This window comes from Pyrus communis, chromosome 14, assembly GCF_041283825.1.
Source record: "Pyrus communis isolate YQ-2024b chromosome 14, ASM4128382v1, whole genome shotgun sequence".
Taxonomy (NCBI): Eukaryota; Viridiplantae; Streptophyta; class Magnoliopsida; order Rosales; family Rosaceae; genus Pyrus; species Pyrus communis.
The window spans coordinates 21,568,513-21,621,441 of NC_142578.1; the positions used below are offsets into that span (position 1 = coordinate 21,568,513).

General features: G+C 36.5%; 4 protein-coding genes and 1 long non-coding RNA gene across 6 annotated transcripts; 3 read left to right on the forward strand and 2 right to left on the reverse strand.

Annotated features, from left to right (window-relative positions):
• Positions 1–20,406: 20,406 nt before the first annotated feature.
• LOC137711913 (defensin Ec-AMP-D1-like) lies at positions 20,407–21,028 on the forward strand. The gene is made up of 2 exons (XM_088684584.1): positions 20,407–20,536; positions 20,698–21,028. The coding sequence occupies exons 1-2, from the start codon at positions 20,473–20,475 to the stop codon at positions 20,904–20,906; spliced, it is 273 nt and encodes a 90-aa protein (XP_088540710.1). The 5' UTR covers positions 20,407–20,472; the 3' UTR covers positions 20,907–21,028.
• A 5,979-nt stretch (positions 21,029–27,007) lies between these two features.
• Positions 27,008–28,438, reverse strand: LOC148691386 (uncharacterized). Its single transcript, XM_088684007.1, has 3 exons — positions 28,398–28,438; positions 27,435–27,723; positions 27,008–27,352 (listed from the first exon to the last, which is right to left on the reverse strand). The coding sequence occupies exons 1-3, from the start codon at positions 28,436–28,438 to the stop codon at positions 27,008–27,010; spliced, it is 675 nt and encodes a 224-aa protein (XP_088540133.1).
• A 460-nt stretch (positions 28,439–28,898) lies between these two features.
• LOC148691387 (uncharacterized) lies at positions 28,899–30,505 on the forward strand. Its single transcript, XR_015955950.1, has 2 exons — positions 28,899–29,896; positions 30,190–30,505. It is a non-coding gene; the product is annotated as an uncharacterized LOC148691387 (long non-coding RNA).
• A 1,239-nt stretch (positions 30,506–31,744) lies between these two features.
• Positions 31,745–32,410, forward strand: LOC148691388 (defensin Ec-AMP-D1-like). Its single transcript, XM_088684541.1, has 2 exons — positions 31,745–31,861; positions 32,022–32,410. Exons 1-2 carry the CDS (start codon positions 31,798–31,800, stop codon positions 32,228–32,230), a joined length of 273 nt encoding a protein of 90 aa, XP_088540667.1. The 5' UTR covers positions 31,745–31,797; the 3' UTR covers positions 32,231–32,410.
• Positions 32,411–35,708: 3,298 nt separating this feature from the next.
• On the reverse strand, positions 35,709–39,637 carry LOC137712098 (FT-interacting protein 3). 2 transcript variants are annotated; one of them, XM_068451242.2, is made up of 3 exons: positions 39,183–39,637; positions 38,741–38,776; positions 35,709–38,457 (listed from the first exon to the last, which is right to left on the reverse strand). In XM_068451242.2, the coding sequence occupies exon 3, from the start codon at positions 38,337–38,339 to the stop codon at positions 36,024–36,026; it is 2,316 nt and encodes a 771-aa protein (XP_068307343.2). In that variant the 5' UTR covers positions 38,340–38,457; positions 38,741–38,776; positions 39,183–39,637; the 3' UTR covers positions 35,709–36,023. The 2 variants fall into 2 exon arrangements, with proteins under 2 accessions (XP_068307343.2, XP_068307344.2); XM_068451243.2 differs by lacking the exon at positions 38,741–38,776 and having other exon boundaries at positions 39,183–39,491.
• Between the last annotated feature and the right edge of the window lie 13,292 nt (positions 39,638–52,929).

The following is a 52,929-nucleotide window of genomic DNA, read 5'->3' on the forward strand; positions in this document are numbered from 1 at the left end:
TCCTGATCCGTTCCAAACATCCCAGAACCCCATCTCTTTTAGAGGTATTCATCAAATTCTCCCCTTAACTTGTGACTGTTAGCCAATTTCCCCCCTCAACTTTAATTTTGGCCAATTTCCCCCCTCAACTCTCATAATTAGTCAATTTCCCCCCTCAACTTTAATTTAGCCAATTTCCCCCCTCAACTTTTATAATTAGTCAATTTGCACCCTACTGTTAATTTTTTAATTTGATCATAATTAAACAAGTGTGTGTAAGAAACTAAATAAGATGTATGTTAATCATGTTCCTATATCTTTATCCTATTACAAATAGATTAAAATTTAGAATTTTACAATTTATCATAGATAGTATTATTAGTCATAGTAAATCAGTATGGAGTAATTTGATTTGATTTTTGACTATACAAAATTAATAATGAAAAGGATTGATGTGTAAATTTTTGTATGTGAATACAATTTTCTTTATAAAAGTGAAAGCTAAGTTCAAGTAAATTGCAAAGAATCGAGGTTTAGTGAAAAAAATGGCTAGTCTATTCATAATTTTCGACTCCTTATTAAGAAAAACGCATTTTATTGAAATAGGTCTGATCCATAAGTTTAGGATTATTATTTCTTTTTGTTATTATTTCTTCTTCTACATGCTTTAAACCCGATTCATAACTTTTTCTTATAATCAACCCATATCACATACTAATTGTATTATGTTTTTGTATATTTTACCCTATATTATGCAAGTGAGTTTATGTTAATTTTAGTACTTTGTTGGAAGTTATTAGAAAGATTGAAAATTAAGAAAAGAATAGATGGAAAATTAAAAAAAAAAAAAATTAACAGTAGGGTGCAAATTGACTAATTTTGAGAGTTGAGGGGGGAAATTGGCCAAATTAAAGTTGAAGGGGGAAATTGACTAATTATGAGAGTTGAGGGGGCAAATTGGCTAAAATTAAAGTTGAGGGGGGAAATTGGCCAATGGTCACAAGTTCAGGGGGAAAATTGTTGAATACCTCTCTCTTTTATTCCTCTGCAATTCTCCCCTGCATCCCCCAACAACACTCACCCCCAACACCCACATTTTCCCGTCCCCTACCTTTGTCCCTCTTTCTGTTCCAGAACCCCCTCCTTTTCGAAAATCTTCAACCCTAACCCTAACCCTAATTCCCCAATTTCAAACAGAAAACCCCAATTCGCCCCAAACTCAATCCTCTAAACTCACCCAAGAATCAAAATACATATGGGACCACCCTCTACAATTCTCTCCCTTTCTCCCTTTTTTCTTCCTAATCCGAACCCATCTCTCACCCACCTCTTATGCACCAAATCCTCCTCCTCCGAGCCACCAAACCCCACATGTCCCCCCAACCTTCCTCCACCATCCTCTCTCTCCTCTCTCTCTCTCTCTGGGCAACAGCAATCTCCAATTTAAAACTTAAAAAAAATAAAAATAAAGTAAGGTCGAAGCCAAAGGGGCGAGGGAGAAGGGGTCTTAGGGTTTGGGTGGATGAGCTGGATGATAAAGAGGAAGAAGAGGAGCCACGCGTGGAGTTCTAGGACGAGGAACCGGAAGGCTGGAGGTTGAGCTGTGCCCTGGAACCGTAAAGGATGATGGCGGCCAGGTCGTAGGCCCAGGCAGCAACCTCGGCAGTGGCGAAGGTCCCCAACCACTTGCAAGTGCACTTACGCGGCTCGCGGATCTCAGCTACCCATTTTCCCTTGCTCTGTTGATGCAAGACGCGGTACCTGAACTTGTTGTTGTCAGGGCCTTCTTTGCCGCTGCACCAAAAAAAAAAATCCTGGGTTTTTTTTGTCCAAATTTTTTTAAAATAAAAAGGTGAAAAATGGATGAAGAAAGAAGGTGAAAAATGGAGCGGACATTAGGTTTTTCCACCTGTAGCTATTTTTTGTCCTTCAAAGCATGAGCCTCGTCCATGAGCACACAACTCAACTATCATCGTTTTAGAATTTTACGATCATTTTCTGCTGTGCACTGGAAGACCATAAGTAAAAGGAATTAAATTAACATAAAATCAAAATTACTATCAATTTTCCATATGCAACACCAAAGCAAACCTATGTCTTTCAAATAGTGAGTAACACACGAGAATAACATTAAAAGGAGGTGGTAATCCAGCTTTGGACAAAGAGTTCAACTCTTTTGAATATGCCGATCGTGCAACCCCATGATATTGGAGAACAATGAATGATGGGCACTACTTTTTAAGTTCTCTTTCCCAATTTCCAAAACAGAAGCAGGCCATACAATCAAATGTGGACCCAGGTCATCATTTAAATGTTTCAATAGCATCAAGTATGTTATAGCCTATTCAACAAGGACAAATATTACAAACCAAAGCTAAAAATATTATCGGCATATGCAAAGAAAAAGGACATGCAGGTACCTGAATGGTCTTCCCAAGACCCATCTAGTTAGACCTGGCATTCGTGTCGTGTTTCTCCTGTTCGTATTGTTTTCGTGTCATACCCGATAGCTTAACAGGTCGTGTCGTGTAATACCTGTTAAAGTAAACGGGTAATATGACCCGACCTGAAATCAACCCGTTAATATTATCAGGTAATATGACCCGACCCGTTACCTGTTAAGAAAATTATATTTTAAATCAATAAAAATGAAAAGAAAAATATAATTTGACCCAAAAAAATGTAAAACATAATACTAAATTTCGGAGTTGACCCCTTAATGAAAGTTGTAAAGCTTTTCATTACGTGTAATTACATTTTTCACACTTATTATTATTAATTTTCACTCAAATAAATAACATTGTTCATGAGATTTTTAAAAAATCTACCCTTATTTATACTTTCATCAAGTATAACAAAAGATTTTATGGTATCCACTAGTGTAAATATTTTAAATTGAAGATCGAATTCATTCATTGTATTCATATAGGGTCAATGAGTGTAGCTGTAAAAAATCATCAAAATCGGAGTTAAAATAACCGTTAAATCGTAAATTTTCGTTTATAACCGTCGAAAAGTTTTGTCTCATTACTTGATCTCTGAATGTTTTTTTTTTTTGCAATTTTTGGCATATGCGATCTTGAAGCATATATAAACAAGTTTGACGGTTGGATCGTTGAAATTAGTTTTGTAGGATGCGTATCACATCAAAACGATAGATTCACTAACACTTAAGAGTTTATTTATACTTTCATCAAGTATAACATAAGATTTTGTGGTATCCACTAGTGTAAATATTTTAAATTGAAGATCGAATTCATTCATTGTATTCATTTAGGGTCAAGGAGTGTAGCTGTAAAAAATCATCAAAATCGGAGTTACAATAACCGTTAAATCATGATTTTTCGTTTATAACCATCGAAAAGTTTTATCTCATTACTTTATCTCTGAATGTTTGTTTTTTGCAATTTTTGGCGTATGCGATCTCGAAACATATATAAACAAGTTTGACGGTTGGATCGTTGAAATTAGTTTCGTAGGATGCGTATCACATCAAAACGATAGATTCACTAACAATTAAAGAGTTTATTTATACATTCATCAAGTATAACATAAGATTTTGTGGTATCCACTAGTGTAAATATTTTAAATTGAAGATCGAATTCATTCATTGTATTTGTTTAGGGTCAAGGAGTGTAGCTGTAAAAAATCATCAAAATCGGAGTTAAAATAACCGTTAAATCGTAATTTTTCGTTTATAACCGTCGAAAAGTTTTGTCTCATTACTTGATCTCTGAATGTTTTTTTTTTGCAATTTTTGGCGTATGCGATCTCGAAGCATATATAAACAAGTTTGACGGTTGGATCGTTGAAATTAGTTTCGTAGGATGTGTATCACATCAAAACGATAGATTCACTAACATTTAAGAGTTTATTTATACTTTCATCAAGTATAACATAAGATTTTGTGGTATCCATTAGTGTAAATATTTTAAATTGAAGATCGAATTCATACATTGTATTCATTTAGGGTCAAGGAGTGTAGCTCTAAAAAATCATCAAAATCGGAGTTACAATAACCGTTAAATCGTGATTTTTCGTTTATAACCATCGAAAAGTTTTGTCTCATTACTTTATCTCTGAATGTTTGTTTTTTGCAATTTTTGGCGTATGCGATCTCGAAGCATATATAAACAAGTTTGATGGTTGGATCGTTGAAATTAGTTTTCATAGGATGCGTATCACATCAAAACAATAGATTCACTAACACTTAAGAGTTTATTTATACTTTCATCAAGTATAACATAAGATTTTGTGGTATCCACTAGTGTAAATATTTTAAATTGAAGATCGAATTCATTCATTGTATTCATTTAGGGTCAAGGAGTGTAGCTGTAAAAAATCATCAAAATCGGAGTTACAATAACCGTTAAATCGTGATTTTTCGTTTATAACCGTCGAAAAGTTTTGTCTCATTACTTTATCTCTGAATGTTTGTTTTTTGCAATTTTTGGCGTATGCGATCTCGAAGCATATATAAACAAGTTTGACGGTTGGATCGTTGAAATTAGTTTCGTAGGATGCGTATCACATCAAAGCAATAGATTCACTAACACTTAAGAGTTTAATTATACTTTCATCAAGTATAAAATAAGATTTTGTGGTATCCACTAGTGTAAATATTTTAAATTGAATATCGAATTCATTCATTGTATTTATATAAGGTCAAGGAGTGTAGCTATAAAAAAATCATCAAAATCGGAGTTAAAATAACCGTTAAATCGTGAATTTTTGTTTATAACCGTCGAAAAGTTTTGTCTTATTACTTGATCTCTGAATGTTTGTTTTTTGCAATTTTTGGCGTATGCGATCTTGAAGCATATATAAACAAGTTTGACGGTTGGATCGTTGAAATTAGTTTCCAAGATGCGTATCCCATCAAAACAATAGATTCACTAACACTTAAGAGTTTATTTATACTTTCATCAAGTATAACATAAGATTTTGTGGTATCCACTAGTGTAAATATTTTAAATTGAAGATCGAATTCATTCATTGTATTTATATAAGGTCAAGGAGTGTAGCTGTAAAAAATCATCAAAATCGGAGTTACAATAACCGTTAAATCGTGATTTTTCGTTTATAACCGTCGAAAAGTTTTGTCTCATTACTTTATCTCTGAATGTTTGTTTTTTGCAATTTTTGGTGTATGCGATCTCGAAGCATGTATAAACAAATTTGACGGTTGGATTATTGAAATTAGTTTTGATAGGATGCATATCCCATCAAAACGATACATTAACTAACACTTAAGAGTTTATTTATACTTTCATTAAGTATAACATAAGATTTGTGGTATCCACTAGTGTAAATATTTTAAATTAAAGATCGAATTCATTCATTGTATTCATATAAGGTCAAGGAGTGTAGCTGTAAAAAGTCATCAAAATCGGAGCTAAAATAACCGTTAAATCATGATTTTTCGTTTATAACCATCGAAAAGTTTTGTCTCATTACTTTATCTCTGAATGTTTGTTTTTTGCAATTTTTGGCGTATGCGATCTCGAAACATATATAAACAAGTTTGACGGTTGGATTGTTGAAATTAGTTTCGTAGGATGCGTATCACATCAAAACGATAGATTCACTAACAATTAAAGAGTTTATTTATACATTCATCAAGTATAACATAAGATTTTGTGGTATCCACTAGTGTAAATATTTTAAATTGAAGATCGAATTCATTCATTGTATTTGTTTAGGGTCAAGGAGTGCAGCTGTAAAAAAATCATCAAAATCGGAGTTAAAATAACCGTTAAATCGTAATTTTTCGTTTATAACCGTCGAAAAGTTTTGTCTCATTACTTTATCTCTGAATGTTTGTTTTTTGCAATTTTTGGCGTATGCGATCTCGAAACATATATAAACAAGTTTGACGGTTGGATCGTTGAAATTAGTTTCGTAGGATGCGTATCACATCAAAACGATAGATTCACTAACAATTAAAGAGTTTATTTATACATTCATCAAGTATAACATAAGATTTTGTGGTATCCACTAGTGTAAATATTTTAAATTGAAGATCGAATTCATTCATTGTATTTGTTTAGGGTCAAGGAGTGTAGCTGTAAAAAATCATCAAAATCGGAGTTAAAATAACCGTTAAATCGTAATTTTTCGTTTATAACCGTCGAAAAGTTTTGTCTCATTACTTTATCTCTGAATGTTTGTTTTTTGCAAATTTTGGTGTATGCGATCTCGAAGCATGTATAAACAAATTTGACGGTTGGATTATTGAAATTAGTTTTGATAGGATGCATATCCCATCAAAACGATACATTAACTAACACTTAAGAGTTTATTTATACTTTCATTAAGTATAACATAAGATTTGTGGTATCCACTAGTATAAATATTTTAAATTAAAGATTGAATTCATTCATTGTATTCATATAAGGTCAAGGAGTGTAGCTGTAAAAAGTCATCAAAATCGGAGCTAAAATAACTGTTAAATCATGATTTTTCGTTTATAACCGTTGAAAAGTTTTGTCTCATTACTTCATCTCTGAATGTTTGTTTTTTTGCAATTTTTGGAGTATGCGATCTCGAAGCATGTATAAACAAATTTGACGGTTGGATTGTTGAAATTAGTTTTGTAGGATACGTATCCTGTGAAAACGATAAATTCACTAACACTTAAGAGTTTATTCATACTTTCATCATTTTGATGGGATACGCATTGATGTTATACTTAATGAAAGTATAAATAAACTTTAAGCGTTAGTGAATCTTTTCGTTTTGATGGCTTGGAATAAATATATTAATTATTTATATATTTTAAGTGTTAATTAGACTATGTTTCAATTAGTATGTGATGATATTTAATAATAAAATTACATTTATGTTTTTTATTACGTATTTTATTTTTATTCAAGTTAAAATGTTATAAGAGATAAAAAAAAAAAAGCTGGTTATTTTTTTTCTTTGGGTTAAACATTAGGCGGGAAATGGATGGATATAGGTTGCAAAATTTGTCACAACCCGTCCCGGAATTTTTAATTCCGAGGACGTGAAGTTACGAAGATGCCCTTAAACGAGACTAAGGGGCGTAAAGTTGGCATTGGTTTTTACCTGAAGTTCCTAAACTAATGTTAATTGGAATATTCATTAGTTTTAGGGACTTAAATTTAAGACTTAGAACTAGGTTTATATGTTATAACTTGATGATTTGGGGATTGGGTAGGACCCCACATCCCTCAAATCTCTCCCCTATTCCCGTACCTTGTCCCTCTCTCTCTCCTCCCTCACAAATCTCTCATTCTCTCTCAGTTCTATCTCTCTCCTTCGAACTCACCCGAACCACCCACAAAACCACCCTAAAACTATACCAACGAAGGATCTAAGACCACCATCGTACTCCTGAAGACCACACGAACACGATGGTACCAATTTTAGGTGAGTTTCACTTTGGAAAACATGGATTTCAATTTCACCGTGTGTGTGCACTGTTCATGCACACGTAAAACTTAATGTTTTTGGGATTTTGAAGCTTGTAGGAAGCTTGGTGAGGTCCTAAGGAGCCTCGGAGTACTTCGTTGGAGAAGTTTGGACGTCGGGATCATCGTGGTCAAAGTTGGCCGGAGCTTTCGAGGGTTTTTCCGGCGAATCCACGGCGAGTTAGGGGTCGAGGCAGATATGGATGTGTTCGTCTCGTCAATACCTTCATTTTGATATATAGTACGTCGAAAATGGTTAAGAAATGAAGAAGTTATGACACTTTGAAGTTTACCCAGAAATTCCGGCAAAACACCCACCTCCGGCGAAACCAGTCCGGCGACGCGAGGAAGAAGACGCGCACGTGGGCAGCGCATGAACAGGGCGCGTGGGGGCGCGTGAGAGCTCCAAATTGAGTTCTGAAAATTGTCACGTGTTCGTGACGTCGTGTAGATCACCGTGGTATATTCATACACCCAAATTGAGCAACGTATGAAAAAGTTATTGACGAATGTTTAATGTATGTGCGTTTAAATGATGATTTTATAATTATTCTGTTATAGGTGAAACTTGTACGGACGACAAATGTAACCAAACTAGGCGTGAGGGTTACGAGCCGACTACTTATCAGTGAGTGGGCAGTTATTTTTCAGTATATATATATACGTATACTTGACGTATTTCTCAGAAAACGTATTTTAAAAGAAATACGAATTAAATATCCTGTCATATATGCATCATATTTTAATATGTGCATTACCATAATTATGCATATTGTTGCATGGTGCTGAGGAGGCCCAGGTAAGCTACATTTGAAATACATTTGATATACGTACGAAATACATTTGATATACGTATGAAATACGTTTGGAATACGATTGAAATACTATCATCACATGCATTAGTAGTGGCATATATTTATATATGTGTATTTGGTGCTGTGGACGCACAGGTAAGTGCCAGGTAAGTGGTATTCATGTTTGTATTCAGTAGTAGCTTGAGATGCTTAGAGAGCTCATAATCTGCACCCCCGGTGTTAGTGCTCCCGCCCGTGGCCAGGGCACAGTCCTTCACGTGATGTTCACCCGCACCACACGCTCAGCTTGGATCCAAGTTAGGTGCACAGTCTTGTCGTACAGACCACATTAGGTGGTTCCGACTCGTAGGTGACCCGCGATTATTCGCACAGTCTTCACGTGATCGTAGCACTAGAGCGTATATATTACACCCAGTCTTGTCGTACAGACCACGTTAGGTGGTTCCGACTCGTGTGCAGATTCAGTTATTGAGTTTGAGATTTGAGCTCTATATGCAGCCGTACAGGTCACGTTAGGTGACTCCCGGCTGCCAGATTATATGTTATTGATGTGAGTTATGCTTGAGCACTTACATTTCATTATGAGTTTCCGACATGGCATATTCTTGAGCATGAATGATATACCCTTGAACATGTTTGGCATATTTATACATACGTATATATGTTTATTTTCTGGGAAGTATACTTGTTTTACGGCGAGGGGTTAGTATATTCAAAGAGAAAAGAAGGTTCTGAATAAGTTTGTTTTGCTGACCCACTCAACTTTGTTTTGCGCCCCTCCAGGTTTAAGATATCAGAGCTTGGTGGCTACGAGGAATCCAACGGTGTTCTGACAGAATGGCCAAAAATTAGGACTCACCTTTGGGTGTTTTATCTTAGAAATTGTATCTTTAAAGCTTCCGTACTGTGAAAATGGTTACGTCACTCTCACGTGACTGCCAGCATGCCCTCCTTCGGGACGGGGTGTGTCAAAATTTCCCAAACATTAGGTGGGAAATGGATGAAACTCTTGATATATTAGGCGGGAAATTAATTATTATAATTTTTTTATGTTTTTGGTATTTTTAAATTACTTGATATTTTTATTTTTAATGTGTTTTATGATTTTTAATCTCAATCTTTGCCTATAATATACTATAAAAATAAATAAATAAAACTTAAATTTTAAAATTTATATAGAATAATAATAGAATAATAATTAATAAACAATATATACATATTCATTATATCTATATAATTTTATAATAAGTTTTTTTTAGTAGTTTAAAAAATTAAAATCATCAAAATAGCATTTTTCTTATCGTGTCGAAACAGGTTACCCGCGTGTCACTCTCGTGTAAACCTGTTAAGGACCCGTTATTAACGGGTTATTATCGTGTGACCCGATTAGTTATCGTGTTGACCCGAAACCCGTTATTTTCGTGTCGTTTACGTGTCGTGTTAACGTGTCGTGTAATAAATTGCCAGGTCTACATCTAGTCAACCAAAATGGCTGCACAAATATAAAGGATATTAAACTGTAATGATTCAGAATTAAGTTTAAACCAAGCCATATATGCTTATACACTTAGCCTCATAAATTTAACAACACAATTGGAAAATTTTGAACTATTGTGATCTAAGAACATTTAAGCTTAACATTTCAGAATCATGCAGTAGTAAAATGACTAATGAAATTCCATTCGGCGATCTGAATTTATTAGTCACACAGTTTAAGATCTTGTACTACTCAAAGTCTAGAGAATCAATACTACTCAAAGTCTAGAGAATCAAAATTTATCACAGTCATACATTTTTACACAGGGAATTACTTTCTAAAGTAGAAGTAAAATTAAAATTATGCTTACATAGAACAAAAAATTGGAAAGGGATCCTCTCCGGATCCCTTCCACCTAATGCTCATGACCCACAAATCCGGTCCCTTGAAATTTGATCCAACGGCTAAAGTTATTATAACTTTTAATGAGGCCCCCTGTTTGTAGTCGTTTAATCAAATTTCAAGAGTCCAGATTTGTGGGTCATGAAGCTTAGGTGGAAGGGATCTGGCGAGGATCCCTTTCCCAAAAAAATAAGTACCTCCACTAATACCCTTCTGATACAGCAGAAGAAGAAAGTTAACACCATCCCACTGATATGGCTTAAGAATAGGTTGAAAATCAGAATCTTCAGACCTACAAGCCTCAATAATGTCATCTTACAACAAATAACCAGTAACCATCACTTGCCAATCCAATTGAAAGACGATACAACACCAGCAACAACAACAGAAAAAATAGCCAATTTTATGCTTATGAAGACCTCTCAACACATACTGAAAAGAAATACAAAACCTTCACGTAAGTAATACTCAATGACATAAAAGAACCATACTTTTATACAGCTACATTCTATTGGCCTATAATTTTCCTTATTTCACTAATTACAATGGAAACAAAGGAATACCAAATTTTTTAGCCCAATTATGAATTAGTAAAGGTAAGAGCTTTCCAACTCCATGTCATTCATACCATAAAAAGCTCAGTAAAAGTAAGAAAATGCACCTGATTGACAATCTTCACAGGGGCAGCTTCCACTTCGGCGTACCAATCAGAAACCGCCAGAGCCGAACACCCTTGGAGCTTCTTTCTCAAATCCACTAATATCTTGGCACACTTCTGCAAAGCCTTCCCAACTATATCGTCATCCTCCAACTCTTCTACCTTTTCATCCTCACTCGTTGACATAATATTAGCCCAATCCCCATCGCCACCCTCGTCCTCGACCACGAACCGACGTCCACGATTGACCGACCTGGTCTCCGGGACCTCATCCGCGTCGTCGTCCTCCAATTCATTCTTAATAATGATGTAATCGAAGTCGTCGTCCTCCAGTTCATGTTTAATCTTGACGCAATTAGAATTGGAGTCCTCGTCATAATGGGAGAGCTATTGGGGCTTGAAGGCTGATCGAAATGCGATAAGGAAGGCTATGAGAGAGGATGAGGAGGAGGCTGGCTGTGTGCAGTCAGGACGAAGGCTAATACTATTCAATTTCTTAAGTATTATACGTACAAAATAAATAAATTTAAAGCTACTTAATATATATATATACACACACTATTCAACTTGATGGGATACGCATTCAGCGAAATTACTTTCAACGATCCAACCGTCAAACTTGTTTTTATATACTTCGAGATCATATATGCCAAAAATCGCAAAAAAAAAAATAAAAAAAATAAAAACATTCAAAGATCAAGTAATGAGACAAAACTTTTCAACGGTTATAAACGAAAAATCACAATTTAGCAATTATTTTAACTCTGATTTTGATGATTTTTTACAGTTACACTCCTTGACCCTATATGAATACAATGAATAAACTTGATCATCAATTTAAAATATTTATACTAGTGGCTACCACAAAATCTTATGTTATACTTAATGAAAGTATAAATAAACTCTTAAGTGTTAGTGAATCTATTGTTTTGATGGGATACACATTCTACGAAACTAGTTTCAACGATCCAAACGTCAAACTTGTTTGTATATACTTCGAGATTGCATACACCAAAAATCATGAAAAACAAACATTCAAAGATCAAGTAACAGGACAAAAATTTTCAACGATTATAAACAAAAAATCATGATTTAATGGTAGTTTTAACTCCGATTTTGATGATTTTTTACAGCTACACTCCTTAACCTTATATGAATACGATGAACGAATTCGATCTTCAATTTAAATTATTTACACTAGTGGATACCACAAAATCTTAAGAAAGAAGTAATTTCGTTTTGGAACCATTCATTAAGGTCTAAAAAAGGTGATTAAAGTTGTCTGCCTGCAGAAATGTTATTAAACTAAACTTTTAAAAGGTCACATTATATTCGCCCAAAAGAAGGAGACACGCCCAAAACCTACTGCAACTGGGTTTTGCATTTTCTGCTTCCCAAACTGCTTCAGTGATGTGGAAAAAGTCGTTGACTTTGTGCGACGAAGACTGTCGTCGCGCAAAACTATTTTGTGCGATGATGGTTCAACTTTGTTGTGCAAAATAGCTTTGTGCGACAGAAAGACTTCATCATCAAAAAAGATGCACTGCACTCCAAACCAAACAATACCCGCCAGAGATTGAGTTCAATGAAGGTAGCCGTCGCGCAAAACAGTTTTGCACGACGAATGTGAACTTTCGTCTTTTAAAATAATTTTGCAGGATGACTACCTTTGTCGCGTAAAGTCTCGTTGTGCAAAATGTCCTTGCGTGACGATTTGTTGTCAACGTTGTGCAAAATGTCCTTGCACAATGTAATTTGCTCCATAGTGCAAAGTCCCATCACACAAGTATGTTTTTGTACTAGTGAGCCAACGTAACCAATGAATTAGCCGGGCGAAAACTAGTGATTGGAGATCCGATGGCCCAAGTTCAATAGGCAAACTGGTGGGCATGATTAAAAAAAGTTAACACACAATATACTCATTCATGTGATGGAAGAAATGTGTTGTCTACAGAAGTTTTAAGGTGTATATTTATATTATTTAATGACAATGATAATTTATCAACTAATAAGAGGAATATTGCAGAATATTCTTAATCACTGGTCACCCATATGAGAGTAGAAGTGGGTCGCTTCTATGACAATGATATCTTATATTTTACAGGTTGCTTGCATTCACCAGGATTTACGCTCGACCACCGCTCATAGAAGTGTGCAAATTTTGTTCCATAATCGACGTATGTTGTTTGGAATTGATTCACTAAGCAATGCAAATTCTTATCTTGCATCGTAATTAGAAGTGGCTTCTCTTGTTTGGACACTTTATTAACTATGGAAAGGAACTGCCCATCAACTATTGTTCAAAACTCTTTATAATAGAGCCAAAGTAAGTCAAAGCCCGAATTGCCCAGAAAAATATCCTTTCTTCCAAGTCACAGGCTGCTTCGTTTTCTGATTCGAAAAAGTGGGAAGCAATCCAGCAACTCATCTTCATAACCATTGGTTGTCTCTCCATAACCTCAATTGCTAATTAGAAATGCCATGTTCGAAGGTCTTGGGGAGGAGGAAGAGGCCCCTCTTAGGAGAAAGAGGCACACCGCTCCTCCTGCTTCCGTAATCTCAAGGATGCCTGCCTTATTTTCTTTGGTGAACAAACCTTAGCTTCATCTTCTCTACCCTTCAGACCAGAATTGCCTCCATCACTCAAGCTTAAGCCTGAATTTGCTTATTTGACATTTTTTCAGGCTCCTCATTCTTTGTTAATCAAAGTTACCATTCATTCTTATGTATTAGTCTATGCTCTTCTTGAAAGAACCCTTTGCCAATTGTTTCAACATGATTTGAAGAAACAATGCGTCCTCCTCTTGTGATTCGGCCTTCGGTTGGCCGTATTGCCATTCCTAGTGATACCAACGAACTTCTAAATACTGACTTCGTTCGTGCTCTCCTTGGAGCTACAATTGCCTATGCCGACTACAAAGAAGCTTGTACGTCTCTTGAAGAAATCCTGATGCGATGCTATGAAAGCTGTTATGAGGTAACTTTCCTTTCTATTTTTTCTTTTTGCTAACATGTGTTGTTGAGATTATCTTCGTTCATAATTTTTGTATATCAGGCTAACCAGTGGACGGAGATGGCGCTATTTCGACAAGCGAAAAAAATTTGAGAACTTGAATGGATCATTGGTCTAGAAACTGCAGCGAAAGTGAAGGCAAAACAACAATTGCTATCCCAGTCAAAGGTGCATAAGAACATGAGCAAGCTTTGAAAGATGCTTATGAAGCAAAGATACATCGATATGTCGACGTTGTTGCAATCAAGGAATTAAAGATAAGGATTATTAGAAAGAGCTCGCAAGGATAAGAGAGGAGCTGAGGCTGGAGAGACAAGCCAAGGTAAGGGTGGGTCAAGCTCTCGCTATCTTGAAAGAGGAATCCGAGGGTGTGTTGGCTTTCGAGCGAGGTGTTTGGGCAATAGAGCAAAAGGCTCTTCATTTAGAGGTTAAGCATTTTCGACAGGAAACTGACCAAAGAAAGAATAAGCGTATCACGGATTTCTAGTAACTTACCGACATGTATTTCTCTTAAATGTCGATGCTCCAAGATGACCATAAGATATTGCTCGTGGAAAAGTACAAAAAGGGATATGACCATGGGTATCTTACTAGTTAGCCCAGTGACATCACCCTAAAGGTTCTAATGTCTACAAGATTTATGACGAGATTAAGTACATGGATGTTCCTCCTCCACAACATATACTTAATAAGATCTCGGACTTATAGGTGAAGCAAGAATAATCTGACCCAAAGATGATCCAGCATCTAATGCTCCTATAAAGTTTTCCGTCCTGTTTAAAGGGAAGGAAATCACAAAGGGAGATTAGCTTTTGAGGTTTTGTCTAGCTATGAGAAGGGGCTAGTCCCTTCTATAATTTCAAACTTTTTCTGTCGTAATATGAATTCTTCTTTGTTCTTTCTCTTGTTCATTGGGGATCTTAATCCGAAAAACTTCTCTAAAGTAAACGAACTTTATATGAGAAATAAGTGGCAAAGTGAAATACAAGTAAGTTTGTGGGCCTGGGACAGAACAACATTCATTTAAGGAACATCGCTTCCCCAACTTAGTATTCATAAAGCATCATCATCAAGATATCCGGAGTACCACATTACTCTAATACTAAGAATTAAACATCAAACCTATAAGAAGACTTTTGCTACTGCACTTATTAAAACATATTATCAGATTTAAAAGCTTTAAATCGTACCTGATGATATCCTGTAAACAAGGGTTGATTTCTTTACGCCTTGCCCCAATTCTTTTGGGTTAAGGGTTTCAATACTTGCAACATGGTGCTAAAGAGAGTGGCCTCTTTCAACCCGAATTGCATGTCCGTTTCCAATGAATCTTAAACAAAAATTCTCTAGAAACTTGTTCGTCAGCATATGGTTCAGAAACGCTTTTTGAATCCTTTTGTTAGACCCTTTGCATCGGACCTGATTGTTTCTGATTAGACTACCTTAGCTAGCTTGGCTAAAGCATTTTCACAAATTAGAGCTCCATTAGAATAAAATTCCTTTTAGGGATTGCCAGTCTGGATGCCTCCTTCGAACCTGCTAACATACGATGTTGCAGAACATAGTTGGCCTAGTATGCTAGTTCGGGATAGAAGTAGTCGTACTCGGGGTTGAAGTTCAAAGCCACCATCAGATGACTTCTAGATCGCCCTTGTGACTATTCCCATTAAATGACATATAGCCCATATCTAAATATTATGACCACAACTTAGCTGGTTGTATAGACTTTATGGAGGTCGGATAGTGCATTGCTTCTAAGTTAGGCCGCCATGTGCCCATGCTTGTAGCCCGCCAATCGTTACCAAGCTTATTATGGTTTGAGTAACCCAAGTTATTAACCGTTCAAGACGAACTAGGCTAAGAGAGGCTCATCTGACAGTGTTACTTTGAACTTTTTTAGACTTGCATTCGTGTGAAGTTTTCAAAGTTTATGCTTTGTTTGGGATGAATAAAGTACTTGTTGCATCACCAAAAATGAAAGATCGAATGGACATTGAAAGATCAAACTTCTTTATTCATAATCAGAGTAAGATTGGTTGATAAAGGGGTGTGATTGAATCTGAAAAGAATTGTCTACATATCTCTGGGATAAAGAATCAAATCACTGGTGTAGTTCTATTAAATAAAAAATAAACAAATAAATAAAAGATGATATGATTTAAAAATTACACTAGGGATCACTTTTGAAGATAAGCCTATGATGGGGCGTGAGGAAATGTTCTCTAAGGACTTGTCTTCGCTCAGACCACGTCTAGTTCGGCTAGTGCTTGTTTTGTTTAAGCCACTTGGAATGGCATGCAAGGGTCTACCTTTCGCTATTAGGGGCCATTCTTCCCAGCATCGATTCTTCAGTTTCTCTAGTGTTTGACCTTTCGCTATTCAACTCTATACCTAGATAACAAGGCAGGATTTTTTCTACAAAATGAACCTTGCCCATGATGTGCAGCCATTCTCGACCGAAGATAGCATTGTAAGAGGATGGGTTATCCATCACATGAAAGGTCATCAGATGTTTAGACAGTTTTGCATGTACCTTGTGCTATATTGTTTCATAGTGTTGAGCAAAGTTGCATTAAAGGTTTGGAAAGTGGATCTTCTGAAGTTAACTTTTTCGAGAACGCACATCCTTGTAGTCGCACCCGTGAATAGGATATTGCCTTCTAACTCGTTATCAATCAGAATCCTACCTACCATGGCATTAGAGATTTGTAACTTGATAAGAAGAGCACCATTATGAGGTGAATAGGTAATTTCTGGCCTAGTGACAAGGTTCCTTAGGTGATGCTCTCCTCACATAATCTTCCTTCCTTTATGTGCATTTTTGAAGTAATCCTGTTGTCTACTTACCCAGTAGTCGTTAAGAGAAACTTCCCTCCTGGATATCGGGGTAGTAGAAAACCCAGGTTGTTCTGCAGCTTCTTCAAGCGTGCAGTTTCGATGAGTTCCTAGGCCAGCCTGCCTAGATCTGGGCCAATTATCTTTAGATGAGCCTGAGCGGTAGAGTTTTCGAGGCATGCAGTGGCATATTCAACAATTCTCATCATTTCATCTAGCATGGTGAGTTTTTCCCATTCCTCGATTTGTAATTCTTCCTAAGATTTTTCACCGACGCGCGTATCTTCAGTATGCCCTCCCAGACCTTGTCCATAAAAGAGGCATCTTCCTTGCTCAGGTTTATGGCTTGACCATAGAATGATCTTCTAGACATAGCTTCCATAGGGTAGAGTGATCTGGTCGATAGAAATAAAATTGTCCTATCAATAAAAACACCAATTATTAGAACCACATTCGTGCACCGCCGTGAGAGGTAGGTGAGTACAAACTTGGGAAACTTGCAAACAATAAATCTTGGGACCAGGGAGGTGTGCCGACCAAAGGTTTTTCGACGATCAAGTTGGTGAATGATTTTAGACTCAAGCATTGGGCGTGAGAATTGAAGTGTTTAGATTGCATTGCCAAAGATGAACCCTAGATGGGTGTATTTATACCATGGGGAGAGAAACCTTTTTAGGATAGAATCCTCGTTCTAAGCTGGGGAAACCGTAGAGGATATCTAGGAGTAAATATTGCACCCTCTTAAGAGTTGTGATTAATTGTGGCGCATGCCAAATCCTAGATTGTAGGAACTTCAAGACTTAAAGGATCTAATTGTGTCTATCTCCAGATCAGATCGCATGTTTTGTGAAACAAGCTTGATCATCCAGTGAGGTTGCTTAGGACTCCACCTATTGCTCTGGAGTAGAGTGATGATAACACCTCTCCTCCATTTAATACAACTATTCCCAGAGCTGGCAAGTACAAGATCAGATTTCTGAGGTAACTGTATTCGAATCAGCCTTACTTCGGTCTTGAAAAATTTAGTCCCACACTGCCACTTGGAGGTAAAATGTAATTAACAATTCTCACATTAAAAATAAATAAATAAATAATACATGCATGCTGACAGAATTTCATAGCTTATACCATCAATTTTATTGGTCACAATATAAATGTGACCGATGAAACCCCTAAAAGCACCAAAAAAGAGGGTGTTTTGAAATTGTTCGAACAATATTGCACCCTAGCAAAAGAGAAGCTGTCTGAAAGTAGTCTAAATTCACAGCGACAGTACTTGTCGCCCATACCATGACAACCTCCGCAAACTAAACTAGACCCGTCTTCAAGGCATCATCTCCATAGTCTATTCTTTAAAAGCTTTTTCTAGTTCGGCACAAGTCACATAAATCTTCTTGCTTACGTTCTTGGGGGCTATCTTCACTTTAGCCTGGCCCTTCTCCTTCCAACCTTGCTATTCTCTCCATCACACCCAAACTTTTGAGGAAAATACCCCCTCAATAACTTAATCTTGGAAAAGTCAACCTCTGTGTCCTACGGTTCGTCACACCTAAGCTCAGTGATCAGGCAGAAGTTTTTTTTTGGTGAAGTGGGTAATAAAGTATTAATCATATGTTAATGAACTGCTTAAGATTTTGCTAGGTCTACAGAGGCTAAGACGGCCAAGCTACAAACAAAAACTTGCCTCATAAGGAGCAGGTCCAAGTCCAACAAACAAGCCTAACCCAAGAGCTAATAGCCACAACAAGGCCTAGAAATATAGATCTAAGCAAATATAAGTTATATAACAACCAAATTAATTATGACAATGCGAATTCTAATCATGAAATATACATTTCAAGAGGAGGGCTTAATTTTGGAGAGATTTCTAGTGTGTTGGTTATATAGTTCGGCACACTAAGTGTAATAGTATAATTGGTTGGAAACTTGAAAAAAAAAAATTACGACCAACTGTATTGTTACACTTGGTATACCGGATTGCATTCCCGGTACACTAAAAAATTTCTCTTTAATTCTCAAAAAACTAAGTGTCTAATGTATTAATCCACATTTAAATTTGGCCAAATAAACTTTACCCATAAAAAAAGGGTTTAGTATCAAACTTTAAGGGTGGGTTCAATTTCAATCGGTTTGTTTTTTTGTCAAAACCAAATCGAATATACTGCTCGGTTCAATTTAGTATTGTTTCAATTTTTTCGGTTTGGTTTAATTTCGGTTTCAGTTTTTTCGATTCGGTTTCATTTCGATTTCGGTTTTCTAATGAAATTTTTTTTTTTTTTTTTAATTCTGAAATTGATCAGTAGGCTATTCTTCTCCTTACCTAATCAGTTTAATTCATTTGGAATAACAACAGCAACAAACCAAGTTTAGAGACTAAAACAAAAAAATATAATATATATATATATAAATATAAAGATACAGATCAATTTTTTATTTTTTTTACCTTCAAAGACAAACCCCAAAAAAATAAAATACAAAGCTGCGATTTCACAACAGACCAAGCTAAGACCAAAACGAAAATAAAAAATTGATTAAAAACCTCCACACAAATATTTCTCAACTAGTACAAAGAATAAAAAAGCCAGGTACAATAATTAAGTTTAATAAATCAAAAACAAATTTTACTCCAAGTAAAGAGGCCTTGGAGGATGGACGTGGAGGGCTAGCGTGCTCAACTTTGCATGCACTACCTGCAAATCCAAAACCAAAGTCATAATGAATTTCTTTTGTCCGGCCCCTATCTTAAGTTCCACAAACCCATCACAAAATTCATTCAGAGTATTACAAAAGATACAAATCTGAGAGAAAATTACAAACTTCATTCACATCATCGCACAGATTTTGGGTTCAAATTTCAAACAAAATATCTCTTAACCCTCTGAAAGCTGGACACCAAAGAGTTGTTATAACTACCGGCGAGCATGGATTCTTGGCAGGCTGGGAGATTTTTATCGGGGAGAGAGAGATCAGATGAGTGCGAGAATGAAGATCCGGCTGGGGAATAAAAAAGAAGAGGGAGAGAAGGATGAATATGTGAGCAAGAAATGAAGAAAGAAGAGGGAGAAAAGAACAAGAAAGAATAGGGACAGAATAGTGAGGCAGCTGGGGTGAAAGAAAAGAAGAGGGAGAAAGATGTTAGGTTTATGTTTGTTAAAGGTTTCCAATACATTGATTTGGCTTAAAAGTTTGGTAACATGGACTTATAAATTGGGTTTAGAAAATAATATCCAAAACAGATAAATAAATAAATAAAATTAATATATATTAATTTAATATAATTAATTCGGTTTGATTTGGTTTCCAAACCATTGAAACCAAAACCGAACCAAAAGTTTTTGTATGACTAACATTTTTTAATATCAAACTGAGTAAAATAAAAATCAAATAAATGTGCTTGAGACAAAAATAAAAAATAAAAAGAGACAATTGTGATAGGAAAAGTGCAGGAACCATTTCAACAAAGTAATATATCAATTTCAATTTTGTTAATCTAGTGGTATGGGTGAGTAGGGTCATATTTTGGAATTGGCTAAAGATTCGGAGCTTGAACTCCATTTTTGTAACCTAAAAAAGCAATATTTCAAATTAAGGAGAACTAGAGCCATTGTCTCCCCTCAAATGTAGGATGCCAAAACATGATGAGCCAAAATAGGGTTTTGTTCTGACCTATCGGAGCTGAAATTTTCCATAAGCTCTCTATTTTTGCCAAGGAACGCCCATTACGGAAATACACTTACATTTTCATATCAACTCTATATAAGGATCCTCAATGTTAATTCTTTGAATCAACAGCTCTCTCTTGATCTCATTTGTTTCACACGCGTGCACAACCATACACACACACTCACAAAATCAAGATGGAACGTTGTGGGCGTTTGTTTTCGACTGTCTTCATCCTCCTTCTCCTTTTGGTGACTATTGGTATCTTTCTCTTCCCTCATCTTAACTTCATCTTTATGCCTAACAATGAAATAAAATTTATATACATTGAAAAAAGTTTTGAGTTCGAATACTCATTCTCTCGGTGATGAAAAAGAAAACCAGGATTTTATGGATTGATATAGCGATACATGTTTTGGCAGGAACGGGTCCAATGGTTGCTGAGGGGAAGACAAAAGAGAAGTCGTCGAAGAATGAGAAGTCGTCGAAGATCTGTGAGTCTCCAAGCCATAAATACCGTGGAATTTGCTTCAGGTCAAGCAATTGTGCAACTACATGCAAAAAAGAGGGATTTATGGGAGGCAAATGTACTGGCTTTCGGATGAGATGTGTATGCACTAAAAAATGTTAAGTCATACAAAAATTAACGTACGTATCTGGATGCATGCATGTAAACAAATGACCATTTTTTTGTTTTGTTTTTTCGAAAAAGAATAAATGAACGAACTCTAATCCACCATGAGGGTTTCTATCCTTGTCTTGTTTTTGTGCGTTAACCACACATGAGTTGTTTTGCAACATAAAATATCTTCGTAATAAAAACATCATTGCATTAGTGAATGCATTGCACTGGTACCTTTTATAAAAATAAACGAAAAAATAGTATAACAACTTCTAAACTTTAAAATACGATTCCAATTCCAACGTCAACCAGAGTCAAGTTTAAGTTGATTGTGATTTTAAACATAAGGTTGTACATAATGATAAAATTGACATATTGGGCCAATTGAAACTCACGTTTACACTTTGCAGAGATATTTTTGTTTCAAGTGATGGGTATTCAAGAGGTATTTAACGTGTCATAATACAAGAAAATGATATACTATTATGTTTCTCCACTTATTTATAACACGTCAAGTGACTGCTTAAATACCAAACACTTGAAGGCAAAAATAATTAACAATTTTCATGTTAAAAATAAAGTATGTGCATGCTTAAAGAAGCCAATTCATAGCTTATACCATCAATTCTATTGGTCACATTATCAATGGGACGGATGATACCCCTCCTCCTATGGCTAGGCAGGCTTTTACTTTTATTGTCTTGACTTCAGTTGTAATCGTGGATATGCGTAGTAATATTAGTTGTTTTCGCTTTAGAAAAAACGAAGAAAATTTTTCCAAGGTAGCATATTGAATAGGTATCAAGGTTACTACTAGGATGTATTTAAGAACAATATCTTCTTCTCAATATTATTTCGTAGTATAAAATTTTCAATATAAAAAAAATTTTAATGGGGTATATCATACTTTTGTGAGAGTGAGAGAGTGAGAGAGAGAGAGGTGAGAAAAATGGCGAGTGAGAGAACTGCGAGGGAGGAGAGTTTGCAGGGGGAGGGGATTTTGGAGAGAGAGCCTCGAAACTGTAGCATGAGAAGAAATTTTTAATTATGATAGGAAGACAAGTTGTACATCTCGTGTTTTAATATGAATGATGAGAAATTTTATTTTTTAAGTTATTAACTTTTTAGAACACATATCCCACCATTTGTTTAGTGACACGTAGTATACCATCCCGTATACCGATCACATCGAAAAATCTCTCTAGCACAAGAAAGAAGAGGCTCTCGGCCTTATTCAAGGATCAGGCAAATATTTTAAAATATGACACGTGTATCAATAAAGTTTGCCTGACGGTCTAGTTCATCGAGCAAAGGATAAACAAAAATGACTGCGCAATTAATTTTTTGGCTGAAAAAAATGGTGGAAAAATAACTTTGGCCGATGAATTTTACATTGTTTTGTCGGGCAAACCTTTAATTAGAAGAAATTTTTGATTTTTTGGGGAAAAAATGGGGTGAATTTGAAAGTTTGACTAATGAAATTAGGTAAGTTTGCCCCGCAAAAATGGTACATTTCATTGGCCAAACACAATAAATTCAATTTTTTCTAATTTACTTATTTATTTTAAACAAGTTTGACGGTTGGATCGTAAAAACTAGTTTTGTAGTTTACGTATCCCATCAAAACAATATATTCAACAAACACTAAAAGTTTATTCTGTATTTCTATTAAGTAGAACTTAAGATTTTGGTAACTACTAGTGTAGATATTTACAATTAATGATTGGGTAACTACTAGTGTAAATATTTAATATTGATGATCGGGTCCGTACATTTGTATTCTTCTAGAGTCAAGGAGTGCAATTGTTTAAAAAAAACATAAAAATAGGAGGTAAAAAAATTGTTAAATCGTGATGATACATTTGTAATCATTGAATCTTTCGTAGCATTACCTAATCCCTAAGACTTTGTTTTTGGTGATTTTTTTGCGTATGTGATCTCATACTATTTCACACACATTTGTCACTAGATCGTTGAATGCGATAACCATTGAAAGAATTGAATATGCAAAAATGTCATTCACCTTTGTCTGACGAAAATATTCTATCACACCATAGACCTGGGCTCGGTGAAAAATAACATTTCGTGATACGCGAATAAAAACCAAATAAAAACAAAAATGAACTTTTCTCATAAAAGTAATCCTTAAAAAAACCTTACAAGTGTACAAAAATAAAATAAAATTTTTCTTGTCCAACACAACCTAAGCTGGTCTACCATTCATTAATCTTGTACTAAACATGCAAGCCTAAAATGTGCAAAGTAAGCGAAACCACAAATCATTAATGTAACATCCCACATCGCCCAGGGGAGTGATCCTTAAATGTATATTCCCATCTCTATCTAGCACGAGACCTTTTGGGAGCTCACTGGCTTCGGGTTCCGTGGGAACTCCGAAGTTAAGCGAGAAGGGGGCTAGAGCAATCCCATGATGGGTGACCCACTGGGAAGTTGCTCGTGAGTTCCCAAAAACAAAACCGTGAGGGAATGGTAAGCCCAAAGCGGACAATATCGTGCTATGGTGGTGGAGTGGGCCCGGGAAGTGATCCGCCCCGGGCCGGGATGTGACAATTTGGTATCAGAGCCTAACCCTGGCCGTGGTGTGCCGACAAGGACGTCGGGCCCCTAAGGGGGGTGGATTGTAACATCCCACATCGCCCAAGGGAGTGATCCTTAAATGTATATTCTCATCTCTACCTAGCACGAGGCCTTTTGGGAGCTCACTGACTTCGGGTTCCGTGGGAACTCTGAAGTTAAGCGAGAAGGGGGCTAGAGCAATCCCATGATGGGTGACCCACTGGGAAGTTGCTCGTGAGTTCCCAAAAACAAAACCGTGAGGGAATGGTAAGCCCAAAGCGGACAATATCGTGCTACGGTGGTGGAGTGGGCCCGGAAAGTGATCCGTCCCGGGCCGGGATGTGACAATTAAGGACATAAGTCTTATCAAGGATAATTGCAGCAATGGTCTGGAAGCTTTATTATACAAACCAACCCTCGTAACTTAATCATCCCAGATCCTTTTTGTTAGTCATCTTGTTCTTCTCTCGTTCGCCAGAGTCCCAACTACTTCATATCACTCCTATAATTTCACCTTTACCACCCTTGTTAGTTCCTACAAGAGTTGAACTCAAGCAAACAAAAAATATTTCCATTTCCATAGCCCAAGCTCGAATAAGCTAATATAATCCATACACTCCAATATGAAATGATATATGCACAACGTTATCAAGATATCCGCATTATCAAAAATAACAATAATATATCAGAGTTCCAATATAAACAATTATATCAAGTACAAATATATTAAGTATAACAAATATTTCACAATGCTTAAACAAGACAAACACTCCAATAGTGATAAGTTCCCTGAGAAACCCCCTACTTCAATTCCAAAACTAAAATGAAGATCCACGTCACTTACATATTAGCTAAGCTCCATGTACTATAACAAGCTCCTTGATCACTTCTAACGCCATGTATTTCATCCACTCTTGTCTCCCTCTCTATTATTTCTTCTCAACTTTCCATTCCAACGTAAAGCTGGACAACTACTCTCATTCTTTTATTTATTTGTAAAGTGTGGCTGCTGCACCTATTTATAGTTCACTAAGGCAGCTAACTCAACGACGAAGTAAGAAGATAGTAATAAAATACTACGTGAAACCATGGTATATCTAATCCCAACTGAAATGTTTCAATTAACTAGTAACATCATTGAACAAATGTTGCCACGTTTTGTGTAGGTCTCCACCTCCAAGCTTGCTGGATTTACACATCCTACTAATTTGCATGAAGCACTTAAGCCACCTCAAGCTATGAATAACTTACTCAGAAGTGCAGGTATCAAACTATAGGAGATCTTATCTAGTCCCCAAGCATCTCTACTCTACACGTCCACCACTGCCTAGCTTGCAAGTCCAAGTACAAATAAAACAACATATATATAATATAGGGTCCTAACAAATACATATACACTATAACTTTGCCCAACGAACTGTATAACTTGAACGCTAAACCCTAAATCATAATGTACACCTTTACCCAACAAAACTTGTGTGTCCGTAGGTAAGGAGTTTTGCCCGACGAAATTTGCCATAGCCCGTTGGTCGTAATCGTTATAACTTTTCATAAAAGTTAAATTACAAGCTAAAATTAGATTAATAGAATACTTGATTCAGATAATTTAAATTGCGAACTAAAACCAAATTAATAGAATATTATGGATTAATTGCACATAATATTGCCACATTGAATTTACAAACGAAATTCAATCATTGTCAATATACTCGTCTGGTGCATTATCGTCTGAATCGCTTTCAATACTTGAGACATCACTGCTGTGGTCAAGGACGACATTTGAAGTAATTGGTAATAGGGGCCTCAAGTCAATAGATATTGCACCTATTTCAATTGGGAAGGGACACTTGACATTTGGAATGGTGGTTGTACGAGGTGGTTGCTTATTAGCACTCCGAGAAGGTTTCGAGTGGTTGCATATGAATCTTCTTGGTAAACATTTTGATCATCATTGGTATATCCTCATCGTTATCCTATTGCGGTCCTGACAAGTCCCAAAAATTTATATGTTTTATGAATTGGACTACTTTTCAACCACCTCGGCCTTTGGATCATCGAGGTAGAATAGTTGTTTCGCCGTACTTGTGAGAATGTAGAGATCATTCTTAAAGTAACCATCAGGTGTTTGTGTTGACAGATAACAAAAAATTATCTTGAATGACACCGCATAGGTTGTCTGGGTTTGTATAATACCAATGAAACTTGAACAACATGACCTCCTTGTTTATGTATAACAATTGAACCACTTACAAGTTTCTTGAAGAAAAAACTATTTACATTTTCCCTCAAACAAAATGCACATGGTTGCTTTCAAATCTAATAAATGTGTCAATCCCATTCAAATATTCATCACAACTTCTATTCTACAACTTTATCCATCCTTTGAAATTGCACTTTCTGTGTTGTGCTTTGCGGTTCACGCTACTATTGTCAATTATAAAATATTCGGCAACATCTCCCTAGAGTTCCCCAAGTGCACGACGTAGCACTTGAAGAATATTAGGGGGGATACAACATATTTTCCACGACCAAAACTTAGCCACGGTTCACCGCAAACCTTAAGCACATGCTAGTTCTGAACTGTCTAACCTGGAAAATTCATGAATCAGTTAGACCACAGAAATGCATACTTGCTCAAACAGTTATGAAATTTCAATAAATATCACACCATCATTTCCTAATCTAATCCTGGAAAAATTAAATTCACCTAAGCTACATATGTTTCAATAATTCACAAACTCAAAAATGTCACATAACCCACAATTTCAACATACATGTTACCAAAATTATATAAATTAAATTTTTTTTCCAAATGTTAAATTGAGAGACGAATACATACGTTTGCTTTAATTTTCTTCCAATTCAATTACAAACCTACAACAAACAAAATTAGTTAATTACACAATTAAATAAAAAAAAACCTTAAATTAATTAGACCATCTCCAATGGTTGGGCTAAAAGCCAAAATTTGTAGCCCAGAAAATTTAGCTTTTAGCCAAGAAATGACTTTTCTGCTCTAACCATTCTGACCTAAAATTTTAGCCTGAGATTATTAAAGAATGAACTTAGGCTAATTTTTTTCTTAAATTAAATTTTAAAAAATATATATATGTTGACTATCGTAAATTAATTTTATGAACATTTTAATCTAACAAAATTTAAATTCCGATAAATATTGAAAAATCATAAACTTAATACAACCGATAATTCATAAACCACATAATTAATAAACTACATAAACTCAATACAAACGACTATTAATAAAGCACATAATTCATACACTACATAAACTTGATAATCATATCCACCATCATCACTTGGTGATGGACTTCGTGATTGAATTGGGATATAGGGTTTAGAGGATTTATCATCTTGAAACATACTCCTTGAGGTAGACTTTCGCAAAATTTCCTTTTGCTTACCACGTAAGACTTCTTCCTCTCTGGAGTGTATTTGCTAAGGTCTTCCATCATCAAATTAATTTCAAACATATCTTGCTCCCTATTTGAGATTTCCTCCATTTGCAAACGCATTCAGGCTGTTTCTTCTTGGCAAGTGCTATGGGTTTCTTTCAATTTTGCAATTCTTGTAGCAAAGTGTCCACTCATCGGATTTTGGGACTTCCTTTTTCTCTTTGCTTCCCTTTTCTTATCTTTTCCTTGGGGCCTTGCAAAAGAAGGAGATGGGGTCATTTCATCGACACCTTCATCTCCGGCATTTGTCTGTGCAGTTTCACGTTGAAATAATTTTCCCCATTGTTGGTCCGCATCGGTTCCCCACCTCGGACAATCCTTGAGGACGTCCCAAGCATGTTGCAACTTAAAAACTTGATTTTTTGGTGTTACTCTTGTCTTGTAAATTTCCATTGCTTTGTCACCCTATGCAAAAAATACATAAAAATAATTAGTTGCAAACTAATACTATGTACATGGCAAATAAAATATCAAGAACAAAACTCACAATTTCTATGGCGCTCCTTCCACTAGGCATGCCAACCACGGCTCTCTCCAAGCTTCCATTCCATAAAGTGCGTGCTTTGTTGATAGTCTTCCGCCGATCATAAACACCACCACCATCCCGCCCGACGCCGTTGCAGTTTTCTTGAAACTTTGCAATGATTTTATCCCACAAAACTTTTTTATTTTGATTTGTGCCAACTGCACCATCTTCGCTAACAGAAACCAATGCCAAGCATAAAGCAACATCTTCCTCACACGTCCAGTTACGACCTCTAATATGCTCTCTTGCCCTGTTGAACAATTTGGAAATGGAAAGAAATGGTAGAAAGATAAATTGGAAGAATTGTAGAAGAAAATTGAGTTTTGTGTGGGTATTTGAACAAATACATAGGTATTTATAGAGTTTTTGGGTGAATTTTGAGTTAAATAATTTTTTTTTTAATTATTTTAGCCTTTGGATTCAAATTTGGGCCGTTAGATCTTTTTTTTCACCATTGGATTTGATTATATTCGATCTCAACCGTTGGATTCAATGTATTTTAAAATAACATATTTTTTAAAAATGAAATTTGAATCTGGACTGTTGGATCAACCAACAGTCCTTAAATGATGGTCGTTGGATGGGAAAAAGAGCCATTAGGCTCGGGGGAAGTGGCCGACAAGGCCCTGACAGTGGGCCCCCACTCTGTCGAGAGCAGATTTGAAGCAAGCCCGTGGGGCGCATCCATGAGTGGGTGGGCCGAGAGTGGCCCAATTTCAAGCGAGTCCATGCGGATGGTGGGGGAATTTAGCCCAACTTTAGCATTTGGCTTTTAACTCAATGTTTTAGCTTGGGTTGGGTGGTGTTTGGGGGGAAAATTTTGGGGGGAAATTTGACAAATAGACCATGGTTGGAGTAGGTCTTAGGAGAGGGAGAGGGAGAGGGAGAGGTGGGTGATGAGGTGTGTTGGAACCAAATTCGCACATATCCACGGACGGAGGCGAAATCCAGTCAAAATTGCCCATGATCTCATGCAAGAGAAGAATCACTACAAAAAAATAGCTCATTTACCATGAACATTATGTGCCCGTTATAAAAAGTGACCATTTACCACAGACTTAGTCAACATGTTGTGGATAACAATGCTTTACAACAAGCAAGTAATGGCCCGTTATAATAAAATAATTTACTACCACGGTCTTAATCAACATGTCAAAATATTAAACCACTGCAGGTATTAATCGTGGTCAATATTGTTAGTAATCACACCGCAATTTTTTATTTACCACGGATATTAAATGTGGTGCAATTACGCACACTGTTTAAAATAAATAAATAAAAATTAGAAGGCGGGACTAGAAAATTTTCGAAAATTTCCCAAAATTTGAAATCTTTCAAATTTCACACTACTAAAAAACAGGCGCGAGGAGTTACTCTCCCTTGCTGCAAATAGACAGACCGACAGCCTCTTTCTGGTGGAAATCAAAGCCCACAAAAAGGTTTTATTTTCCACCCTTTTTATTTGTCATCTTTAATTCACGTTTCTGATGCATAAATCCATCAGTTTTCCCTATAATTCTCTTTCGGAACCCCGAGCCGAGGAAACGTTCTTACTTTCATCTCTCTCTCCGATCTTTAGGTATTAGCTCAATTCCTCTCTCAATTGGTGCTATAGTATTTCCTAAAATTATTAGATTTAGGGTTGGTAAGCTGATTTTAAGGGTTTTGATTGTACTTTGTATTTTGATTTTGTTTGAGATAGTCCCGTGTTTAGTTTAGATGTAAGGCCTGAAGCTTCTAGAGATCAATCTTGACCAAGGAGGACTTGAAAAGCATTTTGAGGTAAGATTGTTTGATTATTGTACTTGACCAAGGAGGTCGAGAATAAAAGTAGGGGTAGTAAGCCATTCACATTGACTACCAACATTCAAACTAAACTTGGCTAAGCGGTGAGCAACAGCATTGGCTTGACGTCGGACGTGGGTGCACCGGACTTCAGTGATTGCAGCAAGAGCACATTTTGTATTCACTACAAGTTGTCCAACTGATGACAGGTTGATGGAAGGGTCAGACAAGGCTTCTGCAATCTGAAGTGAATCTCCCTGAATTTTAGATTTTTTTTATTGGTACCTTTTGAGGGTTTTGTGAGGGTGGAGGCAAAAATTCGATGTTACAGTTGGAATTTCTAAAGTTGGGATAATGGGTTTGGTTGATGTGTTTCTTTGGTGTGATAAGTCTCGGTCTTGGTATTGAATTTTGTTATATTTATGTGTTTGCTGTTGTCGGAGAATTAAAGATTATCACTTTACTGGATGTTGAACAAGAGTTGGTATGTAGTGTATCAGATGCTAAATGAAGTTTCAATGGTTACATTCCTTGACTTATTGGTCCTTATAATTCAGGTGCTGCTAGTGATTGGTTAGCATTTACAACTATGCTAAATCAGTTGAAGAGTGGGGTTCGCTTTGCAATACACGCTGAAGGTTCACGGTTATTTTTCATGTTACAAAACTCTTCTACATTTTCATTGCTATTTTTCATGTCACAAAATTCTTTTAGTGAGAAAGTCAATCTATGACGGGTGGTTTGAAATAAAAAAGGAACAGTGAATTCTAGCGATCAATTATTTTCGACAGGCACCATGTACTCACTTGGATCATTATTGCTTGCCTTTTGTGTAAATGACTTTGTGGATTTGAATTTTTCTGTATATGATGTTCTGGAGACGTGAGTTTTTGATTTCTAAGCTTTATATTTTCCCTTGTTTATCTCATAGGTGGTTGGTGGTTCAAATTCACGAGGGTTTACAATTCAAATATCAACTATTACATTTATGAAATGTGCATTGGCTTGCTGGAGATGTTTGTCCTCTTGAAGAAACGAATGCAAAGGAGACAAATATCATTGGAGGACTAAGTTTGGAACTAGGATTTAAGTTTTGTGAGTGTGGGACAAGGTCTGTACATGTTTTGGTACATTCTAGCATAACTCAGTGGTTTGGTATTTCTTACTATAACTACTCATATTGTCATTAACTTTAGTGTAATACTTGAATATGTGAATTTTTTTTGAAGTAAATGTGCAATTTTCTATATAAACATCTTTATATATATGTACTTGCTTATTTATTGACTAATTTATAATATTTTTTTTTTTTTTTGACAAAATTTTTATAACGAGCATTGGCTGTAACCAATTTGTAATCCACAATGGTCATAGCACGTGGTTTTAGATCCTGATCTAATATAGGCACAATCCGTGGTTATATTGCATTTGACAATGGACAAGACCCTTGGTAGAAAATGAGACTCTTTATCACATCTAGATTACTAATGGCACAGTGTCCGCAGTAGATTGCAATCTATCACAGACATTGACTATGGTAGATAAGTTTTTTTCTGGGTTGATGAGGGGTGTGGTTGTATCTAGAATGGACTGCTTGCATATCTTCCGAAAGGAGAATCAAACCACGGATGTAGTTCTAAGAAAGAATAGTGTGATACTTGGATATGAGAGATGGCGATGTGTATATATATGCCATTTTTAATTTAATTTTTAAGTTTTAAATAAGCATGTTAGTATTACATAGTTGTGAGGTTCATGTTAAAAAACAGTAAATTTTGTGTTCATGTAATTACTATATTACCCCTGATTTTTATTTTTGTTATATGTTTTGGTTAGAGGGTTGGAATGCTGACTTTATAGAATTTTAGTTGACAATCAGAATTCTATTGATATGTAGTTTAGATAACAACCAAATCAATTATGACCATGCAAATTCTAACAATGAAATATAGCATTCCAAGAGGAGGGCTTGATTCTCAAGGAAATGAGCAAACGCTTGAAGTATTGATCCACCTTTCGATTGGGCCATAAAAACTTTACCCAAAAAAAAGGTTATGTATCAAACTAGGTAGAACAAAAATCAAATATATGTGCTTGAATACAAAAAAACAAAAAAAAACACTGAAAGAGACAATTGTGATAGGGAAAATGTAGGAACAATTTCAACTGGTAGTCTAGTGGTGAGGGTGAGAGGGGTGATGTGCAGAAATAGGCTAAAAATTCCAAGTTCGAACTCCTTTTTTGTACCCTGAAGCAATATTTCCATTTGAGGAGACATAGAGCCACTATCTCTCCTCAAATGTAGGATGCCAAAAAATGATGAGCTAAAATAGGGTTTTGTTCTTGCCTCTTGGAGATGAAATTTTTTTCAGCCCTTCTATTTTTACCATAGAACGCCCTTTAAGGAAATACACTTAAATTTTTTCCTACAAACTCTATATAAAGACCTTCAAAGTTAATTCTTTGAATCAACAGCTCTTTCTTTATCTTACTTATTTCACACGCGTGCAAAGATCACTCACGCACCCCAAAAATCAAGATGGAGCGTTCCAGGCGTTTGTTTTCAACTATCTTCATCCTCCTCCTCCTTCTGGTGGCTATTGGTATCTATCTCTTTCCTCATCTTAACTTCATCTTTATGCCTAACAATGAAATAAAATTTATATATATTGAAAGAAGTTTTGAGTTCAAATACTCATTCTCCCGGTGATGAAAAAGAAAACCAGGATTTTATGGGTTGACATATCGATGCATGTTTGGCAGGAACGGGACCAATGGTTGCTGAGGGGAAGACAAAAGAGAAGTCATCGAAGAATGAGAAGTCGTCGAAGACATGTGAGTCTCCAAGCCATAAATACCGCGGCATTTGCTTCAGGTCAAGCAATTGTGCAACTACATGCAAAAAAGAGGGATTTATGGGAGGCAAATGTACTGGCTTCCGGATGAGATGTGTATGCACTAAAAAATGTTAAGTCATACAAAAACTATCATGCGTGCATGGGAACAAATGACCTTTTGTTTTGTTTTGTTTGTTTGAAAGAGAATAAATAACTGAACCCTAATCCACTACGGGGGTTTTTGTCCTTGTTTTGTTTTTGCGCGTTAACCGCACAATTAAATAAAGGGATGTGCTATCCATACACCTCAAATTACTTTTCACACACCTCTTGTTAATTTTTGTCCGTTGATCTTTTTCAATTCATCCGATCCTACGGCCGAAAATTAGAATGATGTGTGAGAAGTAATATGGGGTGTGTGGATATCACACCCCTTAAATAAAATCTTCGTAATAAAAACATCGTTGCATTAGTGAATGCATTGCACTGATACTTTTTTTTTTTAAATAAAAAAAAATTGTCTTTTATTTTTATTTTTAGAACAAATATAGTTAAATCATAATTCTATTGATCACATTATCAATGGGACGGATGATACCGCTCATCCTATGCGTGGATATGCGTTGTAATATTAGTTGTTTTCACTTTGGAAAAAAAAAAGTAGAGTGATCTACACATTTATTTTTTATCTTTTATACACTTTTTGTGAATTTTTGTCTTTTGATCATTTTCAACTAATTTAATCCGACGATCATAAATTAAGAAGAGCGTATAAAAGGTAAAAAATGGTGTGTGTGAATAACAAAACACTCCCAAAGCCACGAGAGCACATCAATATTTAAATATTTCCGAGGTAACATTTTGAATAGGTAACAAGATTTCTAGTCGGATATATGGTAAGAGCAATATCTTCTTCGTAATATTATTTCATCTGGAAAAAAAAAACAACCAATACTGTCAAATTTTTGGTGGAAGTGAATATACAAAGATCTTCTTTTATAATAAGTTATCTAGTGATATATGACATCCTTGTTTTTCTTATTGTTATTTTAAAAAGACTCAATAGCTTATCTCAAACTAAGGTGCCAAAACCTTAAGGGTTTCCAAACCGGATAATGCAAAGGAAATTAAATTTTGTAAACTAAACTATGTGGATGTTGATGATTGAATTATACTTAAATATTAATTAACGTGCTTGTTTTTTATTAGTAACATATCATTTAGTTTACAAATTTAATTTTCTTAACATTATTAAAACCTTAATATTCATGGCCACAACCTTTATGTGCTCATATACTTTACCTACTTACATGCGCAAATAGTTAACCACCTACCCACCTCAAGTAGCTAACTAACTAACTACCTAACTCAAATGTCTCCCACTAGAAAAAAGAATAAGTGTTTTTTTAGGGTAAGAATGAATGTGTTTGGTGTTGTACATGAGTGCATAGGATGAATGTGTTTGGTGTTGTACATGAGTGCATAGGCAATGTAGAGTGTCCAAGAAGGAAATTAAAGAGAGAATGAGAAAGAGGTCACTGATTTGAACATAGTGACATTAACTAGAGCATATATGTTTTTTTTCATGCATTCAAATTTGAATTTTTCTCTAGCAATTGATATTAGGTTAGATTAGAGTACCGCTTTTATCAAAGAAAAAGAATGTCACTAATGATACGGTCTACTATTAGATTTGAGTCATTGAGTTTCGTAAATGATGAATTTGATATCACATTATTGTGTTAAGTCCACTGTGTAATTTGCGCCAAATACCCTCACACTGTAATGTAAAATATTGTTATGTAAAAATTATTTCGGAAGTCCAATCGAAGTTGATCATTAGTTTAGTCTACAGTTGGGGAGAAATTAGCACTATTCATAATCTACAGTGAATTGGCTTGATTTTGATTTATTTACCATTTTGCCATTCTTAACAAAATGTGTTGATTTTGATTTATTTACCATTTTGCCATTCTTGTTTGGGTTACTGCTTTTGGGTCCAATGTAGCCTCCGGCTTGGATCAGGCCTACACTCAAACAGCCCACACAGACGCCTAAATGACTTTTTTGCCTGTTAAGATTCCAGATCTGACGGACAGGGATAAAAAGTGTGGGGGTACTTTTGTCATTGAAGATCTGGGAGGGGTGTCTGCTTCGTCTCATCGAAGAGCGGGTGACATCTATCCCTTGATAAGAAAACTAATAAGATCGACCAAAAAAAATGATAAGAAACTAAATTAGGTTCTAAGTTGGAAAATGATCAACACATACTCATGTTTAACCCTCGCCACATATCGTTTTTCATTCAATATAATAGCTAAAAATAAAAAATAATGTATAATTTGCTAAAATAATTGAAAATCATTGTCCTTTAAGTTTTATAACATCTTCTAAAAATTATAAAACAAATAAAACAAGACTTAGAAAAGTTGTAAGAATTAAAAATAATTAATTAATTAATTAAAAAAAATTAAATAAATAAGACAGGTACGCCAACGGCCAACCTACCTAGAACTCAGAAACAAACAGCCATAGAGTTCCAAGAATCAATGCCCATTCATTTTAAGGTAACTTTTACTCTACAATTACTCAACTTTAGACCCTCTATAATTTTATGCTCGCACGGGGGAGTGGAAGTGCATGCTGGATTTCATGATCATTGCAGAATTTAATTCAGTCTTTGTTCTTTTATGCCCTTATATTACGAAGCACTCTAATTTACGAGAAGAGGAACTCATAATCGAAAGCATGTTAACAACTTAAGTAGAATGAATTCATCGTCACCAATACGTTTTCATCTAGTAATGCATTATCATGTATGTATTATTTGACCGAGACGGCATATAACGGTGAATCTGTTCATTTGTAAAAGTAGAAAACTGACACACCACCCAACCAACCGACATGATTCTTGAAACAAATGTTAAGGAGATGAAAAATAAGATTAAACTGCATGAGCAATCTTTGTCTGTCCCCAGAACTTGAATTTTATACCCAACTAAAATAGACTAACTCGAATTAAATAGGTCATATACCAAGTGTCCCTGTTTTTGCTTAATCATTTGAGTCGCTATCCAAACACTTCATCGTCACATGCATTTAATAAATTGGTTATGCTATATAATATACACATGCATTATACATAGTATTATATCGCTGTCACACATGTACAAAATTCTAATGGATAATGTGTTAAATTTTCACTCGTCGCCCCATGTTTAAAATTCCCTTTTATTAATAATTTCAATCCCTCTTCCCTTAATAATAATAAATTCAAGGGGCAGGTAGCCTACATCTTGTGAGAGCTATGTCGTCCAAAAATAATAGAAAATATTCGGCTCATTTACTCCGATCATTCGTCCTTACTGACAAATCACATTTCGACGCGTGCATAAACATTCTTTTTACGCTTTGAATCGAATAATTTCGTTCGTGATAAGGAGCCAAGCAATGTTCTTTCATAACCTACTCTTAAACATTACGCATCAAATCTCAACACTATTATTCTTTCCCACAGGTCATGTGTACGAAAAAGACAACCAAATCGCCACACCAAAACCCCGAAAAGACACCGAAACAGATGTTCAACCTGATGGGCTTATCAAAACGTGAGTTCAAAAATACTGAAGAAGTAATTAAGCATAAAATGGTTCAACATTCCAATCACAGCCTACAAAATTACAAATGGACATAAACTAGTCACCTTAGATAGAAGTTTTTTGCGGAAAACTAGTCACCTTCAAGACGAGGTCTAAATACATCATATACCAGAAGCGTCGCGCTCTCGATGCTCCTCGTTGCAGCTAAGCATTCAACACGAAACAGCTCAATGAGGTACTGCATCTTCTTCAGTAACTAAACACAATATAGCGCAAAGTAGAATGCCCTGCCACTCAAAGGCAACTCAAAATAAATAAAACGGTCTTCCTCACAGCATGCAGTCAGTTCTAGCCGGCAACCTCCTGAAGAAATTCAGTGGCACTGAGGGAAGCTTGTGACGGAATCTGGGGTGTCTCAGCACATAAAATCCAGTAAGAAGAGCCACAACCTGGAACGGTGTAACATACAAGATAATCGCTGCAATCAGACAGAAAAGCACGAACAAAGCGGTCGCTCTTGGATCTCTCCAGCTCAGTAAAGATTGCAGCCTCTCCCCTTGAGTAGCCAAGTCACCAACCACTGTCTGAATTCTCCCTGCAATACTCCTCAACCTATCATATCGCATCCTCACTATGTCAGAAGGCCGTGAAGTAGGGAATGTATCAAACTCTTCATCAAGTTCATCAGGATGTGCAGAATCTGCATGAGACAGACGAGTGTCCATGTGAGGAGGGTGCCTAGGCCTCCATCTGTAATACCAAACTCCAATCAAGAAGAGGTAGAGGAAAATTGTAGGCAATATCAGCTCCGGGTACATGACCAGTATAATAAACAAGATGTGAATGAGCACGGTAGTAATGGGGTTTTTCCAATTGCAGATTTGGTCAAACCATTTTCCAACAGCAATTATCCCACCCAAAACATTCATAATCCTGAAGAAGTTAGCTTTGCTTCTTCTCATACTCCACATGTGGGAGCCCACATCCAGCATGTACTCAACCACTTCATTCCTCAACGGAGGTTCAGCACGACTCAGCCTCATTGATACAATCTGAGTAGCCTGGTGCCTCAAGCTATCGAGCTGACTTACAGTTAATGGATGAATATAGTGCATTTTTGGCAGCAGTGGCTGTGAGTACATGTGCATCATGTTAAGCAGAGAAGAGCAAGTGAACCTCACGGCCATATGAATTTCACCCATCTTCTTTACACCATTTGGGTGCAGAACCAAAAGAGGGTACGAGTGTGTATAAACCCGATCAGTCTCAAGGGTGGAGAGACGAATCCTTACCTTCCCAATTCTTGCATCCCTGGCCTTTTCTCCCCCATGCAGATGACAGTTATCAAATACCCCAATTGTTATGACAGTACAAGGATCATAGACTTCCCATGTGTACTGCTCATTCCACTTGGGCGTAAAGCTATCAATAATGGTTCTTGTTCGAACCCATTTCTGCCCGTATTTCGCCACACAATAAGCATCTGTTGTACCTCTCCCGTCCTTGGTCTTCATTGGCATCAATCCCTGAGCATTCAGAATCCCCACTTCAAGGACCCCAATGCTGGACTTCCACAACGGTTTTGCTGTCGGTCGAAGATCGCTACTATAGTGTGTTGATTCATCGAGGACATGGTAACCACCTTCCAGACAGATCCTCATATGAATCCTGCTTGCAAACTTGATTTCCTTTTTCTTTTCCCCTTCTACAGTAACATGTTTCTCAAGATTGTGCCAGCTAGTGTTTACAGGTTTATGATCATACCGTCGGTGCACATACTGCAGAGGAATAGCACATCTCCCCAGAATTTCATCCTTGTTAGGTGCAATTCTGTCCTCCACACTCAAAATCAAGGGCTCCTCAAAAGGTTCTGATGCTACAAACATTAGATCTTCGTTCCACATGGGATTTATGCTTCTGCTTGGAGAAACCCTAGTCCTCAAAGCTTGATTTCCCAGGATGGCCTTCACATAAACTTCAGGATACCTACCCTTATCACTTGGTATCAAATCCTGAGCTTCAATCACATTAACCCTCAAATACCAAAGCTTAGGAGAGAGATACACCTTTGATCGGATATTTGAAAGACTGTCAGCTCCGCTAATTGTGGCAGCATCGGAATGCCATGCTTCGGGAAAAGCTTCATCGGCTTGGGTGCCCATCCATACAGCCAACATCAGCTCTCCCCTAGCCTTGTTCGCCCTATGATCTTCCAATCTATACCACTGTGGTGCCAGAGGACTGTCAGGAGGAACACGTTTTGGAACCTCATTCAGGTCAAAAGCAACTCGGCCTATCAAATCGTCCTTCACAACATCCTTGTCCTTCACAATGACCTCAAGAACCGTAGCCTGAATACGATCTTTCGAAAATGCAAAAACCTGGTTCCACTCCGGATTTGTCTTCTTCTCAAAATGTCGAGTAGCGCCTCTGTAATTCCCAAGCCTAACTTCCACATAAGGGTCACAGCTACCAGTAACATCTTTCGCGGGCAAGTCCTTCGCCTTAACAACCCGGACATATAGGTACTGCATCTGCTCAACGAGGTCATAAGTGCTCGTAAGCTTGTCACCGGAGATCCTCCCCCCACCGAGGTGGGGTTTGGTCTCCTTCAAAGCAAAGTCTTCCGATGGAGGTCTCTGCATCTTTCTGGTTGAAAACCAGAGATGCCCAGATGGTAAAAATGAAGAAGTTGAAGTTGAACGGTTGGTTTAAATAAGGTTAAGGAACTAGTTTTGAATTAATTCAAATGTTCCCAGAAACCTAAAACATCGGAAAAACAAAATTAAGTAGTCGTTAGGTACAAGGAAAACCAAAAGCCTAGTCAAGCAAAAGCGACCTAAATTCTAGGAATATCCAAAACAGCAACCACATTATCTAAACCAAACAAATAAAATACTACAAATTACCATGTTAAGATCTCAGAACCAAAAACCTAGGCAAACAAAACGCATACACATCTGAAATCATTGATTAATTATTTATTTAATTAACTAACAATAGATTAGAGAATCTTAGATCTTTAAATTGGGGTTTAAACAGTAACCTTTCGCAGCAGCGGAGAAAAATCCAGGCTTCAGATCTGAAACCACAACAACCCAAAGTCATAAAACACAAACAGAACAGTGAGAGAATCGAAGGTACTTTTCATATAATGTGTTTGGATGCCGAGAAAATGTGGAAAAGTGAAAAACAAAACATGGACACCCAAATGATTTTGCTTTTCTGTGAACCCAGAAAAGCAAAAATATTTGTGACTAAATCCAGAACATTACTTTCCTATCAGGAACTTAAGAAACTTAAATTTTGCAGTTTCCAATTTTTTTTTCTCTTTTATTTTCATCAGATTTCCCAGAAAATAAAACAGAGCAAAAAGATGGAGAAACCAGAAAAATATACAGAAGTGAGAGCATAAACAAAAAGCATCAGAAAACCCTTAACAATGTCGGCGGAGGTGGGATGGTAAGAGGGTGAGAGAGAAAGTTTACCTCTTGAGAAGGAAGAAGATGACTCACAACCCCAAAAATGCTCATATTTTGTAAGAAAAAAAAAACAAATAAATTGGAAAATAAATATAAAATGCCTCTCAGATGGAAGCAGTGGACGAGGGATTCATTGGGTTTGGTGAGAAGGAGAGATCAAAGTGATAAGGATGAAGAAGAAGCGGTCTCGTCCATTCTAGAGAGAGAAACTGCTGAAGGGGTAGTGAGAGAAGCAGAGAGAGCGCTCTTTTGCTTTTTGGGTGGGATCTGTTGAATATGTGAGAGAGATACAGAGACAGAGACTAGTCATTCTCCATTTTTTTTCTTTCTTTTTGCTTTTTACGCTCTCTCTATTCTTTCCCTCTCCTCTTTCTCTCTCTGTTGGCGTTTCAGAGTGGTGGGGTGAGGTTGGAAAATGGACGGGTCAAGCATGTGGAGGACTGTTGTCGGACCTCGCACGTGTGTCCCCATTTGGGTTTGTGGGAGGAATATTAGGAATAACAAGGGACAAGCTCCACACATATTACGGGATTACAACGTATTACTGTCTTTTCAATTTTTCAATAATATAAAAAATATAAATTTTTGTAATTCATTTGGTTCTTTTTTTTTTTTTTAAATGAGATCCGCATGAGTTGTCGGGTCTTATTTTTATTAGAAAGAATGTGAGCATGATGCACTTGCATAATAGATGAAGCCATTTAATTCTAACACATAGTTAACGATATATTAAACGTTACTGCTTAGTAATTCACATCACAACAAGATATATATGATAATATACATAGTATGAGTAGCACGCCAACGATTTTGTGACCGCGGCTTATGACCTTGTTAGTTTGACCACCCGTACGCTAGAATCTCTTATTTATTGGGCTTATGACCTTGGTAGCATGTTCTCATACTATATAATAGAATGTTAGCAAAGAAAGGAATTAACCGAAATATTATTTAAATTACTAAGGCAAGACCTTTTTTTGTTAGCTTAAGATAACCCTGAACCACTCAAACGAGTACTTACGCACAGGAATGAAAACATTGATTTTATCAATTGACCTAACTGATGTTTGTAATTATTATTTTTAATCCACATGTTAATATCTTTGCATAATATTCTTTTCAACATAGTAAAATACAACAACTAAGACAAAATCCAAAATTTCAAATCTTGATTTGTGTGGCTGTGTTTTATTTGTTCACAATCTTAGATCTAACTTGAATTTCACGTATTTATAATAATTAAAGATGCCACTTTAGAAATCATTAACATTATATAATATATATATTATTGTATCAAAAGAGTGCAAAGAGTTGGATGGGATGTCTTACCAGAATGTGCCCTGTTGGACTATCTAAGCAAGTGGTGGTGATGGTTCCGACTTCTGATTGCTTGGCAATTGGTGGGTTAAGTTCAGGTGGCGTTTGTTTGGGCCCGATGACAGGACCTAGTTTGGAACTTTCTTTGGGCTTTTACCGTTTAAACTGGAACATAAAATAATGTTGTTGTTTGAATAGATCAAAAAGTTTGATGATTGTAACTTGTAAGTTATGAGAAAATCTTCACACTTCGATATTTAAGGATATTCTTCCTCTTCTTCATTTATATGTTTATATGTTTATGGTTTAGCTCAAATTGTTGTCTTCTAATATAAATATATCACTGTGAATAGTGAAAGTTGTCTTTATTAAACAAGTTGCCTTTTGGGCATGTAATGGCATCTTTAACGGAGACACTAAATGAAGTCCTTAAATATAAAGACAAAAGGCTTTCGATGGGTCGGAATATAAGTTCTCAAAGTAATTCAACATATAAGGATTCACTGGATACCTAAAGAATTGTATATAGGGACTCGAAGAGTGGTCACCGAGTGGGAAATAAACCCACTCACGTGGGAGTAGTGCAAACCTTTTGTTTTTTTTTTTTTTTTTTTTTTTTTTTTTTTTTTTGCCTTTTGAAAACTCCTCTTTTCAATGCTCAATCAGTTCTTACATTTATAAACAACTTTAACATGTATTTTAATTTAAATTTACACTTTTAAAATGTTTTATATCACTAAATCACTGAAAAATGAAATCATTCAAGATAAAATCATGGTGAACTTCATCCGAAAACTCATTATTTATGACATACCTCGACCTAGATAACTAGGTAGACTATGAATCAGACAGCCTTAGCCGACACCGTGTGATGACAAAGCCATAAGTAAGGTAATTACTATGTTACTATTAATTATTTTCAAGTTCAATAAAAATCCTACAAAATCTCCCAATATGTACAATAATACCAAAAGCAATCCTGCATGAAAACTTAGTTAAAACACAACTTCACCAAATGCATACCAGTGGGTTATCCTTTTTATTACATGTCACATAAGTTTAGAGCACAAAAGTAAAGTAACAGTAAACGCAAGTGGTCATGCAGTAGTCACGTGATGTGCAAGTGTAACTTTGGTTTTATTATTACAACTATGATAAAGACAAAAATTATGATCACCCTACTCCGTATAAGAGATGTAATATTGTCAAGCCCACTTGTCGTCAATTGTTGCAGCTTCCATCCCACTAGATCTTGAGGGTGAAAAATAAAGTGTGCGTGAATCATAGTCAATCAATATAACGCCCATTTTAGAAAGCTTGTATAATTTTAAACTACATACTAGTATCTACTATCTACTACATATATAGTTGACAATTACATGTCAGTCACAAATCAGAATTCATACATGAGGAACTACAATACATTACTAGTATCTACTAGTGCGAGTACATGCACTTATGTATACACGGGCGTCAACCTGTATGATGCTAGCATCTACTAGCTATCTATCATACTGGTGAGTACTAGCATATGTAGCATCTACTAGAAAATATAAGAGAGCTTTAATAAAAAGGGCATTCCCAAACCCATTTTTTAACTAAAAACTATCTAATAACTTTATTTAATGAAAAAAGACTTGAATTTTAATGAAAAAGATCAAAAGTTTAATATAATAGAAAAAATGATAAGAAAAACTAAAATAGCTTACCCATATTCCCAACCCCCCTCCCTCTCAAAGAAATTCAAAATAAAAAACTTTCGTGAAATGGGAGAGCTAGGGTTAGGGCTCTTGAGTCTGGCCCTTTTGGTGGGCGGCGACGGCACTACTTACGGGGGTAAAGTTGCGTTTAGATTATTCGGTTTTTGGAGGATTATTAGGTTAGCTAATTGGTGGTGGCTAGTGTGTAACAATTTAGCTAATTTGCTTGAAACTAAAGGGTGGTCCACTAGATTAGGGTTTTCTTAAAGTTTTTTAGATGCGTGATTTCAGTCTCGGAGTCATGTGCGGGGTTTGTTCATAGGAATTGAAGGGTTGTTAAGGATTGGATTTGCTTGGGCAAGAAGGTGTTTCGTTGGGTTAAATCATTAAGGTTCGCTAAGTCTAGTCCTAGTTTTGGTTTTGCTGTGAAAAGTCGCTTGATATTCCAAGTTACTCTGATGGTTTTAAGTTTGTCAGATTTTATTTGCATGCATACTTGTTAGATCCTTTTACTAATAATTGTTTGCTTCATAGTTGTTATGGTTCTCATTGGTTAACCTCTTTTGGTTGCGCTTTTAATTATTTTTTATTAGGATTGCTTGATTACATATGGCTCATCTCTCAAATTTTCAAAGTGTATGTGTTAATTGCTTGGCCTAGATTCACTAAGTTTATGTTACTTAGATGGTTGCCTTGTCTTGATTACTTAAAACACATCATTATCTTTTTTGAGATTTTTTCGATGACCAATTACTGCCTCACTAGCTTCATTATGACCACTGATGAGGAAGCCAACTGGTGTAAGGAAAACCTTCTGTGGGAGTTTTCTCTTTTTTTTTACGGTTGGGTTCCTTTCATCTTTTGCTATTTATACTGGGACTATCTTCTCTGGTACCTCACACTTCAGCTTTTTGTTTTTTAACTTAAACCTTCCTTGGATAGTTTCTGTTACCATGGCCAACTCTCAATTTGTCGCTTTTAACTCCAACCTCATTAGGATACCTCGAATTTGCACTAACCAACACATTCCTAGTTGGGTTAATCCATTCCCCATCCCTCAACCTAGTGAAGATCATTTTGTAGTGGAAAAAGCTTTTAGCACCTTCACCATAGAGCATGGTGTCACTAAGGTCAACACCACCCTTTGTTATGATCTGAATGTGGAGCATATGAAGGCTAGAGTTTTTAATGGAAAGATGTTTGGGTAGCCTTTAGAGGCCTGTTTGATCAAGTGGAAACTCTGGAGGAATGAAGTGAAAAGCAATTTCTTTCTCGATCACTACGGAAGGAAATGATTTGCTGTTGAGTTTTCAGATGATGCTGACCTCGAATATGTGTTGAACCATCAACCCTGCTACATTAGGGGGCAAATATTCCAGTTAGAGAATTAGACTCCTGAATTTAGCGATTTGGATTCGATTAATAAGCTGGTGGTATGGGCTAGACTTCCCAGATTGCTTATCAAGTACAAGGAGGAACATATTATCAAAATTATTGCTCAGCCACTAGGAGATGTTGTTAAGGTTGATGAAATCACTCTTGGGCTTAATGGTGTGTTTGTCAAGGTTCTAGTAGAGGTGAATCTCATATTCCCTCTGAAGCAAGCCCTGATTGTCAATGACGATGATGATCATCATATGCTGGTTAGCTATAAGAAGTTGTTTGAAGTGTGTAATCACTGTGGCAGGAGAAGGCTAGATGGGCACACTTGTATAGAGAATGATGTGGAAGACGGATGTTTCCTTATTGAGCGTGTTTTTATGATGAATCGCTTATTTTCCTTGAGGATAAAAAAGTTAATAAAGATGTGAAAGATGGTCTGCATAATGATGTGATGATATGCTTTCTTATGGTAGTTAATCATGAAGATGAAGCAGGAGAAAGTGAGGAACAATGTGTGAGGATGTCTGGTGATCTTCAAAATGAGGAGGGTTGGACCACAGTGGTTCCTAAATGGAAGAAGAAATTGGAGAAGAAGAATGCTATTGAGGATGGTAGTGAAGTGAAAACGCCAAGGGATTTGGGAAAAGAGGTTAGCAACGTAGCCAAATAAAAATGGGTGCCTAGAGCAGATTTAGTCCAAGACTGGAGGAGAACTCCAAGAGGTGGAGATGACATGATTAAGGTAGGGTGTGTTTGGAATCGATTAGTGAGTTTAGTTACTGTGATTTTATTCTATACTTAGGGATAGACGGGAGGAACCCTGAACTTCATAACTCTACAGGTCATTATTCTAACTCTATTATGGATTTGTGATGTGTTTTATATGTATTTAGTGATGTATGACCATGTGTGTTTCTCTTGTGAATGCTTGATGTGTGTTACTGTGATTACTCAAATTATGGACCTGTGATGGGAACTCAGGGGGTTGTGGATAGGGGACAATCTTCTAGGGATACTGTGGCGGCTACCATGGCTGCAAAGGGGAATATGCCACCACCTACTATGCCTAGAATTAGAGGGTGGAGTCCAAGGAAGCGTGTCCGCGAGGAGATAATAATTCAAGAAGGAACTAGCTACCTACATGAGATAGACTGATAAAGTGCTTAGAGTGGAATTGCAAAGGGTGGGGTCGTCAAGATTTTAGTAGTAATTTTAATTTCCTTTGTAATCTAGTTATGCTGGACATTTTCTGTTTAATAGAACCAAAAGTGAAGATGGATAAGGCCCCATTTAATTTCTATTCTAGATATTTTGATAAGGTTTTTTGTTGTTATCGAGTTGGAAGATCTGGGGGCCTTTGTTTATGTTGGAATTCCTCTACAATTTTGATTAATGTTATTAGTTCTTATTCTTGGTTGATTCATTGTGAGGTCAAAGAAACTAGCAATGACTTAGTCCACTTTATAAGTTTTGTTTATGGCTACCCTAAAAAACATTTACAAAATATTCTTTGGGAGGAAATTCTGAGTTTCAATCCAGGGTTAAACCCTTAGTGCTTGATGGGAGACTTTAATAACATTATTTCTTTTGATGAAAAGCTATGAGATAATAGAGTAACCACCACTGATATGAATGCTTTCATCAACTTTTTAAATAAGAGGAACATTCTTTCTTTACCTGTAACAACCCGTCCCGGGAATTACGGAACAAAAAGGGTATTTTTGTATTTTCACTAAGTTTGGGGATATTTTCCTTTTAAAAATGGTTTTTGGGTCTTAAATGGTGTGTCCAAGGGGGGCCCACCCTTGATTTGTCCCCCGATTCATTTCCCATTTTCTTTCTTTTTCTTATTTTTATAACTTTCTCTCTCTTTCATCTCTTCTCTTCCTGTAACCTCATCTTTCTCTCCCTCTTCTTCTCCTCTCTTTCTTTCTCTTGTGTGACTCCCAGACCTCTCTCTCCCTTTGTGATCTCTCCCTCTTTCTCAAGTTTGTCACTCACATAAGCAACAACCCTAAACCAACACCACTGGACGTAGGAACCTCGAGAAAACTCAAGCAAACCTTCATGGAGGCGTCATTGTTCATCATTTTCTCCCATGTGTTTCGTGTTTTTTCGACGTTGAAAATAGCTTGGAGTAGCTTTTCCAAATTTTCCGACGAGCACCGCCCCTTTCGAGGCAATTTTCGACCAAACCACGGCAAGTTGGCCGGCGTGCAAGGGGCAATTGATTATGGCATTTTCGTCTTCGCTAGTTGCGTGGCTCTTCGACAGCTAAGTACTAACTTAGAATCGAGGCATACAATCTCGGTGTCAAGGCACTTCTGCATCGGCATTTTTGAGTCTTCTCGGTGTATGACCTATTCTTTTATTCATTCAATTTTATTTTATTTCTTTTAGTGTTCTAGTTAGTTGTATGCTCTGAACACGTTCCTTAATTGCATATTCATTATTCTTTTATATTTATAAGTCTTATATATCCCTTATTTTCAGCATTTGCACTCAATAAATGGCTTTCGTCACCCTCGGGTGTTGGCCAGCACGTGTCTATTCTATTCGGGGAATATCAGGATCGGGGTGTGTCAGATTGGTATCAGAGCGTGGTTTATTCAGAGCATACTTAGGATCTTCTATTATTGTAGTAGTGCGTCTGTCATGACATCATTTGGATGTCACGACTTCCGGATTTGGTGCCATGCGGCGCAGTTCTGTTTGAATTGTCACCTTCTTGTTGAAATACAAGAATTCATGTCGGGATTATGCTTCAGTAGTAATGAAGTGGATTGTTAGATGACTTTCAACATCGGATTGATACTCTGCAACATGCATTCCTTGGGAATTTCGAACATAATTGGATCTACCTAGGAGCGTTGAGAAACGTAAAAAACCTAAGTGAGTTAAAATTAGAAAATCTGAAGCAGTGTTGTACTCTACGACGTGCGTTCCCTAAGAATTGTGGGCAGAGTCAGCTTTACATTAAAATCTTGGGATACAGAAAAATCTTAGCGGTACAAGTTGGTTAAGATCAACTAGAAATCTAAAACGGTGATATCACTCTGCGACATTCGTTCCTTAGGAATGGCGGGCAGAGTCATCTCTTGGAAATTGCTCCAAACATTTGAAGTGCGTGTTGGAGAAAGCTAGTAAGCACTAGTTGTTACGAAGCTTAGTAAGTGATGATTTGGTGGGATTGAACCAGTGTTTTAGGACTCGTTCCCACTGAGGATACTGGTGTGAATCTGTAGAACGAATTCTCGGTGATTATTCTATTGATAACCTTCTTATTTACTCCAACCCTGAAGTCAAGTTCCGTAACCTTTGACCGTCAGCTTTACACCAAATTCTTTGCACATTGACTTCGTTTAAATTAGATAATTTCTTAAGTGACTCTTCAGCAGCAGACGTTATTCTCACCAATTTCCCAAAAGGAGTTGCGATTCTTCTTGTTATTGTAGTTGGACTCGGATGATGAAGATTCAGACTTGTTTGGATAAACAGATTCCTTCAACTTCACCTAGGTCTAGTAGTAGGCGGTAAACCCTAGCTTAGTGTCCACGTACTTTTCGGTAAAGGTGAACTTAAGCCTCTTGCTTGTAGCCCAACTGACCAGTGCTCTTGTCTACTAACTGTTCAGCCTTGTAATTTTTCAATGTAATGGCTTGAGATTCCACCATATGCACCATTGTACGAAGATCGAGCTTTACTCCGAACTTTTTTGGACTTATCGAGCGTTGGTTTGCTCAAGAACATCACTCTAAGGTAGCCAATTGTGTTACTGCATGCATATGCAGACTGCTTTGTATCTTTCTTCTTTGTCATTATATTGGTTCAGAGGTTCTATGTTTAATTTTTGAACTTTGATTCAGCTGTCACAAAGTATTGTGAATTTCGAAATGTCTTTAGCCTCGTCAAAGCTTGTTAATAGTTTTTAACTATTCTTGAGCTTAGACTTATTTCCTTTTTGGCTAAGAAACTAGTCAACCTTACTATGATGATTGACCAAATAATCATAAACAGTGACTATTATTTCTGCATATTCACCTTCCTTCGTTGGTTGTTTCTTAATGTGAAATGGATCATGCCGGAACATTTTACTGAGGGTAAAAAAAAAAAAAAAAAAAAAAAAAAAGGTTTGTTCTTCGCATGATTTCTCACTCATCCAGATATCTTGTACTCTAGATTTAATGGACTGTTTTGATCCTTAAATTCTTGAGTGTTCTTTTAGCCATCTCGACATGGGTTCTCGCTCAATCGGTGAGGAATTCGTGATCAATCGATTCGGCGGAAGTGTGCGCCCAATTCTTATCAATTTGGACAAGAATGTTAGGAGCATAACCTTTTCACAAGCTTACCAGACTTACCAGAAATAGTTCCACGTGGGTATGAGGTTTAAGTTGTATTTTGGTAAGAAACTGGTGAAGATTATAATGCACGTGAACAACATATTGCATCACTATCTTCACGCTGAATTGAATGGTCACCACTCATTATCTTGCTACAATTCATAATTATCATATCGTACTCTGGTAGACCTTTTAGATGATGTGAAGTGTTCGCCTCAACGCAGCTTTCCACTACCTCGCACCAGGATCCTTCGGCTTGCAAGCATGTGAGCGTGAGGTTTGTGCAGTCTTTTAGTAAGAGTTGGATGAAGGTTTTAGTACAGAAGGTCAGCGGATTGTATCACTATCTTACTATAATTCATAAGCATCACATCAGTTCTTTTCCAACGTTATGTGTTCGTCTCAATGCATCTTTCCACTGCTTCACTTCTAAACCTTATTGTTGTGAGTATATGGATGTCGAAACACTTTTAGCAGATTTATTTGGTGCACTCTGGGATGGCACCATAGCACGATTGAGGCAAAAATTGGATAATCTTTACACTTCTCTCGAAAGGTATGTACTCTCTTTTGTTTTTAGGTTGATCACTTGAGAGTCATTCTTTCCACCAACCTTGATCTTGTTTGACTAGAAATCTGCAACTAAGCAAAAATGGAGGGGTGGTTTGACTAGAAATATCTCCCAAGAGATACTGCTGGTTGAGGAAAGTGACTTCTCGTTTTCTGTTTACTTAGTTCAAGCTTTTGGTTCTACTATTAACATGGTAGTCATTTCTCTTGAATCCCAAGGTACATTTTTCAAATGGGTTCTTTGTTGGCAAAACACTGGAGTAGTTGGTCACATTTGGAAGAACTGAGGAGGATAGGATACTTGGTGCTGGATAGAGTTTTACGATGACAGTTTCTGTTTTGTTCGGTTTGAGTATGGCACTTTTTGTGACGTGATACGAGAGTTTCTACAGGCAACACTGGTTGACAAATGAGTTGTGCAAGCTTGTATTCGGAGGATCGAATTTACGACATGTGAAATTGTGCACCCTCAGGAAATTACTGCTTGTTTATCGAGACAACAAATGTGTGATCGATATTGCGAGCAACCGACTGTGGTATCGATAACTTATTCATTGGGTTCGTTAAGCAAGTAGGCAAGAAGACCCGTCTACGGCAGTTACCGATTCGCTATTGTTGGGACTTGACCTAAAAACACATATGTTCTTGGAGTACGTGACGTTCGTATGCTTGAGCGAGACCCACTCTCATTTTTTAGTTTTGGTTTTCAATATAAGTATTTTAACTTCCTTCATTGTAGTTATTTGTTTTTGTCGTTACAAATGTTTTGGGGGAAGTATTTCCGTTTTCAGTTTTAAGTTCAGCACGAGTTTTCGACCTATATGTTATTACTTATCTATTATGGTGTTATAGTATTTTACGTACATATTTTTGACCTTACGTCAATATATGTTTTCAACTTTATATCTTTATAAAGTTTTTCTACTTTTACAGTGATGGGTAAAGAAGGCATGAGCCTGGAGGCATGAAAGATGGAATCTCGCGACGGGGTAGCATTTTACCTTTTGTGCAACCACTTTGACTTGATTACTTCGCTATATATATATATATTTTTTTTCTTCTCCCTATTTTCGAGTTTTTCAGTGTAGCAAATTATTTTAAATTTCGGGACGAAATTCTTTTAAAGGGGTAGATTGTAACAACCCGTCCCGGAACTTACGGAACAAAAAGGGTATTTTTGTATTTTCACTAAGTTTGGGGATATTTTCCTTTTAAAAATGGTTTTTGGGTCTTAAATGGTGTGCCCAAGGAGGGCCCACCCCTGATTTGTCCCTTGGTTCCTTTCCCCTTTTCATTCTTTTTCTGATTTTTATAACTCTCTCTTTTTCCTCTCTTCTCTTCCCGTAACCTCATCTTTCTCTCCTTCTTCTTCTTCTCTTTTTCTTTCTCTCGTGTGACTCCCGGACCTCTCTCTCTCTTTGTGATCTATCCCTCTTTCTCAAGTTTGTCACTCACATAAGCAACAACCCCAAACCAACACCACTGGACGTAGGAACCTCAGGAAAACTTAAGCAAACCTTCATGGAGGTGTCACAGTTAATCATCTTCTCCAACGTGTTTTGTGTTTTTCCGACGTTGAAAATAGCTTAGAGTAGCTTTTCCAAATTTTCCAGCGAGCACCGCCCCTTTTGAGGCAATTTCCGACCAAACCACGGCGAGTTGGCCGGTGTGCAAGGGGCAATTAATTGTGGCGTTTCCGTCATCGCTAGTTGTGTGGTTCTTCAACAGCTAAGTACTAACTTAGAATCGAGGCATACAATCCTAGTGTCAAGGCACTTCCGCATCGGTATTTTCGAATCCTCTCGGTGTAGAACCTATTCTTTTATTTATTCAATTTTATATTATTTCTTTTAGTGTTCTAGTTAGTTATATGTTCTGAACACGTTCCTTAATTGCATATTCATTATTCTTTTATATTTATAAGTCTTATCTATCCTTTATTTTCAGCATTTGCACTCAATAAATGGCTTTCGTCACCCTCGAGTGTCGGCCAAGACGTGCCTATTCTGGTATTCGGGGAATATCGGGATCGGGGCATGTCATTACCTGTAATTGGAGTTCCTTTTACCTAGACTAATGGTCATAGGGATGATTCGATTATCTTTGAAAGATTAAATCGAGCTCTTGCTAACCCAACTTGGATTAAGGAATTTCATGATGCAAAATTGCATAATTACCCAATCTTTGGATTTAATCATAGCCCTATTCTTTTAATCACCAATGATGAGTTGAAATGGAAAAAAAACCATTTCAATTCAAGTTTGAAGAAATGTGGCTTCAACAACCAAATTTTGGTAAATGAGTCAAAATTAGCTGGAAGTGTGATCAAGACATTCTAGACAATGATAATGTTCGTTCATGTGCAAGCATTTTTAAATCAATTTCAAGGATCACTTGATAAAAACCCGTAAATATTATAGGACCATTTATGTGCCACATCAGCATTTAACGAAATTTTTAATAGAATTGTGATGGAAAGACCACACCATCAAGATCTGGTAAGGGTTTTTATCACAAATGGTCCCTGAAATTGACCATCACCATCAAGATGGTCCCTGAAAATGAAAATAAATCAATGTAGTCCTTGAAAATAGGTGTCGCAAATCAATGTGGCCACAATTCTATTAAAAAAATCTGTTAAATGCTGATATAGCACGTAAATAGGTCTCATAAGTCTTTTTTTTTTCCTCACAAATGCTCCTTGAAATTAACACATGACATCAAAATGGTCCTTGAAATTGACCCGCGACATCAAAATGGTCCATGAAATTGAAAATTGATCAATGTAGTCCCTTAAGTATGTCTTAAATCAATGTAGTCATTCTGTCACAATTTTGTCAAAAATTCTGTTATGTACTGATGTGACACATAAATTGATCACACAAGTCTAATTAAATTAAAAAAAATTACAAATATGCTTAATAATTTAATAGTTAATAAAAAAATTGTCAACCAAAAACCCAGTTATGCAATCACCTCCGATTCCAGTCCACATTTCTATACCTCCTTCACTCTCTATTCTCTAAAAAAAAGCTCAATACACCCATCTTTACACACTTCTACACTCTTCACCAAATTGAACCTAGATTAAAATCTCCTTTGGTGATGGCTTGGCCATTGGCAACAACTTCTGGGACATCACCGTTAACATTTAGGCGATCAACATCCTCACTACCTTAATGATGGAGAACTTGTTCGGCGCTTCCCTGGTGGTCTAGTGATGCAAAGAACGACGAGGTCTACCGTGAAATAATTAGGTTATAACCGAGGTGTGTCCATTATTGGTTCAAAACTATTTCCACACCCCTTCTTAGGCCTTGGTTAAGCTTTATGCCTTTGAAAATTTATGGAAGTGAGCATTCTTTAGAGTAGGTCCTACTATAAGAAAAAAAATCTCATTGTGCAAAAAGGTATTTAGATGACTTTTTAAATTAATATTAAACCTATATCAGCACATAACAATTTTTTTTTTTTTACAAAATTGTGGCGGAATTATCATATTGATTTACAACACCTATTTTCAAGGACCACATTGATTGATTTTCAGGTTCAAGGACCATATTGATCGTATGGGTCAATTTTAGTGACCATTTGTAATAAAAACCCGTAAATCTTGTGGGTCCATTTATGTGCCACATCTGCACTTCACATAATTTTTAATAGAATTGTGACGGAATGACCACATTGATTTGCGACACCTATTTCAAGGACTACATTGATTTATTTTTAATTTTAGGGACCATCTTAATGGTGAGTGTCAATTTCAGGGACTATTTGTGAGAAAAACCCTACTCCAATGGCTTAAGCCCTTATTGGATAAATGTATATCCAAAAATTAAGGTGCTTTTGCTTAGGGACGTTCATTTCAAGATAATATACTTATTGCCCAAGAAATGTTTGTAGGTTTTAAAAGGAAAAAGGGTAGGATTAGGGTTAGGGCTAGTTTGGTATAGGATACCAAACCGAAAATGGCATATCAAATCCTGAATCGAAAACTTTTGGGACGAAAATCTCATAACCAATCCCGAACCAAAATTTCGGAATTTCCCTAAACCAAACCTACATCAAAATCCAAATCATTTAGATTGAAATTGAAATCATCTGAACCTGCATTAAAAATCCAAATTGAAATCAGAGACATAGTGACAATGAATCAGTGAAGATTTATGGTAGAGAGAGATAGTGAAAAGAGAGATTCACGTCTTTCTCCTAACCCGATCCCCTAATTTGAAACCCTAAGCCCCAATTCAAAATCCCACACACACAGAGAATCACTGGAGATAACCGGAGGTGGGGAAGAAGCTATGAGGTGTGGTGGTGGCCGGAGTGGAGATAGTTTATCGGAGTGAGATTGTTAGATGATGGGTGGCTGCTAAGCTTCGAATCTGAGAAAGATAGAGAGAGTCTGAGACTAAGTGAAGGCAGATAAGAAAGGGAAAA

Excerpts from the sequence above, each read along its gene's own strand:
- LOC137711913 (XM_088684584.1), top strand. The coding sequence starts at position 20,473 with ATGGAACGTTGTGGGCGTTTGTTTTCGACTGTCTTCATCCTCCTTCTC. Across the intron at positions 20,537-20,697 it reads TCTCCTTTTGGTGACTATTG|GAACGGGTCCAATGGTTGCT; the intron begins GTATCTTTCTCT and ends ATGTTTTGGCAG.
- LOC148691386 (XM_088684007.1), bottom strand. The coding sequence starts at position 28,438 with ATGGGCAATTTTGACTGGATTTCGCCTCCGTCCGTGGATAT. Across the intron at positions 27,724-28,397 it reads TCGCCTCCGTCCGTGGATAT|GGCAAGAGAGCATATTAGAG; the intron begins GTGCGAATTTGG and ends ATTGTTCAACAG. Across the intron at positions 27,353-27,434 it reads GAAGGAGCGCCATAGAAATT|GGTGACAAAGCAATGGAAAT; the intron begins GTGAGTTTTGTT and ends TTTTTTGCATAG.
- LOC148691388 (XM_088684541.1), top strand. The coding sequence starts at position 31,798 with ATGGAGCGTTCCAGGCGTTTGTTTTCAACTATCTTCATCCTCCTCCTC. Across the intron at positions 31,862-32,021 it reads CCTCCTTCTGGTGGCTATTG|GAACGGGACCAATGGTTGCT; the intron begins GTATCTATCTCT and ends CATGTTTGGCAG.
- LOC137712098 (XM_068451242.2), bottom strand. The coding sequence starts at position 38,339 with ATGCAGAGACCTCCATCGGAAGACTTTGCTTTGAAGGAGACCAAACCC.